Here is a 72,089-nt window from a genome sequence, read left to right on the forward strand (position 1 = left end):
CTCGCTTGCCTGCACTCCGAAGCTCGCCGCCTCCCCTATACAGTCAACCATATGGGCAAAATGATCACAAATAAAATTAAAAGAGAGAAAACCATTTTAGATTTGGAGAAAAAGAGGAAATCACAAAAAATAAAGTATGCCCTTGTTTGATAGTGACATTTTAGAGAAACCTAAATCTGGAGATGCATAATATACGAAACCAAATTTAAAGTGACACAATAACACATTTCTTACTATAAATGCTTCCCTGCTAAGAAATATATTACTATTCGTCGTCCAAGCGGTGGACGGTGGAAACCGTCTCGTCTGAGAACAATAACACGGCAAAACATAGCATTAAGGGGTTGTTTGGTTGGTTACCACAACTTAACTAAGCTTTTCACACCTCAAGTTAGCTAAATTTAATCATGTTAGGTGCGTGTTTGGTTAGTACCACACTTGTGACAAGATTCTCTTTTTAATATATAGGACCCACGTGTCAATGATACAATAAAGTGTGACAAACTTGTCATATGTTAGCTAAAGTGTGGCTTCATTTTTTGTTAGCCAAACCTTAGTCAACTTAGCTAAAATATTATGGCAACCTTAGAAAAATTGAGTATGTCAATCAAACACCCCCTAAAGGCCGCGGTGCGCCGGCCTGTGGCGTCGGCCTTTCTCAACTACAGTCAATGACCGGTAGGGTCCCAGTACAAGTCGTCCCCACATGTCACAGTACAACCAACGTCTCAGCCACTGTACCTCTGGCCCGTTCTAGAAGTTGTTCAGGTCCAACACAGAAGAGCAGCACGGAAGGGCAGCCTCGTAAAATCTCCTCGACCGGTGGCGGCCGACGACCACTTTGGAGACGCGCTTCCTCCTCCCCCAATTCTTCCTCCGGTAAAGCGGACGCGGCGTCTCCCTCCGATCTCTCCGGCTTCCCCGCTTCTCCTGCTTGCTCGCCGTCCTCCGATCACCCGCCTCCTCCACGCGGGGGTCGAAGCCTAGGAGGTATTATCCACTCTACTCTACTAGCGCAAACCCCGAGGCGGCGCCGCCGGAAGTAGGCGGGGAGATCTCCGGCGCCATGTCGATGGACTCGGACACCTCTTCTCAGGGCGGGGACCACCGGAGCTTCCGCCAGATCACGCGAGACCGTAAGTCCACCCCCTCTGTGCTTCCTCTCCCTTCCTCTCCGGATTCGCTTGCTTGCTTGCTGATGCTGATGTTGATGCTGTTGTCGAGGATGGATCTGGGACAATTGCTTGTGGAGATGGGGGGAAATTCGCGTATCTGTGCGAATTTGTTTGCTTAGAGCTCTTATCGGAGTGGAAAATCCTACAGGGTTATCTCCTTTTGCTTGAGATGCTGCATTGCCGTTGAACTATTGGTGACTGGACGAGTCCGTTAAATTATCTGCGGCAATGGCTTCTTTGTATTCTTGATTTCCATATTTCTGGAGTCTGTTATTCTTTGATGTATGAAAGTCTTGCCTGATAAGGCGTGCAACGATGAAGCAGCCATGCTTGATTATTAGTGGTAGTCAAACCATTTGTGTCTGTACACGAAATGAATTGAGTCTAATCTACTTTTGTTAATTGCAGGGTATTTATTTTTTAGCTGTGCTGTTTGTCGTGTGAGCAAAAGTAACGCTCATGATTGTAGCCTCTTATGGCCAACTAATCTTGACAGAAGCTTACTTTTTTATTTTTCATCTATTTATTCTTCTGCTGAGCACTAGGTTTTTTGGTGAGCAATTTTACCATCCTTGAGAAGGTAGCAAGAGGTAAATTTTGATACCTCTTGGTAATTTAGGTACAATGAGGTACCAGATTTTACACTAAAATTTTGGTACCTACTCAAGGACCGTAAAATTGCTCTTTATTTGTAGTTACCTGTGTGTTGTCGACTTATGTGAAAACTAATCCACTGTGCGATACTCAGCATGCCAAGTTTTATGTCTTATATTTCTGCACTATCACAATTCCAACCAAGCCACACATTTCCATTTTTTTCCATATTGATTCAAGGAGCATGTTTTATTTGTTTTTACACAAGCATATCTTTTTTCATATATAAAACACCTCCATTTAACTTATGTTATTTACTTTTGCTGTGACCATGCAGGTTTATTATTTGAAATGCTCAGATCAACTAGGAAACATTCAAAATCAACATGGAAGGTAAGGTATCCTGGGCAGCTTTTCAGATGTTCAACATTGTTTCTTCTCATATGTCACCTGCTGCATACCTGTATCAAAAACTCCCTCCTTCGGGAATTTTTTTTGACAATTTCTAGCAGTGACATTTTATAAATATTTATTGATATGCAAGTGAAAATGTTTCAATTTCAATTTATTTTGCCTAATTTGCAAATGTTCTGTAAATGTACGCATTGAATATTTAGAAGTGAAACAATTGTAAGTTCTCGTATGTTATTAGTTGAATGCATCAAATTTTGATTTTATTTCCTCTATGGATGAGGCTTTAGCCTTTTAGTGTATGGATGATGCATCTTTTTAAGGGAAAAAGTACACGCGTGCCCTGCTGTATACTTTAAATGATAATAAAGTAGGAAAGAATCTAAACACAACATTTCTTGTGATTCATAGTTTGCAGCGCATCATATGTACAAAAGCTTGCAGGGTGATTGCAAGTAGAGAACTTGAGATTTGCTTGCTTGTGTCAGCAATCTTGTTTGGCTCATGGCCAAGAGTGTAGTTTTCATCCTTGTTGGCTCACTATACTCTTATGTGGTTTGATGGCCTAATGGAGTGTAATTTGAATGCCATGGTGGTTAGAGGTAGGATCTTATTTTATAGGGAAGGTCTAAAGATTGCCTGGTGTTCTGGTGATGTTATTAGCTATGGAGAAACATATATAAAAAAAAAAAAAGGATAAGGGAACAAAGGCACCTATACATGGCTGAGCAATTTGTGGTGCATGTGTGATTATATTAAATAAATTTTGTGCCATTGTGATGAAAATTACACAAACCTTTGGTATCCCACATAGCACATATCAAACGTTTTCTACCTTTTCTTCCTATTTTACAGCACATACACATATATGAATAGAAAATGCCATCAATGATGGTGCAAATGAGCAATCCTCAAATCCCCTTGCACTCACCTCACAACTTGTTGTATGGTGCAACTTACTCTTAGAGAAATATAACTTACAGCTTTCTAAATTTGTTTTTCTTACTATGAGCATTTGACCAAGTTACGGATGTTTGTGGTTCAACTTACTTGGCTAGGGAAAAGGGAAAAAAGGATACTTGCAATTCCAATAAATGGGAACTTGTTGGGATATGGTGCTTATTGCTTAATTCATAGTATGAAATGCATCTAGTAAACATATTTGAAATGGCAGTCAAGGAAGGCAGGAACCCATGGGCAACTTGCACACTGTCACAGTTATTCATATGGTGCATTTAACAGCCATTTTATATATGTTCATGAGCAGGCTCTAATTAGCTTTTGAAGAAGTTTGGAGTCTCTATAAACTGCTTTTTTTATGTAATATGTGTAGCATCTTACATATAAATTGTCATGATTTCTTCTAGGTTCTTATTATGGATAAACTTACTGTCAAGATAATGTCATACTCATGTAAGATGGCAGATATTACAGAAGAAGGGGTTTCATGTAAGTAGTGATGCGCAAGTCATTCTTACTGTGAATTTGTTTTGTTTGTAAGGCAATACTTTTGTGGTCTATCACTTCTTAACAAATAACTACATTCTTTTATAGATAAGGTATGTCAAATGTCTCAAAAATATCCTGAATAATTAATGGACTTAGGACATGCTTGTTCATGCCACTAGCAAATTTTGAGGGACAAACTCCATGAAAAATGGGGCACACAAAATATATAAGGATGGGTATTGCCATGAACCTTTTTTTCCAATTTCTCAAGTGACATGGATATTATTGTGAGATTCAAATGAGATATTTGATATGAAACATACCTTATGTTTATATAGTTATCCTGATTTTTTCATGCCATTATTATCCATTTTTAGTTTGCACCCTGGAACCTTCGGATTACTAAATTGTTGTTTTTTTGAAACATGTGTTCACTATATTTTAAAGCCTTTCGCAGATGCATCATCTGACAAAAAGTCTCACCTATGCTAGTTCTTTTGCAGTGGTTGAAGATTTGTACAAGCGCAGGCAGCCATTACCTTCACTAGATGCTATATATTTCATTCAACCAACTAAAGAAAAGTAAGCTTCTATCTGTACCTAAACATCTATTGAAAACTTGAAATGATTCTCTTGTGCAATCTGTTTGTATAGAACCTGTAAAACTAGATCTTATTCTTTTTATTTTTTTTGAAAAAAAAGTTGTGTGCCAATATGAGAAATAGTTTAAGAATTGGCACTCCACTATATGCCATTGAACTTGAAGTAGCTATGCTAATTTGATGCCTATGTTGATGCTGTTGCTTCCTTTATTCATTTGCCAATCTACCATCGCTTATTCAAGTCCTTCAATTAAAAGCGTGTAGAATAAGAACAACAACATTCCTATGATTTATGAGATAAATCGTATTACCTCTGTCCTATAATAAGTGCATTTATGTAAGTCAAATTTGTCTCACAAAGAGTGCATTTGTGGAGTACTAGTTGTTCCATCAATCGCCTCATATTCAAATCTCTATCCATTTAACCGTATCTACCTGTTACTCCATGCAATCTCCTTATTTGATGAGGGGCATTTAAGTCATTTTTCTTGCAAATAATGTGCCTCTACAATGTTAGAAATGCACTTATATTGGGATGGAAGGAGTAGTAATTTATTGCTTCAAAATCCAAAGACCCATAGATTGTTTTAAACATGACAATTCGGAGGGATTTCACTATTTTGGTTAACATTGTGTTGGCATTCAGGAAGCAAAGGATTGGTGTTACCAATTACCATTCATCAAGATGGTGGCACTTATTAGGCATAGACAGGAATGCAACCATGAACATGGCAGACACTCTCGATTTTCACCTTTTATGAAACATGTCCAGCACACATTAACATAAGTTTTCATGCCATGGAGCGTCTAGAGAATTTTGACTTACTGATTTCTAGATTAGGATGATTGGTTAACTCCTTATTACTTTGAGCAATATTATTTCAAATATACTAAATTAGTTGAGATTGGGGGGTGGGGGGTTGGGAACCCCCCCGGCACAGAATGTGACTGGTGAATTAGCACATGACTAATTAAGTACTCCCAAGTTCTGTAATTCATGTCGTTTTGGACAAGAATGTGAAACTTTGACTATTAATAACCACTAGGACAACATGTGTAGTGAGTCTTAAAAAATGACTTTAATAAAGGTAAACATTTTATTTATTGTGTTGTATATATTTTAACAAAATGACAATCAAAGATAAATTTTGAAGGCCATGTTGTTGTCCAAAACAACATGAATTATCAAACTGGAGGGAGTATTAGCTATAAAAAAACTTGAAGAATGGATTAATATGGTTTATAAAAGCAACTTCCCTATATATGTGTGTATATGTATATTGCAAAAGACACACCTTTTAGTAGTTTGGGATGCATGCACACGGAAATGAGAAAACGAGGGAGTATGTGTTGGGAACTTGAAGTGACGAACAGACCCTTAGACCATAGAATATGGTGTCATGAGGCCATAATACCCCCATGGTTTCCTGCAAATTCGACCATAAAACCTAGGGTTTTCTGAAATAACTCCAAATATAAAATGTAAACATAGCAATTGAAAGTTCTTGGAGTTACCAACAACTCTGGAGTTCTTGGTAACTGTGCATGCAAGTATGATCGTCGCATGAGCTCATGGAGTGCAATCATACAAAAGATCTGTTTGCCGTTGTGCACAATGATGGGCTTGCAGGATTATATTTGATCAATTTGCCATGCAATGCGACACAGGGGTTGTTAAGCATATTTCAATGAGTTAGGGGAGTAATCACTTAATTAGTTTGTACTGTACATGTCTACAGCCTGCTTGGTTGAGCTTTTAGCTTCAGCTACAGTGGCTGCAAGTTGAAGCTAAGTTAAAACCATCTCCACTTAGCTTTTAGAGATGGTTAGATCTCCTTCAAAGAAATATGCCAAAAGCTGACCACTTATATCCCCTACCACCTTTTGATTTCCCCAGTAATTCTACCATAAGTTGTCTCTGGGCTTATCCAATCGATCAATTTCTGGCCTTCCATTAAGAAGTTAGCTTCTCCAAAGAAAGCAACAACACCCCAAAGGTTAGCAAGGGAGCTCGTGCGCTGCGCCCAGGCCATACAAGCCCCTAAAGTCATCACAGTCTAATTTGGGAACTGGGATGAGGTTTTCTTGGTATTTTCCATGCACTTGTTACATGGCAATGACAATTTTTATCACTATATAACAATTTTGGAAGTTCATGAATAATTTTCCTTCCTTTGCATACTAAAGGTTCAGATGATGTGTTTGCCGTACTTAGATATGAAACCAATTGTTATATAACCTCTTCATTTGGCAGATCTGTTTCTTCTATTTCCATTTTTTAAAGTTTAGTTTATGTTACTATTACCACTCAGCAGTAATGCCTTGCTCTTATAACATCAGGCATTTTATTTTTCACCTATATTCTTTGCTATCTATTGCTGGTATTGCTCGTAGTTCAAGTTCAGTTTTTTCATGCATTGTCACATGACTCACATATTTGATTCTCTATCATCATGTTGCAGCATCGTGATGTTCCTCAATGACATGTCCGGAAGAAATCCGTTATACAAGAAGTATGTCTGAATTAACATAAACTTCCGCTTGCATCTCCTCTTATGTACAACCTCTTTGCTGTTTCATTTACTTGGACTGTTGATCATGTTGTAGGGCATATGTGTTTTTTAGTTCTCCGATACAGAAGGAATTAGTTGCTCAAATAAAAAAAGATTCAAGTGTACTACCCCGTATTGGTGCACTTAGTGAGGTTACCTGGATTATGCTATTCTCTATATTTCATTATAGAATGTTTTAAAGACAAAAAGACCATTATGCTAACTACTTGTTCACATTTCATGTATCGTTATATTTCCAGATGAATTTGGAGTACTTTGCTATTGATTCCCAGGTATCATGGCACATTTGTTCTTTTTTCTTCCAAACATTTCAGTGTGACATTTATAGTTTTTATTTCTTACAAATATTCTTGAAGCATAGATAATTTCATGCAATTTTGTAAAGGAATTATTTCGTTCATACATGATTGATGCATTTACAGGATTGAGGCCTGATATTTTTGCACTATAAATCAAGAAATTACCACGAGAATAAAAAGGAGAAACATTTGGTGTAATTCAATTAATAATATAGCATAGCTAACTTTGAGCTAATATATTTCTCATTTTATAGAACTAAATTTTATTTGGAGTTTCTGTTCCCGAAGGGTCATACCACTTGAAATCTACCATTTTGAAAAATGCCACTCCAGATAAAGTAATGACACTGATGCCACTCCAAAGACGTGTAAACTGATTTTGCCACTTCGCCTATATTTAATCAGGGTTGTGGCCTGTGGATCCCACATGTAGGGTCCTTTTGCCAGCTTTGGGGAGTTTCTTCTAGCTGTAGCTTTTCCCAAAAGCTGCTTCTGTCAGAAACTGCCCTAAACAGTCCATAACTTCTGAAAATCTATAGTTATAGATTCTGGAAAATGAACTAAGAATCCAGAAGCTGGGTTTAGGAGCTTTTCCAGATTCTCAGACGCTGGTTACCAAGCAGCTGCTTCTTAGAATCTAAAACTCCCCCAAACAGGCCCTTAAGCTGGTTTTGAGCCACCACTGAAAAAAATTCTCAAAAATAATTTCTAGATATACAAAGATATTTAATACTTTTCACTGTTGTACATAAGACATAAGTGCACCTTATGAATACTAAAGCATATTTCAGAATTCCTTAAAAATACTGTGACAAATAATAAGAGAAAGAATCTTGTAAGCATTTTACAACAGTCTGTCTTAAATTGTGCACCTCCCTAAAAATGCATGACTTTGAGAGTTCATTTCCTACTTTTTGTAATATTTTTAAATCGTCTAATCAATCCTAATTGCCATGGCACTGATTAGACAATTAATGTTGATTAATCATCGAGCAGGCCGATTAATCTACCCTAGTCGGTCCTATTTTTTGTAATATTGAAATGATGATTTATGTACTTTTTAGTTGTTTGTTTGTTTACATTGCTGTTCTTTTCTGTATTCTTACCTTGTGCATATAAGATGATCTAGATTACTGTAATGGTTGCATGCAGGGCTTCACTACCGACCATGAAAGGGCATTGGAGGAGCTTTTTAGTGAAAATGCATTGGATTCACACAAGTACAATGCTTGTTTGAACACAATGGCTACTCGCATATCTACAGTGTTTGCATCAATGAGGGTATGGGTGCATTTTTTATTTGTTAATGCTGCTGTTGCATTTGTTTGTGTTTCCTGTTAATCTGTCTTATTTTTATGAAAATCGAAGTGCTTTAGGTCTAGAAAATAGGGTAGCTCTATAAACAAAGTACTTTAGGATGATTTCATAAAGCTAGGCATATATATGTGTAGGGTGGGTTGGCCCTTTGGTCTGTTCCATGAATAGTGAGATCCATAGACTGGTGAGATGGGGCACTTCCCCTCTACAGTTGCTGGCAGGGTTTCTCTTGTACTAGAGAACCTTATAGATTGATTGCTTTGTTTCATAATGGGGTTGTGTTGTCGGGGCATTTAACTTTTTGCTATTCTTACAAATGTTTCTAACAGATTTGCCACTGGACTCATAAGGGCTCACATGTCATAGACAGTGAGTGCAAATCTGTTTTGACCACTCGTAAGAGTGGCAAAAAGTTAAATTTTCCTGTGCTGTCCTTACCGGTAGAATTAACCTGAGGACATTCCCAATGCAGAAATGACTTTGTAATTGCTACACAATGCCATATGTAATAAAATTAGCAACAACCCTTAGATTAGAATGCATGGAATGTTCCAGTAGTCTCACAAGGCTCCACAAGCATTGATTATTGCATGAAATCCCTAATTGAAATTGTTCATTTCTATCCCATAAAGATTTATTTCTTGTTTCTGTCTCCTCTTCTCTCCTAAGGAAATCAATGATGTGGCAGCTACAGCTTATAAAACATGGTTATTGCTCTTTTCATCTCCCTCTATAAATAAGAAATAAGACTCTCAAGCTTATTACTGCACTGGATATTCCCTGACCCTTCCTAACAAACTATGTCTAACTTCCTGGCTAAACTAATAACCTTCCTCAATAACACTTAAAATTCAGCTTCTAGACCCTGTGGCTGTAAACCCGTAACACTTGGAATGAAGGTCTCAGTTCCTCCCATGTTTCATCCTGTTGGATTGGTCCCACACTCCCACCTTTCATATACTGGCTACCATATCCGCATCCTGGACTCTACAGCCAGCACTTCAAACCTCTGTTATCAAAGTTTATGTTAACTTCCTTTTGTTGATAGTCATGGTGGCTACTCAATCTATTTAGTTCCCTAAAGCAATAATCATTTGGTTTGTGGGTACTCACTATTTAATCACACATGCACACTAAATGCTTGTCAAACTATAAACCACTAGTATCCATGTGCTGAGAAATATAGGGCATTCCCCGTAGGGGAAGTCAGAAAGATGAGCACAGCATGGCTTGCCCATCAATACAGGAGTTTCTGTTTGGTGGTTCCATTAATTATATGTGAGCCAATGAAGAGAAGAATGTGATGAGCAAATACTGCTATAAGAATGCACAGGGAGAACTCAACATGGCCCTCCTAGATAACCACACAAATTGATAGCTTCTCCTGCAGACCCAGTCTTGGATATGCAGATGGTGGACGACAATTCTGCATCAGCATTTCCAAACTAGATTGTTAGGTCCGATGCTATGCAGTTCAAGTGGGCCCATCATAACAGCAGGGGCTTTTCCAAACCATGAATGCAGTTTGCTTTCATGGTTATTTGGGCCATTCCTGGGATGTCCTATCTTTACCTGAGCTGGTGTACATGCACCAAAACTAAAGTAGGTGACATGTATGACAAAAATGAACTATTTTTAATAGGAAGTAAACTCCTAGTAGAATCAGACATCATTTTTTTGAGATGAATGATACATGATGCAGATAAATGTGAAAAAATTAGGGATGCCAGTGGTTTGGTTCATTGACCCGTCCTTATTATTGCTTCACTTTCCACTTAATTGGGATTTTACTTTAGTATGCAATACTTAGTCCTATAGAGATGCCTTTGGTCTGCTTGTGAAGCAAAAAGAACTACCAATTAAGACGTCCGGTTAGTCATCCTAATCGGAACCTGTGCTCAATCATGCACCTCGAGGCGATCAGCTTGATCAGGAAACTAGTCATCCAATTAGTCATTGACTAATCATGGTTCGTGCGATTAGGAGGTGGACAACTAGTTTGGAAGAGGCACTTTGAGGCCAAACGAGTTGGGCCTTGGGCTTGGATGTTTGGCCCATTAGGTTAGACTAGTAGGGTGACTCGTATTTATAGCTTCCTCAGCTCCTATCCCTCTTCTGCCACTGCTTGCCTGGATCAAGTAGGAGAGCCAAATTTTCTTGCACCAAAGCCGCCGCAACAAGCATTGGGCACCGCCTCCACAGCCGGTGTCACCAGTCGGCTACTGCCGCCTCCCCCACCTATTGATGTCACTGTTGAAGACTGACACTGGCTCCTTTGAAGACTGCATAGTGCAGACTGCAGACTAAGTTCCCCTCTGCTGCTGGTCCAAAACTGCAGGCTGATATCAAACCATGCTTGATACTTGCTTTATTTAGACATATTTATTGCAACACCTAGTATAGTACTAATGTATAGTTATACTTATATAAACATACTATAGTACTATACACTTATACAATATATTAGTTTAGTACTCTCTCTGTCCCAATTGTTTGACGCCATTGACTTTTTTATACACGTTTGACATTCTTATTCAAAAAATTTACATAATTATTAATTGTTTTTATATCATTTCATTTATTGTTAAATATACTTTTATGCATATATATAGCTTTACATATTTTATATAAAAAATTGAATAAGACGAATGGTCAAACATGTATAAAAAAGCCAATAGCGTCAAACATTTAAGGACGGAGGTAGTAGTATACACGCATGCCCTTGGTAGAAGGACGACTAGACACCAACTAGCCTTGACTAATCGGGCCTGATCGACGACTAAGTGTCTGATCGGCCCCCTTATGACTAACCTTGACTTTACGATTTGAAAACATTACTCAAAAGGTCAATGCGTTGATTGGTGGCGCTTGACGTGACCCATTTGCATCCCTAATGAAGCTGTTGATATCTTTGTGATGATCCATGGACTGGAAAAGAAGGTTAAAGGGCAATTCCAGAATAGTTGTGTCTGTATACATGAAACGTTTACTTTCCATTGACTTACAACAAATCCTTTTTAGTGCTTGATGAGTGTGTGCTTTTCTGGAGTACTAACTATTATCAAATAATTTAATTTTTATGCATTGTTGAACAAATTTCAGGAATTCCCCAGAGTGCACTACCGTGTTGCCAAGACAATTGATGCTTCTGTAATGACAACACTACGAGATTTAGTGCCAACAAAGCTTGCTGCTTCTGTTTGGAATTCCCTTTCAAAATATAAAACATCAATACCAGATTATCCTCAAACAGAGACATGTGAGCTACTTATAGTTGATCGTTCAGTAGACCAGGTACATACCTGTGAACATAGTTTAACATCTATCCTAGTGCTATATTGAATATGTTCCTAGTTATTCTGCTGCTTCATCATTTTTTTGGCACCGAAGATTGCTCCAATTATTCATGAATGGACATATGATGCAATGTGCCATGATCTTCTATCTATGGATGGCAACAAGTATGTCCATGAGGTGAGACAGTTGATGTTTCTTTCATTCAATATTCTGTCCTGTAGTTTCATTTGACGGTTATTTTGTTCTTATATGTGACTGAAAGAAAAGGTTCCAAGTAAAAACGGTTCATCAACTGAAAAGAAGGATGTCCTATTGGAGGATCATGATCCAATATGGGTTGAGCTCCGGCACGTACATATAGCAGATGTGAGATTACTCCTTATTACCTTTTTCGTGACTCGTGTTTGATAGCCTTATGATTAACCAACATACTTTCAGGCAAGCGAAAGACTGCACGATAAGATGAGCAATTTTGTGTCGAAGAATAAAGCTGCTCAATTGCACCAGGCAAGGTCTGTTCATTGTTTCAACCAAGTAGAGTATTAGTTGTGATATTTTACCATTCATCGTTAGACAAAAGTAGCAAAATACTCGTGCATTACCATGGAGCTTAAAAGAACATATAATAAAATTGGCGCTTATGTCATTGAGAAATCATATCTTACACCAGCACACCATTTTAAGCTAATGAAACTAAAAGGTCCAAAATGTATTATGCTGATTACTGATTAATATATGTACAGAAGTTAGCTGTAATTCAGCCCTTCTGATTAAGCTGTGCTGTTTCGTAAATATATTAACTAAACCCAAACGACTTTAGGTGCAATAGGATGTGCATAACTCTGTTTTGCTGGATAGTTTTTCAGTTAACCCTGAAACACAAATATTTCAGTGGATGACTCGATTTCTTAAGCAAACTTGATGCCAGCAACATTTTGATAAAATCGTCCATTCATTTATTTGGACATGTATGCCGAGTTGTATGAGTCCATTTTATTTGTAATGTTCTTGACTTATTATCTTAATGTTCATTGCTTCTTGTTTAAATTACCAGAACTGAGGGAGAGATATCTAATAGAGATTTGCAAAAACTGGTACAAGCTCTTCCACAGTACAGCGATCAAATTGAGAAGCTTTCTTTGCATGTTGAGGTTGGTTGCTATTTTCCTTGATAAGCTTAAAGAATTTTAAATTCCCTACTATTTCACTATTTTCCTTCTCAACAGTTGTTTGTGTGGTCATGTTAATCCAAAATGGTGTAGTTAAAATTTGTTCCTTCGACTTTGCAATCTATCTCTCAAGCTGGCGGCTTGTCCACCAGCTGATTGGGCCATGTGGCGTGGTTAATCTTGGAGATGCATATATGAATTATTTACGGTAAAACAAAACTAGAGAAAAGTGTTAAGCACCACATCGGCCAGATACTAGATGTTTCCTGACAAGAATATCTGTCACCTTGAACTCAAATGAACTTCCATCCCCTTCCCCATCGATGTTTATCGTGCAAGAAAGTTTAGAAGTTGGGAAAGAAAACACCCTGGGAGATAGAAAAAGAAATAACTATCCAGATCATTGATGCCCTGTAGCAAACCAAATCCACAGATTAAATCCGAGAATCAGTGTAAAAACACACATCACACGAGATAGAGAAACAAAAATGAAAAAGAATCATCTTGCGCTGCATCAGGGGGATGAGCGCTATGCAACAGTGGTCACCAAGTTCTTTGATGAAAATCGGCATGCCCTTCAATAATACCAGCCATAACCCACACTCGACTGCTTGTCCCCAGCTTGACTTCACCTCAATAGAATCAATCTAGTGTGCTCCCCAAATCAATGCTCAGGTTGTGGTCAAAAACCACAATGCGCAAGATCCGGCTGGAGCAAAGAAATAGTCAATGAAAAAGCGAGGAGAAAAGGAGAGAAATGAGGTGCTCGCCACCTGGGGCGCACAAGCATCAATTCCACAACTCCATCAAGGGAAGGCAGAAGATTGCCAGACTTGCTCAGGCTTCTACTTTTTCGGTGGTACTGTAGTAGAAAGGAGATGAGGTGGTGGTTGGTGAGAGGAGTGAATGAGATGGGGTGGTGGATGAACAGAGAATGAGGAGTAGAACACACAATGTATCTGTTGGTTTGACAAATCAAGAAATCAATTAGCATTTACTCCAACTTTTTACCCACCCAGTATGTAGGAAATTTTGACTTATCCATTTACACAGAGAGGCAAAGCACATGGCTCATCCATTTTCTATCTGCTACAATGTACTATTTCTGGCTTTAGCGAATAATAGAAAAATGTGTACCTACTGCCCAATAATATCCAATAATATCTCTTTCGAATATAATTTGACACCAACTAAAAAGATATAACTCACAGGTTTAAATAGCTAACAAAATTCATCAAATAGGGAGAGAAGAAAAGAAGGGTGAAAAAGATTGAGAAAGTAATTAAAGAAAAAAATGGGTGAAACGTGTCATGACCCGAGGCCATAACGGGATAACCACCACCAGGATGATAGCCGGGTAGAGCAGCTGCTAGGGAAGGGATGTAGAATTAGATTGGGAGAAGAACATCTTGGGAACGGATCTAGATTAATGTTGATTCATTGCTTAATTCTAAATGAATACAATTCCATCTATATACAGGGATGGTACAACTTGACCCTGAAGTAACTAACTCGACCTTATCTCCTAATCCTAACCCATCAACTATCCTACTGCTATAGTACCCGGGTACTGTTCATCCGCCAGGCTTTGGCTTGTGGGCCTCCACCTCTCGGTCCAGTGCCCATGACAACAAGCCCATTGGCAAAACGAATTTATGGTCTTCCTAAAATATAATGAATTATGTGTTAGAAAAGTCGAAGCAAGTAACTCAAGCACGATGATACTCTATATTTGATATAGAAAACAAATAATGATTTTTTAAAACGTAATTATCATTTCAACCAATCACACCTTCACCTCATTCCTTAATCCCTAAAGAAACTCACGTAGCTATATTTTTAGGATGTGTGGAGTATTAAAATGATATGTCGAATGAAAAAAAAACTAAATTCATTATCGTAAGACATGTTTACACAATATCTATTTTCTGCTAATTCTATAAATTTTAACAGCTTATATGCTACTCCCTCCGTTCCATATTATAAGACTTTTTGAGTTTTGCCTAAATTTATCCATGTATCAATGTATATGTGTCTAGATTCATTGCACATATATGAATCTAGGCAAGATAGGAAGTCTTATAAGCGGAACGGAGGGAATAAAGTTTATAATTTTTGTAGTCACTTGCAATCCTCATCAAATAAACTGACCAAGATTTAGAGTCATATAAATTGTTTGTGTTTCAAAGGAAATAAAAACATATGGGATATATAACTGGGTGCCAATTTTCTATTTTCATCTAATTTTAGTAGTGTCAAGCTATGGGATGCGAACTTATTTTCCTTCACCAGTAAAGAAGGGCACAGGCTTTTAAATGCAGATCTGATTAGAATAAGGTACTGTAAGGTTCTGGGTTAATTAATTACATAATTTGTTAATTTTTCTAAACATCTCATCTTTAAAAATTTGCACTCTTAAGAGAAGGACAAAAATTTGATGAAAGTGACCCTTGTTTAACATACACAGAGAAAAGATACAGTCCATACAATTGATAGACTGCGATAAGGCTCATGGAGAAAAGAAATGGTTTTCTTCAAGAAACCACTTGATTTTTTTTTCTTGTCTTTTGAAGCGAAGGTTTTTGCCTCACATTGGGTGGGGAGAATGGATAACTCTGCTTTTAAGTAGTACATATATTTGATAATTTGGACTTATTTTGGATTTTCCTCTTATTAGGATACCCAGAGCTTGGTTCATGATTTAAACAATTGGTACAATGAAACATACAAAACTTTTAAAAAATAAATATTAAAAGATCTTACTAGAAGGTAGAGATTTGCATGAATCAAAATGATTAAATAACTAAACGAAGGAGGTCATACATCAAATAGCTTTTTATGGTATCTTTTAAATCTCTGCCTTAACTGTCCATTCGCTTGTTGTTATGGTTTCCACATCGGTTCGACAATAAATTAAGAGTTTATTGTTAGTAAATCTATTGTCACCCCTCACAAGGCTTGCACACAAAGGATCTGGGGTCTGGTTATCTGGGAATCAGAGATGTAGTTTGAATGAATTTGGGAGTGGTAGTTCATCTAGCAGGGTTCTAATTTGCAACAACGGTTGCATTAGTTTATTGTTTGATGCTTTTCCTAGAAATGTTTATAAATTAAGCCTCGGGCAACTCTCCACAAAACAATCCTTTTTCACATCAATGTAGCTGATGAAAAAACAACACTTGTGCCATGTACTGTGTGGCTGGCGTGTAAACAACTGTTGCTGCTGCAACTGTGCTGTCACAGCAGTGTTGTCTGTTGTGCATGCAATGTGAGCTACAGTGGCATGCCCAAAAGGACCAACCTTTATATTTTGCTTGTTCCAAGCTATTAAAAACTTAAAACAGTACTTACATTTTTTATTTTGTGATTGACAGAAATGCTTTTGAGCCATAATATTTTTTAGTAATCAACTGCCTCACATATCATAAGTATTCTGTTATTTTAATCATGTGCATATGGCAAATAGTTGGACTTTGTATTTGTATTACTCAATTTTGTACAGATTGCACGTAAACTGAATAGCATAATAAGGGAGCAAGGTCTTCGAGATGTTGGACAGCTAGAACAAGATCTTGTATTTGGTGATGCTGGAACTAAAGAATTAATCAACTTTTTGAGGACCCAATCGGTAATTAGCATTTGAATTTACATATAATAACCTTGGGGCATCCTTCAACATTATGTTCATGTATTACTTACTCAATGCAGGGTGTAAGTCGTGAAAGCAAGTTGCGTTTGCTGATGATCTATGCAGCAATCAACCCAGAGAAGTTTGAAAGTGATAAGGGTGAAAAGTTGATGCAGGTAGATTTTCTATTTCTATATCTTTGCTCAACGAGCCTCAACATGCTTTATGTTTTAATCTGAACAAAATTTTCTGTGCAATTTTTTTGGCTAGATCGGTTGTTACTTGTCAGCTTCCACTGTCTCTTTTCTGCTTTATTGTAAATTTTATTTTCATGAAATATCACCAAGTATGTGTACCCTTTAGTCCCTGTGAATGTGATAATCATTTGAATACATAGACATGCATGAATGAAACGTGCAGTTTCTTTCACATGGATAAGTATGACATTTTTATGCTGGCATTAAGTATCTGTTGTACGCATGTGAACAATATGACAATACATAGAGTTTTAATTTCTAAAGCAACAGTACAGAAGTGCTGATAAGATTCTATTTCGAACATTATTTTGATTCGAGCGTATGCTTGGCCTGGAATGAGTATGAGGTTTTGTTTGCCAACAGTTGGCAGGATTATCCACTGATGACATGATAGCTGTAAGTAATATGCGTTGCTTATGTGGGCCTGAAATCAAAAAGTCTTCGGCAGGAGGTTTTACACTTAAATTCGATGTTCACAAGGTAGACTAGCTATACTCCTCTTGGTTATTTCTAAACTTGTATCTGCTACTGACCTGATCTCATGATGTATTAATTGATCCCCATTGATAACAGAAGAAGCATGGACTTAGAAAGGAGCGGACTGGGGAAGAATCTACATGGACACTTTCCCGATTTTATCCTGTTCTCGAGGTATAAATTTATTAGAGCAATATTATACTGATATCTGTAAATACTCCTATCTGCCATCTTAAACTTGTTCGTTTTTTATTGCTTTAATAGTTTTTATGGTATTTTGCTCTCCATATCTTGTGACCTAAATTTTGGCTTGGATAGAAATTATATGTAGGCTGTTGTTCTCTGTACTCTTGGTGCATCCAGGAGGCACTACCAGGATGGTGGTGAGGGTGCCAGGGAAGGGAAACTAGACCTTTCACATATATTAGGGAGAATGGCTTAGATATTTCTTTCAGGAAATAATACACGTCGATGACACTTTAGTAAGGATACCCCATGACAAATAGTCTCCAAAGTATAACTTTGACAACCATGGTGCTTCAGAGTAAAAAAACTGGCTACCTGCTGTCTCCAAAATACAACTTTGACAACCCCTGTCATGGACTAATGGCGAAATTTAATCAGCAGAAATTTTTCAACGGATGGGGCTGTTTATGTTAACTTACCAAGAATGTCTTAATGCATTTATTTTGTTTTTCTTTCATTTGACTGGTACGTACAATAATTAACTTGTATCTTTTATACAGGACTTGATCGAGAAGCTCAGCAAGGGAGAATTACCAAAAGATGAATACTATTGCATGAATGACCCTAGTCCAAGTTTCCATGGGCTGCCAATGAGCAGCTCAGTCAGAACTAGCCCAGCTCACCAGCCAGCTCATTCGATGAGATCCAGACGGACAGGTGGTACATGGGCTAGGCCACGTGGCTCTGATGATGGATATTCAAGGTCAGTGGTAGAGACTCTTCGTTGTTTGTGTTGTGTATTGAGATAGTCATTGTCAATAAGGACAAATTGTTTGCATGTTGAATCATGGATGGGGTGACATCGCTCTTATTGATGTTGGGCTTGTCCTGATTGCTATGAGATTCTAATCAACTTGTACTTACCTTGTTTATTTTGTAATTCTTGATGATAATAGGGAGGGTTCTCATGCTATAGTACCGCAGGTACTATCCACGTGAACAACTATCCCCTTAAAAATCAGTCTTTAGAAGTCTTTAATGCCTGACTAAATCGATAACTTCTAACTAATAGGTATGATATATATAAAATAACATATCTCTATCCTAGGAAACTAATTAATATTTAGGCAATATATTACTGTATACTCTTCCCTAATCATATTGTTAGCTAGGAAGGTAAATTCTTCCCTAGTCATATTGCCAGTTGCCATTGTACGAAGTGGTGCTACAGCACTATCCCCATAACAAAATTTTTTAAAAGAAGAAAAACTATTCCACTATATAATATTTTTGCTCCTTTTTTCAGCTACTTAGTGGATTATTGCTGCAAATTATTTGTTCCAAACCTCTAAAAATACCTCTTCTCAAAAGACTTTCTTCCATCGCTTTGCTTAGATCCATTGTTCTGATCTATTTGTTAAGTTTATTTTCAAAATGTTTAATTATCCCTATAATTAAGTAGATAATCTGTAACATCTGGTGAATAATCTATTTCAAACAGGCCATCTTGAAATCTGATAGCTTGTTGGTTTTCCCCATGGACTGATAATCGCTTGCATTTGTGTACATGGCCAATATTTCTCTTCATGCAAGTGTATATAACTTTACATTGAATAATTGGCAGTGATTCTGTGCTGAAGCATTCGTCCAGTGACTTCAAAAAGCTTGGTCAGCGTATATTTGTGTTCATCATTGGTGGTGCCACTCGGTCGGAGGTATGTTATTAATTAATGATTAATGCTACTCCTTTATAAGTGTTGTGGCCTTGTTATTTATTTTGCTTTCATAATTTGGATACTCGTTACAACAATTTCCAATTTGCAAGTTATAACCAATAGTATGTATCTGCAGTTACGGGCAGTTCACAAGCTTACATCCAAGCTAAAGCGTGAGGTCATACTTGGTTCATCAAGTCTGGATGATCCTCCCCAGTTCATCACGGTAAGTACTTCATGTTGTTTATAATCTTATGTCTAGAGCTCAATGGCATAGCTTTTTCAAGACAGCTACTGCTTGCAGAAACTGAAGATGATGTCATTGTCAGCCGATGAACTGTCGTTGGATGATCTTCAAATATAAACAGCAACACATCCTGATTCCTATCACCAAATCTGTGTTGCCTCCCCCACTGTGCTTTGATAAAAAAAAGAAAAAAACAGCAACACATCACACATGAAATTATGCGGCCCCATCTAGATTTTCTCCTATTGTAGCTATTCTTTCCTGTGATCCTTAGGTCTAGTTATGCAGGGGATGTTATCTATACCGCAGGTTGTCCATATGTGGGGCTGCATCATATTCATTTGTTAGGGAGTGTACGGTCAAATTCGGTTATTCTTAACTGAAAGAATGTACAGAACAATGGCAAGCAATTGTAACTATGTAATGATTTTCTTGATCGGGCCAATGATCTATTGGTTGCCGTCTCCACGGAATGAAATGTTGCCTTCGTAAAATTACGACTGTGGTCTGGTAACCACTGCCTGTTCTGCTAGCAGCTACTTCCTCCGTTCCATCCAAAATATAAGAATTTTTGAATTTGAATTTTACATCACAATATAAACTTTCGCATCAATAATTTTTTAACCAATCAGAAGCTCCATAGGGGATCTAAACCATTCAAAATTCGACTACTAAAGGGATAAAATATATTGTTTGCTATAATTTTAATATTTACTAAATAATCTAGAAATATTTATATTTTACTTTGGAGAGATGTTGCAAGGTTAGGAGACGGCAAATAAACGTTCTGAAAAAAAAAAGGAGGTCCACGTTCACAATTGTAACAAAAGGAATCTTATTTTGTTATAAAAATAGATTTTGTTTTTGGAGGAAAATGACGATATGGGGGCACCGGCAGACAACCGTTGTAGCCGGACTAGAAATTTTGTAGGCAGTATCCTTATTGTGCAATAGTTGGCCTGCAAAAAGTTGGGCTGCAAAAATCCAATATTCCTAGTCCGATGGAGGGGCTTCACGGCTTGCCATTTTGCATGTGGCCTCGTTGCCGCTCTATGCCTTGGCGTTTTAAGCCTCACCTGGGGCCGCATGTAAAACAATCGGGGAGGCCTCCTCCATGTCCCGTAGGAGGGTGTTTTGAATATGTTTATATTAAAAGGGAATTTTTAATAGGTAAAATAGTTATGTTCATATTATATAATTGTTATATAACACATTTAATAATATATATAATAGTTATAGGTATGTAATTACTAGGTACATAACTATATATTGTGATAATAGTTATTTAACATCATTTAATAGTTATATTACATATAGGAGAATAATTATAATAGTTGTATGTATATAACAATTGGTTATATATATATATATAAGTAAATATAGTTAAAATATTTATTATGACATGGTAAACAATATTAAACAATAGTTTAGACACATATAATCACCGTCTTTTTTTATTTATTAGAGTTGGTAGCAATGATTTATGTTGAATAAACTACTGTCAACATAAGGATAAGAACTTACCAATTTACATGAATATATATTTGGTCGTAAACATTTTTGTTTAACCGAAGTCGTAAATGTACATATATCATCATATGTAGTTAGTAAATGAGAGGAGTCAAGTGGTTATTGTTAGAGATATAGATACATACGATTAAAGATAATAGAGTTAGATAGAAACTCTAGAGATAAAAGATAAAATTCTAGAGAGATAAGACTTGTACTCCAAGTTTCTATCTGCTATGTAAATAGACCTATGAGAGCTAGTGCAATATACAACAGATACAACCGATCACAACAGATCATAGATTTCACTCTCATCCAATATTTTCCACATAATATCAGAGCCTAGATCCAGCAGATACTAGTTGACGATTTTGAGTTAGCACCGGCACGCCGGCGGCTACTCGTCGCCGACGAGCCCATCCAACAAAAAGACGAAAAGAAAGAATGGCCGCCGCAGCTGCCGCCGCGTCGTCCTCCTCCGCCGCATGGAAGAGATGGATCCGTCCGAAGCCATCAAGAGCTTCTTCGCCAACCCACCCAAGTACTAGACGACGACGAGGAGACGTACGTACATGCCGTCGTCGCCGTTGGATTGGTTGGCTCAGTGTGCATGTATTTTCTTTTTCAATTAGCTATCTAACCTCAGAGATAATCTATAGATTATAGATTAGATTATTTTTTTAATAATTAGCATGAGATCAATTTCTCTTTAGCCAGCCAATATCATCTATAGATAGATTAGTTTCTTTTGCCTACGAAATTCTCTAAATTCTAGCAACAGAAGCAGAAGTGCGGCGACATCGATCAACCAACAAGCAAGCACTGCTTCAAGCATCCGACGTCTTCACCTAATCTCTACGTCCGTCATCAACATGCATTGAAGTAACATCGCCGATGGTCTACAGCAATATGGGAACAACACGACGCCGCTTCGTCCATAACGATCGACATTCATCTCGTGTCCTCTGACAGAAATCTCTGTAAGACGCTTCATCGACGATGGCATTGACCGCGTCATCTATGACGGGCAAAGACTGCATCAACCTGACATCACTATGGTGGTGACCTCCTACACGGCGTACGGAGTACATCCAAAAATTGGTGATCCGACGTCAACAGCGTTCTCTGACATCTGAAAGATGACCCAAGGGCATCCTCTGACACATGCAAAGACGCTTCCATTGGCATCCTCTGACATCTGCAAGGTGCCTCATCTATGATCGTATCTCCGTCTTTAATTTTTTTCGCCTTTGGCTATATGCAGCTACATCAACTGTCATGTCTACAACGACCCCGGCTACCACATGATTGACTACCTCGACAAATATTACAACAAATCATCCTCGACAACTCCAGTCAAAAGCGTCCGTGTCATCGCTCTCGTCCATGACACTCCCGCTATGACTGCAGGAGGGAATAGAGGAGAGAGACAAGGGACGACACACAAGGAGACGTAGTCACCAAGGTGAAGGACCGAGACGACACAGAAAGGGATCCAGTTACCAAGGTGGAGGATTATCTATCAGAGATGCAATTGATGATGGAGAAACAAAGAAGAAAAGATGGTGAAACACAAGATTTTAAATCCAGTCGCAATCGTTCGCTTTGCTCCTGTTACGACTGAGCGGGAATGTTAGAGATATAGATACATACGGTTAGAGATAATAGAGTCCAATAGAAACTCTAGAGATAAAAGATAAAATCCTAGAGAGATAAGACTTGTACTCTAAATTTCTATCTGCTATGTACCCTATAAATAGACCTGTGAGAGCTAGTGTAATATACAACAGATACAACAAATCACAACAGATCATAGATTTCTATCTTATCTAATATTTTCCATAGTTATTAGTTCAAGTAGATAGGGTACGTGGTAGTCAATGCTTTCTGGGGTTCTACACGGGTATGACAGGGCTGGCCGACAATCCTTTTTATATTTATCTCCTTTATAACCCTCTCGACATTTAGCAATATAGGTATCACACATATAAAATTGGGAAGTGAGCTGTATGATATGTATATTTCCTACGTCCTTATCAGTTACTTATAAATATGTAACAAATTGCGTCGATGTGAACCCATTAAAGGGAGAGCCAGCTTGATGACACATAAAACACATTTATAACTGGTTTTTTAGTTAAAAAAAAGATGTGCTAAACGTTTAATTAAAAAATGAAAAAAGCTCCTTATTTTTTAATATAAATATTATAGACGATTTATTATAGGGATAACTCAAATAAAATATTATACAGCTAGGAGTTCAAAAAAAACTATTAGGTTTTAGTACGTCTAGACATAGTGTATCTATGATGCTATAAAAGAAAGTAATGAGGCAGTGAATCTACATCCACCAACTATATTATGTATTATCCACCAACTATATTATATATTGTCTTATCAATAAATTTTTTATGTATACAAAATATTTTAAAATAGTCATATACATTGGTTCTATGTTTCATCTCCAAAATACAAGTTTCGAACAATACTAACATGTATATAATTCATATTTCTCCATAGTAAAGCACGAGTATTTAGCTAGTATATTGAGAATCAAACCCAGAAGTTTACTTTTCTATGATAGAGGGAGGATTGTTAGAAAATATATATAAACAATGTCGATGAGAAAAAATTGTAGAAGAATCACTTTTGAAGCGTGACAGGCACCAGTAATAATATAGCTCGATTGTTTCTGATCTCGTGCTGACTAGTCCACTTTTTGATGAACAGTACCTTTTGTATAGTTGAAAATGGATATATTTACACGTCTATCCATAAGCTAGTATGGGAGACTGCATATATGGTGCTGGTGCATGCATATGGAAAAACGTTGTGCTCTTGCCCTAAGTCCTAACCCTGCTCAGTTAGTTGCTTGCCGGCGGCCGGCCGGCCGGCTCGTCGTTGATTGATACGTACACTAAATACACTAATACCACCAATATAATATATAAATATAAATGATGGAGATATTAATTAATTCGTCTTCCCGCGTGCGTCGGCACATCTGGGTCGGCAGAAAATTAGCTAGGACTAGTCATCAACCATCGTTGTCGTCATGGTGTTCGATCGATGGTCTTCGTTAGGTATGGATGCATGGATTCGCTCAGAAAAGGGCGCCAAAAGTTGATGTCCGGGCCCCAAATCGATCGATCAGCCCCGAAAACGATCTGTTGTATGCTAGTAGGGGAATCTATGACATCAATCCATTATTTCAAGCAGCAACCATCCTCATTCCCATATACTATATATATCATTTTATATTGTTGCCACTGTTATATATAACGATAGAAATTAAAGCCTCCATCCTTATGGCATCTAACAATGACTAGATATGTTGATTCTTGTATTTGATATTCAAAGCCGGTGACGGCGCCACTAGCTGCACCAGCATATATTGACACACTTGAGAGCGTCTCTCTTCCCACTACTCCATATCATATCCAGATTAATTTGGTCGACAATTTAGAGAGAACACGTCCATAAGTTAGTTACTCTCACTTTTAGTTTGCACCAACCCCACATACTTCACATCACATTTCCATATGGAAAAAGGCAATCTAGATCTCCTAAATGCTCCAGCTTTGTCAAAGGAAAAAAAAACTGCATAGCTAGTGTCGTACACGCGTAAGTAGTATTTAAAACCTTTAAAAAGGTTATGTAATATGCAAAAGTGATTTCAAATTATAATATATTATTATCAATGCTAGCACCATATTTGCTACTCTTCATTTTACAATGTAAGACATATATAAATTATATACATTTATAAATTGATAAATTTAGATAAGGCTAAAAAATTTTACAATATAAAATAAAATGGAGATAGTACCTAAGAGCTAATACAGGTAGAACAATATTTTTGTGGTACGTAAGAGCTAGCTAGCTAGCTGTAACATTTCTGCGCCTGTGAATATTAGGCCTTGTTTAGTTTACAACTTTTTTTAAAAAAAACATTACATCTGATATACGGACACACATTTAAAGTATTAAACGTAGTCTAATTATAAAATAAATTACAGATTCCACCAAAAAACTGCGAGACGAATCTTTTGAGCCTAATTAACCCGTCATTAGCACATATAGATTACTGTGGCACTTATAGCTAATCATGTACTAATTAGGCTTAAAATATTCGTCTTACGATTTCCCTTATAATTATGTAATTAGTTTTAATGTTCATGTGTATTTAATGCTCTATTTAGGTGTCCAACGATGTTTTTGGGACAACCTTTTAATAACTAAACAGGGCCTTAATCCTGTCATCACAATATCTGACAATTTGAATGCTCACCAAATGTTCTTCAGTTGAGTTTCATCGGACGCACGCAGAATACAGTCTATTTTGGGTTGGAGCCAATTATTGGATACCCATAATGCACTCCACACCGAGAAAATTGCTCTGTTAACACTAAAAAGATATGGCTTATGCATTTTGATACTCTAAATTAAAGATTGGATACTGTAAACGTTGGGTTGCTGAATTCCCTGACATTTGTCCTCTATTAATCCAATTTCTTTTTCTTTTCACTATTTCACCACCCTTGACTATTTTTTCTCTAATGCTTCTGACCCGGCGTAGTCATCCCATTGCCGATATTGCTTCATTCCTTTTCTATAAATGCTATATTTTTCGTAATAGAAATAAGGAATCGTTCCTTTCTAAAAAATGTTCTTCATAATTTTTTTCTGTTTTTGTTTTGCATCATTTTGTGTTGTCCAAATATATATCACGTAACGTTCGTGCAAAAATTAGTCTAATAAGATATGAAGTATAGGCCAAAACATAAAATTTAAGGAAAATAGGGAATTGAATAAAATGGATAGAATGTCTAGAGCCAAATAGGAACCCAATGTTTAGAGTCAAGTAACCCAATGTGTCTAGAGTGTCATTTAATCAAAAGCCATATTTAAAGTGTCAAAACGTAAAAGTCATATTTGTGGAGTATTAATATAATAATTTTCTCCTTAACAATTTGTTAACACTAAACTTTAGTAAATTTTCGTGTTGGATTCGGATAAGGAAAGGTGCAATCGCCGATACAAATTTTATCCGTAAGAGTTCGAATTTAACAGGGAATCGTAAAGACTAAGGCATGGTGGCGTAAATTTATCTGTTAATTAGAGTTAGTTAGGATTTTTATTTTATCTCTAAGATAGTTAGAGCCCGATCGGAACTTGTGTGTTAGAGATAGAGTCTACATAGGAGTTTGTTATTTCTTTTTATCTATTAGAAGTCGTATGTCAGTGGCCAACACGGACTAGCGTCCACCCGAGGGTATAAATATGTATGCCCGGGGTCACTGTAAACCGTTTACATCATAATTTAGATCAACTACTTTCGGCGCATCACCACCCTCCTAATCGAGGTTTCAACACCGGCGGAACTTGACACCTGACGCGGGGCTACATCGTCTCGATCTTCGGCGGAAGGGTAAGTCCTACGTTCCGTCGGGCCACGGTAATCGCATCGGCTAGATTAGGACTGTCTCGGTTCTGTCCGATCTTCTAATCTAGTTGTGCGATTACTAGTTACCGTATCAGTTTCAGCTTGAGTTACTTCTGTATCTTGAGTTGATCTGGTCGACCACTTTGGGTAATTTACGTCGATTTGATATTTGCTGTTTGACATATTCAATCTAGTAATGTCTCGGTTCAGTCCGATCTAGTAGATTGCGTTTATTAGATAGTTTGTATCAGATTGATGTATCTTATTCATCTTTTATTGGAGTACCGGCCGATAAGTTATCGATCATTGGTTTATTGGCTTGATAGCGATCTAGATCTGTTTTGTATCTAGCCTGATATTTCTAGGCGTAATCTTGAACTGTCTCGGTTGGGTCCGATCTTCTATGATTATTCTTAGCAATCTGGGCTAGATATTTTATAGATCTTGATCATTTGTTAGTCATTTATAGCCGATGATCTTTGTCGATCTACATGTTCGTTATATTCACATCAATAGTATAGCCGATTGCCTTACTGCATTATTTTTATACCAATTGGCTCGATTTAATTAGATCGGTAGTTATTTATGTTGCATCAGCTTATGAGAATTACGTGCAAGTTGGTTTTGCCGATCACAACACATGATTCATTGTTTATTCCAAGTAATTCATCGGTTTATTTATTAGCCTTATCGATCTTCATGTTTCCTATAATTATATCGTGCTCGACTACATGCTGTCTTGGTTAAGTCCGATCTATGTATATTTGGTTCGATCTGGTTATAAGAGCTCATCCGATCGACGAAGATTAGTAAGTAATTTGGTGGATTATGTTGGTCTAATATTTGATTCAAGTATATTTCTATCAAGTTTCTAGCCGATCCAAGCTTTTTATAGCCGATCGATCGTTCATCCTATCGGCTAAGTGCTGTTACATCAACGTTCGATTGGTTGGACATTTAGTTACCTGTTGGCTTGATAGCCGATCGACTTGCTTTACTGTTTATATCTTGTTAGTTGCTTGATTAAACTGACTGGCATACCTGCGCATTCTAAGAATTTAAGTCATGCACTGAACCTGTCCAAGGTTGACTCCCATGTCTACATGTGTGACTGTTGTTACTATTTTCAGCGTCAACACAATTTGAGATGAAGTATACATCGTTAGATTTGGTGGCCGCAACGATGGGTCAACCTGATGTCTTGATCTATGCATGCCGTTCGTCGGAAGTGACGATACAACATACAGACAGTGTTTCTAGTTTGGTGATAGGTACTTATGTTATGTTTTTTTTGTTAGTAAGTTTATAAAATCTATAAGCTTATTAAAAGGTAAATCTGTGTATCTATTTTGTCTCTCTTTTAAACTTAGCATCTTGAGATGTTCATTATAGCCAAAGTTTTAAAGGTTTGAGTAAATCTTTTCTGACCATCAACTATTTATAGTCATAGTACCTACTATACTTCTTATCATCCAAATTTCTTAGTGCAAGTATGCAACCTCCTATCTCAGGTTGGCAATATCCTCACTAGATCCAGGGTAGGGGAGGTTTTCCCTCGCGGTAGATCAGGTCTAGGTCCCATCAATTTCTCATGGTGGGTGGGTGAGGGTGCGCAACCATCGGTGGGGAGCCCACAGAGCCCCGCATACATATAACCCTTTTAAAATATGTCATTTCAAGACCAGTATGAAGGCCTAATAGCCCAATACGTAGCCCTACCGTATCTCATATGAAAACCCTAACTCATTCCCTCATCCACGAGTTGCCACTCCCTCATGCCACCAGCCGTCGCCTCCTCCTCCCCTCCATGTCGGTGATCAGGGCTGCTATCTCCTCCTGCTCGCCACAAATGATAATTGATGCCTAGGCAACCGCCTCCTCACCTCAACGCTAGTGCCCATACAGTGCCGTCTAGGGCACCACAATCGTATCCTTGTGTAGATTAAAATTTTCCTACCTTTTTTTTTCTAAATCGATTCACGAGAAATCGTAAAAGCCTAATTAGCCATCAACAATTAAAAGTCATCAAGATTCAATTCGAATGGGCTAGTGGCAATTTTTGTTTAGTTCTCCCCACCTCCAAATACGTAACCAATTCTTACTTAAATTTTCAGAGCAACCTAAACATTTATAGTGCATCAATATTTCATGGATTCAGGAGTATCTAACATATCATAGGTCGGTTCTTCACGTCGTGTTCTAGTTGATGTTTTTCGAAAAATGAACTCTCTTCAAACATATAATATAGTTCCTTTTAGTATGTGGTGTGTGGTCGTTATGTCAGGTGGAATATACTGAAGATCAGTTGTTGAAAACCCAGGGCAATAATTCTCTACACATTACCAACGGAACAAGCGCTGCAAGTGAAATTTGAAATGGCAATGGGGAAAACAATTTTGCAGCATAAGATTTATTAGATGAGTTCATAAATAAGAGAGTGCAACACTAATTATTTGGCGAGAATCACGTCTAATGTACGAACAAAGCCTCTATTCCTATTCAGAGATACTCCTAGTAACACCACCGAGGGTAGAGTAATAAGTTGATGCTGTATCACTGCAGCCATGTCCTCTCTATCTCTGATTTTTCCTCGTCATGAGCAGCTGCTTCAGCGGGAGCATCAGCAATCGGTGCGTCAGCAATCGTTTCAACTCTCGTGCTGTCAGGGCGCCGAGCAGGCATGTTTTTACTGTAATTTCCGTCCTGTGAAGGAAGCCATAGTGCACTGTAGACTGTCGTGGGCGCGGCGGCACGGTAGGTTGTACGAGCAGGCAATGTTGACGACGTACGCGTACATGAACGAACCCATCGCCTTGCCTCTGCGCCCGACCCCGCCATCGCCTGTGACGCCCGTGCATCTCAGCGCGGCGCACAAGCGGACGTCATGCGTAGCCGGTCGGGCCGCTCGCCCGACGCGAGCCTGCTACCGGCGCCCGCCGCTGCTCGTCGGACGGCGTTGCATGGCTGAGCAGGGCAACCCACGGTCCCGTGGACCGGTCAACCGGCGGCAGGTGGTGTGGGCCTAGTGCTGCTCCCCCTCGCTCCTTGTCGTCTGCCTGCTGCAGCAGCGGGTTTCCGGATTGGGGCCTGCTTCGATGTTGTCCAATAAAAATTAAAAAGAAAAGGAGCAGAGGCAAAAGCAGAGCGCGAGTCTGGTCGCGGGGGTCTTCCTTTCGTCCCGTTCGGCGCTGTGAGGCGCAGAGGAGTCACAGAGTGTGGCAGCGGCAGCAGCAACACGGGGGCGGTGGCAGCCAGGGCTCTGTTGGCTGGCTGGAGTCGCCATTACTTCGCACCTCCGTCGTCCACCCCACCCCGCGCTTCGTCCTGCAACGTGCCAAGCGCTACGCGGCAGAGGGCGCCAATACGAGTTTGGTAGGAGCAGCGCCCACAGATCCAATCTACTCGCGCGATCAATGAACCACAGCCCGCGCGGGGGCCCTCGCCTCGTCGTCTCCGGCTCGACGCGACGGCTCCAGAGCCCAGAGGCTTGGCGGGGATGGCCCAGATTGAGGTCCCCGGAGAGTAAAAAGTCATGGCTGCGCGTCCGTCCGTACGCGCGAAGGAACCGGGTGGTGGTGGTGGGTTGCGCCCGGTGGTCCTCACAATGATTTGTTGCGCGGAGACCTGCGCGGAGCTCATTGTTCCCGGATCCGCACGCAGCTTTTCTGTCTCTGTCCCTGGGGGCCAGCGAGCCTGCCACGCTATCTCCTCGGGGCCTTCGCTTCCTGGTGTGCGCCGACGTGGATGCCGAGCGTGCGGCTGGCCTTGCGGCCCACGTGCCATGCGACTTGCGACGGGTCATCTGAGGATGAGCGTATACGAAAGAAAGAAAGAAGAAAAATAATTTGAGCGACGTGTCTTTGAGTTGCTTAGGGTATTCAGGGTACATTAACTTTTATTTAAGTGGTCTTGGATGTTACGTAGGCATAGATTTTCACGTCTAAAAATTTACACCAATTCTATATTAAATCTTGGTCTAAAAATCAGCCCGAGTATAAACTATAATAAAATAGAATTCATAGCTCGAAGTTTTAAAACCATATAAAAACAATTGTCTAACGATTATGTAGCGGAAAGGGAAAAAAACTAAAGTATCTAATCTTGAACTCGCGACGACGGCTCCACACCACAGGTATTCTTGACGGCTGGACGAACCTTACTCCTAAGAACCGCCTCCGTCGGACTCAAACCCTGGCTCTGAAAGGGGTAAATTAAGCAAAGCAGCTGAGGACAAACCACCGTACTCAACAAGTAACACTTATGGGAAAGAAAAATTAATGAATGCATTTGGATATCATAGATAGACTAAGATTACTTTGCATACAATATTATTTATTTAGCAAAACAGTTGATTGAAATAGAATAAATAAATTAAACATTTAAAAACCATTCATTGTCTATCATCACACCATGTTACAGATAGACCCAAAAGCCACCATCTTAACTATGCCAGTTTCACATTAATCAGGTTATTAAAGATGAGACTAATTCTGCTGAGTCTGGCAGTTCGTCCCATAACTGTCGGCACGACTATTCGAATAGTTTTACTCTGATAAGAGGTATATAAATTTACCCACAAGACATAGCCCCACGACATGTCACCATGCGCCGATATATCACCACCGTACCTCGGAACGAACACCATGAAAGAACCTTTCACCTAACCCTTCCTATCCAATCGCATCAAATTTTAGATTTCACCCCCTCCTTTACACTAAGTTGAATAGTCCCCTCGTGTGCCTAGTAAATCTGGAAGCAAGCAAGATCGTCGCGAGACTCATCCATACTCCATCGCGCTTACTCTTATCTGGATACGTCAGATAGAGAAAAGCTAAGCTATGGATTCAACCGTTGCCACTCTGGCTTGTGGTTAGTATATGTAATACTTCCAGAAGATCTCGAGAACCGGTTCTTAATTACCATGAGTACGACTCTCAAAACCATGCACCCACGGTCCACCATTAAGCAATATTTTAGTTGCAATTAACACTCATGAGTAATTAATTATAATCAACAACTATCATTGTCTAACAATAATTAAATGATAACCCACGAGCTAATTTGAACTAAACTTGGCTAAACAAAACCTAAGTCTAACTCTAGTCAAATTATCCAAGCTAAACAATAGTGACCGGTAAACAATGACTCAACAATAAGTGATTGCCCAATGAAACGGTTTAACAAAACAATGTCTATTTGAATACATAATAGATCATTAGACAGATGGGATCAATACAATCATGGTTAGAGTGCCACTTGCCTTGCTCGGGTCGGAACGAAACCTCAACGACTTTGAAGTAAAGCGGTGATTCGGCGGAACGCCTAAGGGGACATCTACACACGCATCATCAAATTCAATCTCATGCAAGACTAGGGTATTATCTTGCTAGCCGAGAGCTTGAACCTAGGTAAACCTTCGTCTTCATAGTAATAATCATTCCCGATGCCTTTCTAGCCACCCCATATATTATTGCTGACATATATATATATATATATATATATATATATATATATATATATATATATATAGACACACACACACATACATACATACATACATATATTGATATGTAATGTTTTTTATTTTTATTTTATGTATTTCTAAATTTTATCTATATACAATCTCTTTCATTTAACATTATTTAATTATTAACAAAAAAATTAGATGGTCCTAAATTGTATTTCTCTGAATATTTTTAAAAATTACATTAATATGATTATTATATATTTTCTACATTGTATTTACATATTTAGTATTATCTAAATATTAGTTAAAACTTTGTTGATGCCAAATCTGTTTGATCTTGACGTGTTGAATACACGTGAAGGATTGTGAGTCTCTGTGTTGCTCTAGTGCATGACTTAAATTCTTAGATGAGGTGCGGGCATGCCAGTCGGTTTGATCTTGTAACTTAGAAGATGAACAATAAAATAAATCAATCGACTATCGAGCTGATAGATATATAATCCAATCGATAGGATGTTGATATAGCAACATTTAGCCGACATGTTGAACAATCGGATGTTGAAAGCTTGCAAGAAATCCGATACGTATAAACTTGAATAATTAAATAAACACTAAATCCTTTGCTATGATCGGCTAAAACCAAGTAGCATGTAATCCTCATAAGTCGATTGAACACAGATAACTACTGATCTAAATAAAACTGATTGGTGTAGAAGCAAAGTAGTAAAACAATCAACTATTCTATTGATATAAATATGAGTATATAGATTGACAAAGATCATCGACTGTAACCGACTAATGGTCGACAAAAATCTATAGAATATCTAGCCTGGCTTACTAGGAATAATCTTAGAAGATCGGACTAAACTAAGACAGTGTTCAAGATTATGCCTAGCAACGTCAAGCAAGATACTAAACATATCAAGATCACTATTAAGGCAATTTGCCGATGACTGATAACTTATCGGCTGAAACTCCGATAAAACAATGAGCAAGATACAACAACCTGATATAAACTATTTGATAAATGCAATATAATAGATTGGAATGAACCGAGACAATATTAATTTGAATATGTCAAATAGAAACTATCAAATTATCGTAAATCACCCAAAGTGGTCGACCATATCAGCCTTAAGATGAAACTGCTGACAACCATGCAACCAGATCAGAAGATCGGATTGAAATGAGATAGTTCTAATCTGGTCGATACAATCGCCGGGGCTAGCGAAACGTAGGACTTATCCATCTACCAGAGATCAGAGCGATGCAGCCCGCTTCAGGTGCCAAGTTTCGCCGGTGAAGAAACCTAAGTGAGGAGGGTGGCAATGCACCGAAATTTAATTATACTTGATATATTGTCACACCCGGAGTTTAATCCTAAGCCTAATTCGTAAAAGAAATTCGTAAATAATAATCGGCTTAATTAACTCAGGAAAAATCCCTCTAAAAGAATTAATTTAATTAAATCGAGGTTTGCGAACCGATTAACTGGTTTTAAACCCAAATTGCAGAATATAAAATTTTGCCCGAAAATTTAAATTAAATTTGGCAAAAGTGGGGTTTTCCTTTTTCTCTTATTTTTCCTTTCTTTTTCCCTTCCTTCTCAATTGGACCAAGGTCCAATTTTCCTCCTTTCTTCTTCTTTTTCCTTTTTCTTTTTTCTCTCCTCCTTCTCGGGCCGGCCTAGCTCCCCTCCTCCAGGCCGGCCCAGCTGAGCCGGCCTCCCCTCCACGCCACGCCCCCCTCTCCTCCTCCCGGGCTGCCTCGGCCCAGCTTCGCCCCCGGCGCGCCCGCGAAGTTCGGCTTGCCTCCCCCTCCCACGCGCAGGCCGAGGCCGAGTCCGAGCCAATGCCGCTCGCCTCCGCAATCGCCGCGCCCGCAACGGTCACCGCCGGATCCACCGCCTGGGCCGACTCGGTCTCCAACTAACTCCTCGCCCTAACCGGGCCACCGCCCCCTATAAATCCCCCTATCCCGAGCGCTGCCGCCGCTTTCCCCATCCGCTCGAGCCACCGCCGCGCCCGTCCCACGCTGCCGTCGTTCGATCTCGCCGCCGGATGCCTGTCGTCCCCGTCCAGCCGCGTCGCCACCTCCGCCTCGACCTCGCCACCCCTCCGCCGGCCTTCACCGCCGCCGGTGGGCACCCCAGTGCCCTCGCCGCCTCTTCTTCCCCTTTGCCGCCGCGCCCGACCTCGTCACCTATGCGCCGCCGTCCGCGCACCGGACGTCGCTGCCACCCCTCCGCTCGCCGTCACCCATCCCGCCTCCTGGCCGCCACCTCTGCCGCCGCTGGTGAGCACTCCCCTCCCCTCTTCCTCCTTTTTCTTCTTCGGATGTCACCGCCGGATCGTGTGCTGTCACCGGGCGCCATGGGTCGCCAGCCGTCACAGTCGCGCCGCCGCCAGCCTTCGCCGCCGCCATGCCGACGTGGGGACGTGCCCGCCTTCCGGCGCAATCGTCTCCCCTTCCCGCACGCCGTCGCCGTCGTCCTCGTCGCCGTGTGCCGCCGCCCGTCGTCTTGCGCTGGCCATTGCCGCCGCCGTTGTCGCCATCGCGCCGCCGGTCATCACCGTCGCCGTCGCTGCCCTCAGCCGGCGCCGCTCGTCCTCGCCGCCGCCGCCCACCGCCGCCGCCCTTCCCTGCTTGGCCGACGCTGCCCCTCCCCTCTCTGCCCCGGGTCACCGACCGGTAGTCCCCACCCGTCGAGCCCCCTTTCCCCTCTCTCCCCCTCTCACTGCCGGGTGGCCCCCACCTGTTAGCCAGCTGCGTCTCCCCTCTCCTCTCTCCTCTCATCGGGCCCCACGTGTCAGCTCCTCTTCCCCTCTCTCCCTCACTGACAGGTGGACCCCACCTGTCGGCGCCTCCTCTCCCCTCCGCTGATGTCAGTGCCCTGCTTAATTGCGCAATAACTGATTTAGGACTTTTCTGTTTAGCTTAAAAACCCAGAAAACTTGTAAAATTCATAACTAATTCATCTTGTCTCCGTTTTAGTCCATTCAAATTTCATTAAATTCATAAAAAATACTTTCTTTTACTGTTTTAGTAGAGTTTGTGTCTGTTTTATTTATTTTTGTGCTTTGTCGCTTAGATTCGGACTCCGTCGAAGCGCCGGTTTATTTCGAGATTGTCGCTGAAGTTCCCCAAGGACCAGAGCAAGGTAAGTGACACTCATCTTTGATCATATTGAACCTATTATTGCAAATCCCTCACTGTATTTATTCAAATATGCATTGTTTTACTCAAAGTACTTATTGTATTTATTTTACGGGTGACCTACTATTGTTATGCCATTGTTTATCCAACTTTATCCATGCTATACCAGGAGTAACTTGATTAGAGTTAGGCCTAGGTTAATTCTTAGCCATGCTTAGAACAAGTAGCTCATGAGATCACACTTAATCATTACTAGTTCTGAATAGCTGTTATTGTAATTCATTACCCGTTTTGGGTTAATGCCAACCAAAATATTGCTAATGGTGGGCTGTGGGTGCATGGTTTTTGAGAGTCACACCCATGGCAATTAAGGACCGGTTCATGGGAAACCCTGTAAGTAATTTAGTGCTAACCACATGCCGAAATGGGTATGGTGTAATTTGAAGCATGGCTTCGAACTATTTGATGTACCAAGGCAAGGGTAGGCGTGATGGAGTATGGACGGGCAATCGTGGTGTAACGAAAGCCTCTGCTGCTTCCGGATCTACCAACACACAAGAGGGGACTGCCCGACTTGGTGTAAAGGAGGGGGTAAAACCTGAAGTGCGGTGCGATTAAATAGGGAGGGCTATGTGACGGATCCTGTCACGGTCTCCTTTTCGGTATACCATGGTGGTATGTCGGCGCATGTTCAAGTACAGTGGAGTCGTGTCTTGTGGGTATAGTAGTACACCTCTGATCGGAGTATAATCTATTCGAATAGCCGTGCCGACGGTTACGGGTGGACTCCCAGCTTCACTGTGATTAGTGAAACTTTAATGACTTGGGTAAACTGGTTTTCACTTGGGACTACTGCAACATGGTGTAACGTTGGACAGTGTGTGGTATTTTATAACTGTTATTCATTTACTCTTTTATTTATTTAATTAATCTTATTAAGTTAATCTCTGTTATTTATTAAATGCTGCTTTATTGCAACTAACCCTAGCCTGTCCTTGTTAATCCTTATGCATCATTTATTACCCTCTCTTCCATGCTGCTTGTTGAGTATGGTGGTTTGTACTCAGCCTTACTCAATTTCCCCCTTCAGAGTTAGAGGTGGAATCCGATGGAGGTGACTCTCAGGAGTGAGCTGATTCGCCGTCGAAAAAGCGTTGCCTGTGGACTGGAGCTAGTGTACGCTATCTTTTTGCTGTATTTTCGTTAGAATAAGTATTATTTTCAGTTGTTTCTAAGAACGATGGTTATGTAATCAATATTGCCTTTTTGTGTACCCTAGTTAGTCCTGAACAGGGATTTTAACACACAATTAAGTTCAGAAATTCGTGTGAGGAATTTCTGGGCGTGACATATGTATATCTAGATGCCTTTATAGGACCCTGGGTATACGTATACCCATGGTGAATCCTAGTCCATATTGAACATGACACCCATTTCCTAATAGATAAAAAGAACAAGTTCTATTTGGATTCTAATTCTAGTTCCTATTGGATGCAACATATGTTTTCTAAATACAAAGGGAAACCTAGTCCTAATCGGACATGGAACTTTCCTAGAGATAAAAGCAAAATTCTTAAACTGAGCTTAATTAATAGATAAATTAAACTGCTATGCCTTCATCTTCACGATTCCTTCTTATAAGCTTTTTATCGGCTGATTGCACCATCTCCATAACCGAATCCACTTAGAAATCTTATCAAATTTTGGTGTTAACAAATTTTCAATTCTTGATCTGAATTTCTGATTTCTTTCGAACTTGTATTTCGATAGGACACTTATCTCAACATTGGTTATTTTTAAAGTTTGATGCAAATTTCAGATTTTTGATAATGTATTTCTACATGGACTGCTCCTTGATTTTCAAAAAAAAATTTGAGACACTTTAAATTGTACTAATTAAATTTCGCGATGTAAGGCTTTCTAGAATTTTGTATACTAATAAATATAAACATATATATAATCAATGTATATGGATGAATAGATGAATCTAATAATGAACTTTTGATTTTTGTGGGAAATTTTAGTTCTTTTATCTTGTAGGATTGGTGTGGGAGCCAGGGGTGGGGAGGGCGGTGGGGGCACTGTAGGAGAGCCTCCAATTAGTATACGTAAAGATGCTAAATTCAATCATACTATCCTTTAATATTTGCATCTACATGTGCTAAATATTGCCAAAATCAATATCAGCTAGTTATTTACTAGTAATCATTAAATTTTTGAAAATATTACAGTTGAGATTCTAAACCAAGAACAACTTGGAATCTTGATCCTCGAATTAATACCACGTTAAAAAATAATTGAGACTCATGGTCTAGTATTATTCAATGCTTACTAATTGATTATTATTTATTTCATATTTTGGACCTTTATAATTAAGAAAATGTCTTAATCAAAACTGAAAACACAGAACCACTTAGAAGTATTTAAATGTTATTATCAAATTGTTAAAACCTATAATTGTGTGACTCCAAGTACGATTGTGCATTGACTAAATTTGGAATGCCAGAATTACTCAAACGTACATAAGGACTCCAGATCTAGCACAACTTGGCATTTATTACATCTATTTTTTTTTGATAAATATGTAATTTCGGAAAACTATAACTGAAACTCCAAACCAAGCATCTCCTCCATGATAAATAATACCATCTCTCCCGTTCAAATTTAAATTAAAAAGATGATGTTATTTATGGACCGAGGAAGTACAACTTCGCACATATTAATTCCTAATTTTAGAATTATTAAATCATGAAGAATAACAGTAATTAAAATTAAATATTCAAACTACATACAACTAGGCATTTGTCAGTTCTAAATTTTAATAAATCCTTACATTTTATGGAGAAAGATATCCTCCATAGATTTGATAGATGGACAAAAGCGATCTTATCGTTTTATTAATGTGGAAAATTCTTTTTTTTTAGTTTTATGTAAGGTAGAAATTTTGTAGAGAAACATCACTTAGTATATACTATGAAGATTAGTAAAAATGGTGCATGAAGACATTTTTTGGAAACAGTTAACCGCCGAGGAGCATGTAGATAAGACGATAAGTATGGTACACCTTGGAGGAGCAGTCATTTGTACAAATAATTACTACGAGTAGGTAGAACATGTATTCCAGTCCTCTTCAGAGATGCAGACCAGCGGTAGTACGTTGCAAAACGACTACTACACTACTCCCTCTCACTCTGTCCCACGACAAACCAACTCTTCAATTTTCGTGTCTAACATTTTATCATCCGTCTTATTTAATTTTTTTTAAAAAATAGTCACACATTAAATATTATTCATGATTTATCATCTAATAAAAATAAAAATATTAATTGTAAATTTTTTTGAATAAGATAAAAATTTAAACATTATAGATAAAAAGTGAAAATTTGATTTATTTTAGAACGGACTACTTTACAATTGCAAAATGACGTAGAGATCCAGTAAATTACTACGTACATCCATGCTAGGTTGTTGTCAGAATTGAATAATAACGCTATTTTAATAGTACGGTCGCTCTGTCGCCATTTGACCTAACAATTAAGGAATAGATTAATTGGCGCATGGCAATTGGTGGGCCCAAAAGTGAAAATGAAAATGATATGTGCTACTAGCTAGCTTACTGATCTGTAACTAACTAAAAAAAAACATGTTCCTCTGCAATTTCTACATCAACTAATTAAAAGAGCAGTTTGCTAATAACTGTGTGTGCATCTTTTATCCGAAAGGTTCATAGCATATATATAGCACATACTAAGAATCTAACTTGAAGGTACATATGCTATATTACTATTACTGACACTGACTGTATATATGTACGCACGCCCCATTAAAATGGTTAATGGCTTCACAGTGCGTGTATATATATCTCCCTACTCCTACGCAGCAGCCTGACCACAGTGACAAAGATACACTGTCACACTGACATATATACTGTCGTCGTCGTTTCTTCCTTCCTGGCCGAGAGCTCAACTACTGGAGAGAGTAAAAGCGTTTGTAGCAGCAGCAGCTGTAGCAGTGTATGTATATATATATAGCTAGTACGTAGGCATACTGCTTTGGGCAAGTGAGATTGATCGAGCAATAGTGTCTCTCTGCACGAATTTGGGGGTACGTGAATGCAGCGTAGTAGCTGGGGGGTATAATTAAGGATTTAAGGTGCATGTCTCTGCATGACGCAATGTACATGTGCATTAAGGCCCGCCACCTTTCCTTCCCGCAGCTTTTTTGCGAGACATACATGTCCACGTGTACGTACGCTCTACGTACCCTAGCTGATGATATATATATTTATATTATTGCTCGGTGCATGATGCAGTTCCACCTTGTTACTGCAATCCTGCGCCACGGATGAGTCATCTATGACGGGCTAAAATTATGACCCGTCACGGATGAGTCATCTGTGACGGGCCATGAGATACAGCCCGTCACGGATGACTCATCCGTGACGGGTACTTATTACGGCCCTTCACGCATAGTAAAATACACAAAAAAAATAATTTCATTTATTTTCTGGCCTCACGATGTTGGTAGCGATGCCCTCAAAACATGAATGAAGCAATATATATATACACACACACATATATATCCATCCATACATTATTTTAATTTCAACACTGAAATAAAATCTATAGCATGTAGAAATTTTTTAGATCAGTAGTGCACTAAAATAAAAACTACAACCAAGTAAATTAGTAGTGTGCCAAAACTACATCGCCCGCCACCGTCGTCATCGCCAAGATCGTTGTCGCCTCACCCGAGCTGGATCCACTGCGCCGCACCCGCTCCCACCACCCACTCCCGCCTACGGATGCGGGCAGGACGAGGCTTGCGTCGCCGCTCACTCGTCGTAGTCGTTGGGGTCAACGCCCCCCCACCACCCGTGTCGTCGTCGTCGCCCACTCGTTGTCGTTGCCATCCATTGTTGGGGTCGGCGCCACCGCGGAGGGGGCAGCCTGAGCGATGGGGCGACGTGCCGGCCGCCACGCGCATGCCGCCCACTTGAGCTCGGTGAAGAGAGAGGAAGAGAAAGAGAGGGAGATGAGAGAAAGAGTGAGAGAGGAAGAGAAAGAGTGAGGAGAAGGGAAAAATATCTGGGGAGGACAGAGAGAGGAGGAGGAAAGATAAAATTTTTGAATTGGTGAGGAGGGAAAATTTTAACAGGAAGTTTTTCATCTCATCTTTGACGGGCCATAATTATGGCCCGTCACGGATGACTCATCCGTGACGGGCACTAATTTTGGCCCTTCACGGATGACTCATTTCATCTTTGACGGGCTATAACTATGGCCTGTCACGGATAACTCATCCGTGACGGGCCTTTATTTTAGCCCTTCACGGATGAGTGTCATCGGTGACGGGCATTGATTTTGGCCCTTCACGGATAAGTCGTGTCGGGCGTAAATTTTAGCCCGATACAGATAATATGTCATTGGTGACGGGCCAAACCCAATAGAGTCATCTACAACGGGTTTTATTTTGGCCCGTCACAGATGAGTGTAGGTGTGACGGGCTGCTAGGTTCCGTCACGGATGACCTGTTAAATTTGCCAGGTGTGACTTCGACAAATAGATATATGGCGCTATGCCTTAATTAATGCCTTGACTGCAGAAACGCTCATTAGTATATCGAGCATGGATTACGCACTAAATCTCTGCCACTGATAATTGAATTTATCAATGCTGATTGTATAACCCAACACTGTTTAGTACCTGCGCACACTCCTTGGGGATGGTTCTCTTAGATTGATCTTTAACCTTGTAGCCCAACGGCTAAAAGGGCCTTGATCACGTCCTGATCGGGCGCATCCAGCCCAATAGGCTGGTGGGCCCCTGTCACACTGCGCAACATAAATAGGGGGTGGAGGCCGGCGTGGCACGCATCACGAGAATTATCACCGCCACCATTCCACCCTACAAAACCCTAGCTAGCTGATCTAGAGTGGGCATAGCCAGTGATGGGAATCGCCACCAGCCACACCGCGACCTCGCCGGAGTTCGTCCACGACCAACGTGCCCACTGTCATCCCAAGCCGAAGTGAAGACGATGGACGGCTCTTCCTCCTCGGCATCTGGATCGACTGGTCGGTAAACCTAACCCAAATCCCTCTTCTTTGCACCGAGATCGACACACAGTCCATATAGTCCCGACCAACTAGAACCCTACGCGATCCCAAATAGTTTCTAACAGGTTCAATACCAGACACTGTTCAGTGGATTATTAGGTTTTCTTCAAATAATGGATTAAATACCATCTGGCTTTGACTTCAAATAATCTACATTCAAATATTTCAAAATATGCAACCAAGTACCGTGACACTTTCAAAATAAGTACTTTATATAAATACCACGAGAACACTTTAAAATTGGGATTAACTTTCATCTCCAAATCAACTTGTTACGCTCTAAATTATGATTACAAATAAAAGATGAATACGTTGAATGAATAGAACATTGACAATTTTTATAAAAATTGATAATTTTGGTGATTCCATCCAAATGTCCTCACCATCGTTTAGGCTGACATGCACAATCTTAGCAAACAGCTTATGCCATGAATTAAGATTTTGACTCACTAATTCTTTTCTAAAAGAAACATTTAATGAAACAAAATGGAAAACTATTGCTGCTGAAATATTTTTTCTGGCAACAAAGTGTTCTTAAGAGATAGATATTGCTCCATAAAAGGAGCATTACAAATCCATTTATTTTACAAAAATCTAAGCTTTTTACCATCACTGATCACAACAATTCCCAACTCAATAACTTATCTTTTACTTTGGTAAGCCCGAATCAAAAATGGAATTCTGGCTTTCTTTGGACCTGCGTAAACGACTGATTTTTGATATATTTCCTTGTAGGTAAATTATGCCAAATGTCGCTCTCGTTTCATAGCTTAAATAAAGAATTTACTCAAGAGGAACTAGTTTTGTATAGCTATATTCATAACATCAAGTCGTCCTTAACCCTTTTGTTGACAAACAATATCCCATCAAGTTAATCTATATTTTTTTCTTAGGATTACCGATCACTTTGCAAAAAAAAAACCTGTATATATGATAATCAATCTTTTTGAGTACTCGTCTTGGAACTTCGAAGAAAGAGACTATAACATAACAAACTAGTTAGAACCGAATTAATCAAAACCAGCCTCCCTCATACTGTCATGGTTTTTCCCATTTCAACTCCTTAACTCTGTTTTATTTTTTTCCTCAGTAACTTTCCTATCCTTATTGATAGCGTTCTAAAATACATTGGGATACCAAGCTATATATATAAAAGGAGAATATACAATTTTATTCCCTGACAAAGGATAATATTGTTATTCACGTTCTCTAACTTGACCAAAACAAAAGATTTCACTTTTATGGAGATTAGATTTAAGACCAGTACGGATTATCAATGGCGGGTACGTATTAGTCGGAATCGACACAGGTAACACAGCTGAAACAGACAGAGATGAACCTTAATAACAGGCACTGATATCCCGGGTGAATTTGATTGTTTGTGTAGTAGTATCCGTGCCTGCCGAAATGAACCGACTGAGATGAGGCGAGCTGAAAGAACGAGATGTATATCAAACTGTCGGTAAGGTTGTTTTCAGCAAAATGACCCGTACTGTGCATGTAATAACTGCCAAAAATACGAACGGAAATATAGGGGATGAAGTTCCAGGAAATTCACCATGTTTCTCGTCAGAATCTTTGCTCTGGAGTGTCTGGGCGTACTGCCACTGGTGGCCGGTCGCCGAGCTGTCGCCCGTCCAAAACTTCCATTCCTGCCAACCCTTTATTACATCCTCCGAGAGGTTCAGAAAGTCCATTTCGACGCTGCCCTACTGCTGCCACCACCTTACGTACGCTCTCGCTAGCCTTTTATTTACGATCGACCCATCGCTGTTGCTGGGCCACAGGTCGGCCGGTCTTAAAGCATGGTCGTCACTTGCCACACGCATCCATATCCATGCGTATGCATGTCCGTAGAAGTGTAACCTGCAATTACACTAATTTCCAGCACACCAAACACATACTGGTACTAGTGTGCTGTACTGCTATACTGCTGGCTAGCAGTATGACACGTGCCATTCGAGCTTATAGATATATAGGTAGCTCCCCCGTGCGTGCGAACACACTACATGCCCGACCTCTAGCTACCTCCTTAAATTGGTTTCCGTAAGCTGGATTAATTTGTTTGTACGTGTATAGTATACAGTAGAGAGTATGTCCAGCATTCCAGCTGTTACCGAGCCAGCTGGATTATAGCTGGCTCTACCTGCTTTCTATGCCGATCGACGGTGAAATTCTGGGCGGTCGCTGTCCACGTTAAACAAGCTACGTACTATAGCTTGCTATATAGCTAAGCCATCTTGCATGGTTAAGCACGGCCGCCCCTTGATTCCCGCCAGGCTTTGCTGCTAAATGATTAGCATAATCCAGCTCTGCCCTAGTAGATTGCTAGCTTGTACGTATGCGGCTTGGAATCGTGCAGCGTCACTCGCCCCTTGTCCATTTTCTTGGCAGCGAAAGGCACTGTTGTAGGTGTCACATGTATTGTCGCACGTTTGCCTGATTCTTCTTCCATATTTCCTGGACTATATGCTCTGCGAGCGCCATTACTACACTTGTTAGTTTCCACGGGGTAACTAGCTACTGCCCCCGCAACAATACTGCATTTTCGCTGTTTCGGTACTAGGGTTGGCAAATTCCCCGCCGGGGCCCTGGCGGGGCCCCGGCGAGGATCCGCCCCAACGGGGCCGGGGCCATGGATGATTTCGGCCCCACGGGGAATCGGGGTCGGGGACCCGTAAATTTCGGGGAGGGGGATGGGGAGTAAAATTTACCCGCGGGGATCCCACATGGCCCCAAAATTTAAAAAAGAATAAAAAACATATGTCCACGCCCTGCGTCCGCTTTTCCTCTCTCCACTGAACAACGCTGCAGGTTCCTCCGTTTGCCCACGCCCTGCGATGCCTGCACGCTGACGCCACCTTGGGATGGTCACAGTCGACATTGGCGTTCTCGCCTTCTTAGCCAGCATCCGCATGGCCACCGGCGGGAGAAAACCCCGATCTGCCCGACCTCGATGTCACCGTCAGCTCCTCCGCCCGTCGCCGTCGGATCGCCACCTGCTCCTCCGCCCGTGGCCGCCAGACCACCAGCCTCTGCCCGCCACCCGTCGACGCCACCCCCTTTTGCAGCACCGGATCTAGGATTTAGACTATGGGTGGTCCGACTAATTTTTTTTGTAAACACAGTAAACATAATGATGCTAATATATATATATATATATATATATATATATATATAATATAATGCAAATATAGATAAGAGAATAGACTAAAAGTACATCGGAATATATGAATAAAGTATCTTAAAACATATAAAATTAGTAGTTAAGTAAAATTTTGATTAAAGAAGATGACATGGCTAGAAAATTTAAAGAATTAATATTACCGTATTATCTTTCTTCTTATCAGGTCTATGCCTTTTAATGGTTACAAAAGTGTTTATTATATCTTCTTCATCCACTCTAAAGAAAACATCCAGTGCAATAAAGATGATCATGTTGCATCATATATCAATAGACAAAATTGTAATTTTTTTGGAGTATTAGGGGTCATCGGCATTATTTTTTAGGAAATTTGTAAACGTGCTATTATAATTTTACAAAGTTAGAGATATGCCATTGGTATCTCAATGACATATGGGACCCGCATGATTCAATGACATGTGGGTTAGGATGGCAAATCTCTAATTTTGTAAAATTATAATGACATCCTTACATTTTTTCTTATTTTTTTGGGTGGTCCGGGGACCACCCGGACCACCCCTTGGCTCCCCCGGTGCCCTTCTGTTGATCTATCCGACGACGCCGAAGTGCTGCTCCCGTGCACCCGATTCCGACGCCGACGAACTGCGCCAGTGAGCCCTCCTCATTTCCTCGATCCAACATTCTGACGCCGCCAGCCTCGGGGAATTCGGGGCCCCGCTCAGGGCTTGGGACCCGACGGGGACGGGGGCGAGATTTTCCCTGAGTTTCAATTCGGGGCCGGGGCCGGGGATCAATTTCGGGGCCGGGGCCGAGGGTGTTCCCACAACTGGAGGAAATGATCAAAGGGATGCGAGTTTAGAGGGATTGGCTAGTATCTACTTACTACTATTTTTTTTGTTTAGGAGACATGTGAGTATTAAAAGGGATGGGGATGTGGTGAGATGGATGGAGAATTGAGGGAGAAACTATGCATTTTAATACCCTAGGAGGAGGTATGAGATGGGAGGGACTTCCTCTGTTTTACATTGTTTAGATTTAGATAAATCTAAGCCCTACATCATTTTTTAAAATCTAGTTCCCACATAAATTCCTCACCAATTTTTACCACTATTACATATCGGCCAATCTGTCACGCCCCAAAGTTATCCCTCCTCCTGAGACCTAAATCACCGATTAAATCGCTTCAAGTAAATTTTTAATTTAATTTGGACATAACCCTAAATAAATTTCTTTAAAGAAATATCTTCTTCTTTCTTTCTGTTTTTCTTTCTTCCCACCTCACATGCCACCGCACCGACCTGCCTCTCCCCTCACCTCCCCCTTTTCCTCTAGTGGGTCATCCTAGCCATGGCCCAATCGGCCTCCTCACATCCGCATGCCCGATGTCACCATCTCCTTGTGGACTGGCCGAAGGCCACAGCCCAACACACCTTGTGTCTGCCGGCAAAGTCCGCTAGGTGGGTCCAACCTGTTAGAGTTGCCCCCAATATCCTATCACCGGACTCAGGCTTGGCAACTGCCACTGCCCCACGTCCCGTTCAGCGCGCCCACCTTCTCCACTCACCATTACCCATGCCCCACCTCCCTGCTCCTCCTCGCACGTTTGAACTTGTCTTTCCACCTCCCCTCGTCGGTGCCCATTCCCTACCTCCCCCGCCCCCACAGGCCAGAACTAGCCTCGTAGCGCCATTAAAACTCCTTATCCATCCTCCCTGTTTCACTCCCCTCTTTATCCCATCAGCATTTCATGGCCATTCGCTCTTACCCCCATCCCTTCCTCCCCCTCTCTTTTCCTTGCCTCCTAGTTCCATCTGGTATGTAACCGCCTGAAGTTGATGTGCACCGTCACCATGCCGAAGCGTGCGGCTACTGTGCTGCTGGTAGCGGTGGTTGGTTTAATATTGTTATTTAATTGTTCAATTGTTTTACTTTTGCTAAAGTAAATGCTTTAAAAATCTTGTTTTAAGCAAAAGTTACCCCTGGGCCTTTATTTTCTTTTTACACTGCTATGCATCTATTATATTGCATATTTAGGGTGTGGATTTTTGAGTACGGCTGTTGTACTCTACCTTGCTTTTTCCCACATTTTCACAAAATTCAAAGTTGCATCCGATGAGTAGCCATTTGATGATTTGGCGAGTTGCTATACTGAAGTGCTGCCTTTGGGCTGTGCCACTACCATTGCTTTCTTTTAGTTGCATTAGAGTTTTCTATTTCTACTATGTTGTTAAGAGTCTATTTATTTTATTTGTTTAATTAAGATGATGGATCTATATTAATTTGTCATAGCGTGTACTCGGGCTGGTCATGGACAGAGGTTCAATATATGTTATTGTTTGAAAATTGGCGTAATTTCTAGTGTAATAGAGCCTTTAACACTTGTTACAGATTTTGATGGAGTACTCATAGGAGCTACTATGTGACCTTGTGGGAACCGTTGTTTAGCGAAAAACATGGGCATCTTATTATATCCAATATAATGGACAATGCCTTGTTGAGGGGACATACACGGTTGTGCCACTGTGCTAGGATTAGGGTGTAGCCCACCTTTTCAATAAACATTGGTTCATGGCTAATGTAGAGAAATATTCACCAACGTCGTCGAAGGACTGCTAGATTCGCTTAGCTCTAGTACAAGTCCTAAATCTCTATGTTCCGAGTACGCTAGTCAATTTGACATTTCAATTGACGAGGATAATACAAAGAATTTGATTAAATCAACCAGCCGATTGACTAAAGTGTCAATGGGAGTTGTTGAGACCATCCTCAGTCGTATCATATATGACAACACTAAGAATGTAAGAACTTGCAAAGATGATCGGCTACTACCAGCTCATAATCAATTAAGATTATAAAATATAAAATCTAGCTTAAAAATAATCCTTATAGATCAGATTTAACACACAATTTAAAATTATGATTAATAAGGATAAATCAAACCTTTAATAGAAAACCAACCATCAGTATAATGCGTTGATGGCTATCTGCGACAACCAAATGATAGCAAGCATGCATTTGCCAAAACAATCAATATAGTTTATTTAGGATAATTAAAAGGTTTGCAGATTCACACCAGTTATAAATCTAGTGAGCCAATGGTTTAAATTTATATAGTGACAACACAAATTCATTAATTAGAACTCTGAGACGGTACGAGATTGAAGATATCACATAGTAAAGTATTAAACCGATATAAGTTGCACCATATGATTGATCAGAACAATTTAAGAGACAAAAGTAACTTAAATCGAGTCGATGCAGTAATTAGAACTATACAAGTTTGATATGAATATTGGATTGACCATGTAAGTTCCAATCAAGCCACCATGGTTACCAGGTGGCGACAACTCTGTCTCACTCATGTGCTAAAGATTGAAGTTGATGGAACCTAGCCGAGAGCTTGCTCTGTCAAAAACTACTACTAACTATCACAACTGCTAAAGGTTGTTCTTTTTTACATGGTCCCTAGGTGCAAGTATTTATATCCTCGAGATATGAATATTATTCTAGTCTGATGTTGTTAAAGTCAACTGATCAACATATTTCCTAAAAAGAATTAATAGGGAAAGTCCTATTCGTAAAGTCCTATTTGTAATAAAACTAGACTAGATCTGATTAGGGTACAACTAGTAGTTTCCTTATCTCTTCGAAGGTCTTTTGTTTCAGGCAACTTGGATTGCATTTCGGTCAATGCTCTCACATGCCTTTATCATGTTGTTTCTTGATGCACGTGGGAGAGTTGGATAAGGTCCTAAGGGGCATACCCATGTTGTAAAAGAAATTGTAGAGATACCAACCGGGCTGTAACCGACTATGTATAAGGCAAAGCTTAGTATTCTAGGTCCATGTTTCTATAACTACTTATGAATAATCCACTCTGACTAAGTGTAAATGCATCCCTTTTAAGCTGAGTGAGTCATTGCTTTTGCATGGTTATGGCGAAGTTCATACCATGTATGTTAGAACATTGCATTGTTTATGACTTTTTTTAATGGTGACATGGAAATTGTAATTTCTCCAATTAGGGTACCAACAATATGCGGGGTGGTCAGTTGGCTCTCTTTTGAGAATGCAGATGTCGGATAGACATGCCCTAGGAACAATATACTATAAGTATGTGCCCAACCAAAGTAAGACCCGGGGTGTAGTTGTACTTTGGTAAATAACACACATGCCAATCTTTGAATTTGTTTCGTTCGGTGTTTTCTTGGGCAAGATAAGTTGATAGTTCATTAAAGCTATTTTAACAAGTTGCTAATTTACTGTTTTTTGGTGGGTCATTAAATTTTGTACAATGGGTCACTAAATCCTATTTTTAGTGAGTCATTGATACTGTCGCTAACCCTATTGTTACTTCTACCGTGTGTTTTTGCTTAGTGTCTCAATGTTGTTTTTCTATGCAAACTTATGATTCGTGCATGTTCTATCCTGTCATGCGAAGTCAGGTTTTTTTCGTGTTCTCTAGTCCAGACGTTAACGGGTCTATCGTGGCAATGCAGGATTCATACATCATCATGTTTCATTCAGGTTGTCGTTAACTCATTTTTCAGGTCTAGTGAGAAAACAACAGAACTTCTAAAATTCATAACTAATTAATCCAAGGTCCGTTTAAGGTCATTCAAATTGCATTAGATCATTAATTTTGTCAAAAATCCGCTAAAAGTATTTTATTTTCCTGTTTTAGTGGCCCTTGTACTCTTTTCAGCAAAAGCCAAGATCCGGTCTACTACAAAATGGTAGCACAAGCCATTACGCGGTCGCAAGGCAAGTCACATGGTTAGCAATTCACGTTGCTAATCCTTGGGCATGTTGATAATAGTTTTTAAAACTAATTTCGCATTATTACTTATGCTTCGCTATTAGGCTATTTATGTTGTATCTATGTTACCTTGTATAATAGGTTTTTTTGTTTAAACTGATATGCTTACCCATGCTTAGTTCTCTACCTCACTTAATTTGGGTTCAGACACTATATTCATTCTCATTTATAAGTAGAGAATTTGTCTTGCAATGAAAGTAGTTGTATTTAGTGGTTTTCACTAAATAACTAAGATATGATTAATGGTGGGATGTGAGTACGTGGCTTCGTTAGAAGTGCTCATGACAATTAAGGATCGGTTGAAAGAAAACCCTTGGGAGACTTATCCGTACTTACTGCAATCGAGCGTAGGCAACAGTTGGGCTTGACATGTAGCCTTCTCCTCTCCTAGGCACCCAACCGAAGGTGGGCATGAAGATGTTGGATCAGTCTAGATATGGATTGATCAGTTGCCGGTGTACAATGGAACAAGGGGTAGTACGCTCAATCCGGGTGAGGGTGTGAGGGATGCAACCTTAGTATGGTGTGAATGGTTAGGAGTGGGTTATGTGAATGGTCCTATCACAGCTTCATGGTAGGTCGTGGTGACATGCTAGCGTGCGGATACATACATATGGTTGTGTCTTGTGGTTAAGTTGTACACCTCTGATCAGAGTAAGAATTTTAAACTTTCACACCCTTGATGATGGACCATCAAACTATATTTGTCATGATTAGTTTTATTGTTTTTATAATTAAAAAAATATGGTAAAACTTGCTAAGATAGTTAAGCTAGTACCGAGTGGTTTAGCATTGCATTAATGAGGCACTGATATCGTGTGGTTTAGTACAATTTTATTGTTGATTATTGGCAATTGATCAACATTTGCTCATATTAGTTTCATTGTTTCTATAATTACTTGAATAGGGCAAAACTTGTTATGACAGCTGGTGTCACGCCCTGAGTTTTACCCTAGCCAAGAAATAAGTAAATAATACATTAAAAATAATTTGTTAACTAAAGTTCAGGAGAAAAGCAGTGTAATAAATTAATTTAATTTAATTGGAAGCTTTTTGGATGTTCTAAAATGTCCCAAAAGCATTTTAAATTATTAACAGGCTTTATATTTGAATTGCAGTCAATAAAATTTGGTCTAATAAACTTAATAAAAAACGGCAAAATTGGAGGCAATTTCTTTTTTTCCCTCCTTCCTTTTTCTTCTTTTTCCTTTCCCTCTTTTTCCCTTTTTCTCCCCTCCCCCTTGCCCCTGGTCGCACTTCTTCCCCTGCCCCATGCAGTGCCGCACTCCTCTCCTCCTCTTCTCCAAGCCATGCAGCCTCATCTCTATCTCCACCAAAAAAATCAATTCCAATTAATTAGAATTCTAACTCTTATCCCCTTGAAACATTATCTATTTCTTGTTAATAGGAGATGGGTAACAAGATCTATCTCTAACTTCCCCCTATAAATACCCCCTACACCCTTGCCTCTTTTCCCCGTCTCCCTCTCCCGTGCATGTCCAGTCGCCTCTTCCGCCTCCGCTACAGCTGTGCCGCCCCTATCCAGCAGCTGCGCAGCAAGCCGCTAGCAGCCCTGCTGCATCCTTGTTCGCAGCACGTCGCCAGCTGGTCTCTCTCCACCGAATTTCAGGTTCGCATATATTTTATTCTTGCGAATCAATCTAAATTAATCTACCGTTTAATTGTTCAGGTTTTCTAGCCTAATAGTGAGGAACAACCGCAATCCGTCGCTGATCTCTCCACCAAACCTCAGTTTTGCATACGTTTTATTCATGCAAATCAATCTATCGTTAATCTACCCTGTAATTGCTTAGGTTTTCCAATCTATTAGCTAACGCGAGATTGCTCTACAGTATGAAATTCTATCTCGTACACGTAGATTGGTTTAACGTTAAAGTCATCTAATTCTAGTTTAGCGAGTCGTTAAATCTCAATTTAACGGGTCGTTAACTCCTGCCGTTGTGCCGCTAACAGTTCACGGTTTCACGTATCGAATCTAATTTGTCGTACGAATCTCTAATTCGTGCATGATTTGGTTCTGTCGTGTGAATGCGTGTACTGTCTACAATTTCCCGAGCCGTGTCCCAACCGGCGCTCAAAGTCCGCATCACCTCCCTCAGCCCACTCCACCTTTTCCCTCTCCTCCAGGCTAGCAGGCCGCCGGCCAAGCCGTCCAGCCCGCTCCCTCCGCTCGGCCTGCTCTCCTCCCCTCCCTTCCCACACTGGGCCGGCCGAAGGCCACGGCTGAGACGCCACCTCACTCGCACCAAGTCTAGGCCACCTCCCTCTCCTCCTCCGGGCCACTGACAGGTGGGGACCACCTGTCAGTCCCGTCTTCCTCCTCCAGCCACCGCGCTGCGTCGTCGCCTCGCCTCGGTTGCCCGCACCACCATCCACCTGCGCACACTTCCGCTCTACCTCGCCGCTGCGCTCACCACCGTGCGCCGCATCCGCGCAGTCGCGCCGTGTCCCCGCTGCCTCGCCGTGCTCGCGCCCGCGCCGCGACTTGCCACCTCGCCGTCACCGTGGCCGTTGCCGCCACGTCGCGCGCCACGTCCTCGCACCCGCGCTTCGCCGCCCCATGCGCTTGTCGCTGTCGCGCCGCGTCCGCTCGTCGCCGTTGTCGCGCCATGACTTGGCCACCGAGCTGTGTGCCACTCACGTGCGCCGAACCGCTTCGCCACCGCGTCGGCGCCATCGCGCTGCTGCTCTCCCTCGCCGCGGATGTGTCGCCGTAGCTTTGGTTGCGCTGTCGTCATGCGCCACTGCTCTGGTTGCGTCGCCGTCGTGCGCCGCCGCTCCGGTCGCGTCCGCCGCTCAGCCGCCATGCTGCGTCGCTGCTTGGCCGACGCCACCACCTCACTCTTCCCTCGTGCTCCCTTTCGTCGCCGCCACCTTCGGCCCGTTCCGTGCTCGCATCCTCGCCTCCGCATCCGCCTGCTGCGTGCCCTTGTCGCTGGACGACGATCGCGCGCCCGCGCCGTCGCTCTGCCGGTTTGCGCCAAGCCGCTGCTCTCGCCAAGTCTATCGCGCCCTCGCCGCGCGCCGTCGCGTCCTGGCCACACCACCTGTCCCACGCCCGCGCCGCTGCCGCGTGCAACCGCCGGCCGCATTCCACGCCGCCGCTAACAACCTCCCCCGCCTCCTCTGCGTCGGACGCGCCGTCGCCAACCACCGGCCGCAATCCGCGCCGCCGCGCTAACGACCTCCCCGCCCTACGCGCGGTAGCCGCCACCTATAAATCCCCCTCTCCTCGAGCCGCCGCCGCCTTTATTCGCACGTCCCCGAGCCGTCGCTGCGCCCATTGCCTTGCCGCCGCAAGTTGAGCTCGCGCCTCACCTCCGGTCGCCGTCGCGGAGCCGCATCATCACCCATTCCGACTCACTCGCTGCCACCCTTCGTGCCGCCGATGAGCATCCTCTTCCCCTTTCCCTCCTTTTTCTTCCCCTTCGGTAGCCGCTGCCGGCCCATGTGCCACCGCCATGCGCGTGCGCCACTGTTCGCCGCCGAAGTGCCATCCTGGCGTCGTCTCCCTTGCCGTCACCACAGCGGGCCCCCTCGGTCGTTGCCACCGCGCCGCGTGACGCCAAGCCATCGTCGCGCCGACACCGCCGCCAGTGCCCGACCACCATCGCCACAGTTTCCCCCTCCATCCTCCTTTGCCTCCCCACGCACGCGCCACGCCGCCAAGCCGTTGTCACGCGCCGCTCCTCCTCCTCTCCCCGGCCATGCTCGGCGACGCCCCGATCTCCCCTCTCCTCTTTCTCCCCGACCCTCGCCGCCGCGTCGCACGTCATCACCGCGCTGCCTGGGGCCGTCGTTCGCCAACTCCCTGCCGGACGTCACCGCCGTCGCCCCTCGGCCCACCACCACCTTCGCCTCCGCCGACCACCAACCACCGTTCTGCTGTCAAACCGTCGCCAGCCGTCGCTGCCCCCGCGCCGCCGTCAAGCCCGCCTCTCCTCTCCTCTGTCGCTGCCGCTTAGCCGCTCCGCTCACCTCCGCCGCCGCCAGTCACCGGCCGTCGTCGGGCATCCGCCACCACTGGTCACCAGACCCCGTCGCCATCGCTGGTTGCCGACCGCCGCCGCTCAACCGCCCTCTCATCCCTCCGCTCCGGCCGAAGCCGTCACCGTCCCCCTTCCCCTCTCTTTTTTCCCTCCGCACGCTGTCGCTGAGGTCGTCGCCGCCGTCACGCGTGTGCGTGCCCCAGACATCACCGTCGCCCCTCCGCCTGTCGTTACCCTCGCCTCGCCGTCGCCGACGCGACCTTGCCGACGCCGGAGCACCGTCGCCCTACCGTCGTGCCGTCGTCGTCGTCCTCCCCGAGCCGCCGCTGTTCTCCCTTCGGTGTCACCGCACTTAGCGCCGTCGCCAGCTCTCGCGTGGCCACCCACTGGGTCGCCGCCATCCGCCGCATACCCGCCGGTCCGCGCCGCCGTCCGTCGGTCGCCGCCCTTCGCCGCCAACCGCCGCCGCCGACCGCCCCTCCCTCTGTCTCGGCTGAGGCCGAGCAGGCCATCTCCCCTCCTCTCTCTGTTTTCTCGCTGGCAGGTCGGGCACGCAAGCCAGCAACACCCTCTCTCCCCGTGGGCCCCAGTCGTCAGCCTCCTCTCACTCCTGTGCTGACGTCATCCCTCCAATTAATTGCGCAATAATTGATTTAGGACTTTTCTGTTTAGTTAAAAAACCCAGAAAACTTCTAAAATTCATAAGTAATTCATCTAGTCTGCGTTTAGGTCCATTCAAGTGTCATTAAATCCAGAAAAATGTCAAGAATCCATTAAAAATAGTTTCTTTCTCTGTTTCAGTAGTTTTTTCAGCCTGTTTTTCTTGTTTTGCCTTGTTTGTCGTAGGTTTTTCCCCCGTCGCAGCGCCGTTTGTTCTCGAAGTCGTCGCCGAAGTTCCTCGTGGGGCTAAGCAAGGCAAGTGGCACCCTTCTTTGATCATATTGAACCTATGATTATAAAATCCCCCGCTTTTACATTCAAACATGCATTGTATTCAAATGTATTTACTTTATTGGGCATTTACCTTTATACCCGTTGATCCCCATTTATTATTATTGTCATCCCAGGGTTAATTTGACTAGACTTAGGGTTAGGCAATGCTTAGCCATGCTTAGTTCAACTAGTTCACCAATTATTATTTAATTACTGTTACACTTTAATAGACCTTTAATGGTTGTAATCATTATTCATTTCCCGATGTGGACTAATACAACTAAAATATTGCTTATGATGGGCTGTGGGTGCATGGTTTTGAGAGTCGCACCCATGGCAATTAAGGACCGGTTCTTAGGAAACCCTGAAGGTCTTACACGTACTAACCACAAGTCAGAATGGGCAACGGTGAGACTCGTAATCTAGCTTGTCCCTATTCGACGTACCAAGGCAAGGGTAGGCGTGATGGAGTATGGACGGGCAATCGTCGTGTAATGAAAGCCTCTGCTGCTTCCGGATCTACCAAGGCACAAGAGGGGACTGCCCGACTTGGTGTAAAGGAGGGGGTGAAACCTGAAGTGTGGTGCGATTGTCTAGGGAGGGTTAGGTGAAAGGTCTTATCATGGTTTCTGTACTGAGGTATCGTGGTGATACATTGGGGCATGGTAACATGCTTGGCAGCCATGTCTTGTGGATAAAGTTGTACACCTCTGCAGAGTAAAACTATTCGAATAGCCGTGCCCGCGGTTATTGGGCGAACTGACAGACTCACTGGGATTAGATGAACCTCTTTAATAATTTTACTAATCTTGGAATTGGTTTGACCCTACGCAATGTGGTGTAACATTGGCAGTGGTTTGGGCCTGTTGCAACGTGGTGTAACGTTGGACAGTGGATGTTTATTTTAAATGTTACTTTACTTTTATTTCAGTTTATTTTATCTACTGTTTTGCTAAATTACTGCAGCTTTGTGCAATTTAACCATAGCCTATCCCTTGATACCCTATTGCATTCATTATTCTCCCTCTATTGGGTGTTACTTGTTGAGTACGGTAGTTTGTACTCAGCCTTACGTAATTTTTTTCCCTCACCAGAGCAAGTGCCAGAGCCTGTGTCAGAAGAAGGTTGTTCCGAAGGTTGAAGTGAGGTTCAGTCCGCCGTCGAGAATGCCTGTGGTGTGGAGCCGTCATCGCCAGCTGAAGCTGAAGATTAGATGGTCTAGTCTTGTTTTTCTTTTCCGCTGCATTTCGATAGATAATTATTTTTATTTATTTTTAAGTCGTGCAACTGTGTATTGATTTGTCATAGTGTGTACTCGGGCTGATGCCTGGACCGAGATTTAATACATGCTATTGTTCAGAAATTTGGTGTAAATTTCTGGGCGTGACAGCTGGGCATTGGTATTGTATGATTTAGCACAGTATTAGTGATGGTTGGGCCTGATGTTGTATGATTTAGCACTGATAAGTGGTTGGTTTAATATTGTTACTGAATTGTTCAATTGTTTTTGCTTTCGCTAAAGTAGTTGCTTGGTAAATGTCATTTTGTGCAAAATTTCTCTAGCCTTTCTTTCCTTCATACACAGCCTTGGTTTTTGAGTACGGTATGGCTTGTTGAGTACGGTGGTTGTACTCGGCCTTGTTTCCCTCGTTTCCTTATAAGCTACAGTTGCGTCCGACCAAGACCCATTCAAAGATTATGCGAGTTGCTACACTCAAGTGCTGCCTATGGGGTTATGTTACTGTTTTGCTTCTCTAAGAGTTGCTTTAGATTTTAGTTCAATCTATTATGTTGTTAACACACTGTTTAACTTATTTGTTCAATTAAGAGGATTGGTCTCTACTAAATTGTCATAGTGAGTACTCAGGCACTGTGACGCCTGAAAAATAGACCACTATATTCCATTTGTGAGTGCACTATGCCTTATCCTAGGAGGCAAGGTGCATATAACAGAGTTGATAGTTAAAAGAGTTTACAAGCGGAAACGTAAACATATTTTTAGTTACACGGGCAACCAAAGGCCTGCACACAAAGACAAACAAAAAGACAAAGCAGATGGCTAACTTGCAAGAAACCACATACACTTGACGGTAGGCGTGAGCTAGAAACCAGAGCCACCATCTTCAAAGCCACTTTCGTACTATGCAAACCACATCGGGACAATGCAGAAGTAATGCAATGGAGTACAAAGGAAGCATACATAGGGCTAGTTTGCAGAAAACGAGTAGTTAACTTCTAAAGCAGTTTTAAAAGCAATTTTAGTAAAGACATTCTATTTCTACAATATGTTAAACTCAATTTGCACACCGCTGCGATTCTTGCTTCATCAAGTCACACACCAATGTGATCTTGCTTCAACAAGCCGCACACCAATGCAATCTTGCCACACCAAGCCGAGCATCAATGCGAACTTGTCTCATCCTAGTTTTTCCAGTTTTCAACTAAAATTCCATCCAACAGAGGGAAATTCTCCAAGTTTGGGTTGTTGCTCCGCTTGCCCATAACTGAGCATAGGGTTGGCAATGGGGCAGGACGGGGCCAGGTTGGACAAGAACGGCCTTGGTCCTGAGCCCAGCGGATCCCTGGCCCGGTCGGGGTCCCGGTGCCCAACAAGAAACAGTGCAGAGAGAGGGGAGGTGGATGACGACTCACCATAGCTAGAGAGAACAATCACGCCGGCCACTGTGTTGTTCCTTTGTCCCGCTAGGCCACAGCGCCGCCCTCGAGCCATCGAGTTGCCCTGCCACAGCTAGCCCGCCCCGCCCCATGCCGTTGACCGCCCCACCTCACTGCTGCTGCCAGAAACATGAGGGAGGGAGACTACAACAAAGACCGCTCTTTAGAGACATTGTATATGTGGAATAGAGACATCTTATTTCATCCCTAGTCGACAACTGAGGCGTCTTCTCAAAGCGTCGTAGGAACGTCTCCCCAAGGAACGTCTCAAAAATATAGGGACGTTTTACAAAGCATCTCTACATCAATTGAGACGTTCACTAGAGGCATTTAACGATGTCTCTATGAATATATAAAGTCATTTGGATTACGTCTCTACAAATTTATAATCATTTTAATAAAAGCATTTGCACCATAAAAAAATAACAAGGACACGCTTGTTGAAACGCTTTTTAACGTATCAATGTTATGTTCAGACGTATTTTTTTTAATAACCAGATTTTTTTTCTTATTTATATTTGTACATTGTACTGTATGTACACATATGTATTTTTTAGAATAAATTTTGTAATATTTATATTTGTTAATTCTTTAGACAGGTCCATTTTTTAGGTTCTCAATTATACTATAATTGAAAGGGAGATGATCCATAGTAAAGTATTGGCTTCAATTTGTATAAATAAATATAGTTCAAACTAAAATGCGATTACAGTGAAAAAAATATAAGACATCCACATAACGACTGAACGGAAAATTAAAGGTCAATACAAATTCCTAAACATAAAACTAAGGTAAGTCTTATAAATTGATGGAGATCAATCCGAATGAATTCTTTAACTAGAAAGTGCATCTGTTCTTTCATCTTTCATCTATTTTTGGAAGGAAACACCCTTGGTTCTATTCTTTTCGTAATCAACTCCTTTCTCCTGCAAAGAAACCCGTATCAAGAAAATAGTGGATACCAGCACATATAGGACATCGAGCACAACAAGATCAATAAACTAAATTGTGATGTATCGAGCAGGTAGAATTATTTGTCTTAGGCTGACCTACCACACAGGTTGAAGTATTTGCTTTCAGTTTTTTACCTGGAAATAGGCAAATATTACATGGGTAACAAGAAAGTCAAATATAATGTTATTGGAAATGTATATATACTTGGAGATGATGAAATTAAGCTTACATGGGATCGAGGCCAAGCAATAACACAATCAATGGCGTCTCTTACTGTATGGCAATTTTCAAATGGTCTAGGTATCCTCTCATTACCAATATTTGAAATAGCATGAATAACCACACCATAATATTCATTTCCAAGCATATTTCCTCCAACCACATGTGTGCTATCGATAGTCACTAAATTACCTTTTGCCACAACTCTATTTTTGTATAATGGGTTCAAGGAGAATACGTAAACCACCCTTTGGTCCTATCATATCAAGAAACATGGCATTGGTATTAAAAATAAGAAATTGTTTTTCAGGAAACTACAAGACCTATTTGTCACAAGCAAAAATAGAAACTTACTAATTTAGATGAACTTTGTTTTAAGACTTCCTTTCTTTGAGGCACCTGTGTTATATAATTTAAACAATCGAATCATGTGGATATGTACTGGTAAGATGGACATTAATACATGAAGGAACCATACAGCCACACTATTTTAAAACTTTTAATCAATAGTTTTAATTTAACCTGATTGAGTTTGTCTTTATGAGATAAAATTTGTTCCATGTAACTTTCACTAGATCTTGGCCTTTTGCTAGAGCTTGCAATGCTTGCTTGCTGCAACTAAAAGTTAGTTCAATTACATAAATGTTTAGAAAATAAAGCATTGTCTTGTAATACAAAAAAAAATTAACAATTCACCTCTGCACCAATCTGTTGATTTGTTAAAACCGATGTGGAGTAACTTCGTTTTGCTCTAGTTGAATTGACCTGGCGTAATATCACGCCCAGAAATTTACACCAAATTTCTGAACAATAGCATGTATTGAATCTCGGTCCAGGCATCAGCCCGAGTACACACTATGACAAATTAATACACAGTTCCACGACTTAAAAACAAATAAAAACAATTATCTATCGAAATGCAGCGGAAAAGGAAAACAAGACTAGACCATCTAATCTTCAGCTCCAGCTGGCGATGACGGCTCCACACCACAGGCACTCTCGACGGCGGACTGAACCTTACTTCAACCTTCGGAACAACCTTCTTCTGACACAGGCTCTGGCACTTGCTCTGGTGGGGGAAAAAGTAAGCAAGGCTGAGTACAAACCACCGTACTCAACAAGTACCACCCAAGAGAGGGAGAATAATGAATGCAATAGGGTATCAAGGATAGGCTAAGGTTAACTTGCACAAAATCTGCAGTAATTTAGCAAAACAGTAAATAAAATAAACTGAAATAAAAGTAAAGTAACAATTAAAATAATCATCCACTGTCCAACGTTACACCACGTTGCAACAGGCCCAGACCGCTGTCGAACGTTACACCACGTAGCGACAGGGTCAACCCTCTGTCCAACGTTAAACCACGTTGCGACAGACCCAAACCACTGCCAACGTTACACCACGTTGCGCAGGGTCAAACCAGTTCCAAGATTAATTAGGTTATTAATGGTTCAACTAATCCCAGTGAATCTGTCAGTTCGCCCAATAACCGCGGGCACGGCTATTCGAAAAGTTTTACTCTGCAGAGGTGTACAACTTTACCCACAAGACATGGCTGCCAAGCATGTTACCATGCCCCAACGTATCACCACGATACCTCAGTACGGAAACCATGATAAGACCTTTCACCTAGCCCTCCCTAGACAATCGCACCACACTTCAGTTTTCACCCCCTCCTTTACACCAAGTCGGGCAGTCCCCTCTTGTGCCTTGGTAGATCCGGAAGCAGGAGAAGCTTTTGTTACACCACGATTGCCCGTCCATACTCCATCACACCTACCTTTGCCTAGGTACGTCGAATAGGGACAAGCTAGATTACGAGTCTCACCGTTGCCCATTCTGGCTTGTGGTTAGTACGTGTAAGACCTTCAGGGTTTCCTGAGAACCGGTCCTTAATTGCCATGGGCACGACTCTCAAAACCATGCACCCACAGCCCACCATAAGCAATATTTTAGTTGTATTAGTCCTCATCGGGAGATTAATAATGATTTCAACCATTAAAGGTCTATCAAAGTGTAACAGTAATTAAATAATAATTGGTGAGCTAGTTGAACTAAGCATGGCTAATCATTGACTAACCCTAATTCTAGTCAAATTAACCCTGGGATGACAATAATAAATGGGAATCAATGGATATATTGGTAAATTCCCAATAGATAAATTCAATAAATAGATTTGCTTAAAACAATGCATGTTTGAATGTAAAAGCGGGGGATTTTATAATCATAGGTTCAATATGATCAAAGAAGGGTGCCACTTGCCTTGCTTAAACCCACGAGGAACTTCAGCAACGACTTCGAGAACGAACGGCGCTGCGATGGGATCAAAACCTACGACAAACAAGGCAAAACAAACAAAACAGGCTAAAAAACTACTGAAACAGAGAAAGAAACTATTTTTAATGGATTCTTGGCATTTTTCTGGATTTAATGAAACTTGAATGGACCTAAACGGAGACTAGATGAATTACTTATGAATTTTAGAAGTTTTCTGGGTTTTTTTTTAACTTAACAGAAAAGTCCTAAATCAATTATTGCGCAATTAATGGGGCTGCTGACGTCAGCGAGGAGAGAGGAAACTGACGGTTGACAGGTGGGGACCACCTGTCGGTGAGAGAGAGGGGGAGGGAGAGACTGACACGCGGGCCCGGGGAGGAGAGAGAGAAAGGGAGGCACGGGGAACGGCTGACGGGTGGGACCCACTCGTCAGCGAGAGGGGAACAGAGAGAAGGGGAGCGCGCGGGCTCGGGCGGATGGCGGCGACTGGCGGGAGCGGCGGGCGACGTGGCCGCGGCCGCGGCGGCGCACGGCGACGGCGCGACGGCGACGACGGCCGGGGCGGCGACGCTCGGGCGCAACCCGGCAGAACAGCGGCGACGGCGACTGGCGAGCGGCGACGGCGCAACACGCGCGGGCGCAAGCGACGGTGGCCAGACGTCAGCGTCGCGGAGGCGACGACGACCACGGCGACCGGCGGGAGCGGCGAGCTTCGGTCTCGTCCGGCGACGGCGCGCGACTCGGCGGCGGTCGGCCGGAAAGGGGGAGAAAGAGGGGAGGAGGGTGCGGGTGCTCACCGGCGGCGGCGAGGGCGCGGACGGGTCGGCGAGACCGAGGCGGAGGTGGCGACGCGGGCGGGTGCGGGAGATCGACAGTGGCGGCGGAGATTGACGGGCGGCGGCGAGGGGCAGTGCTAAGGATCGGCGGTTAGGCGGGGACCGAGGAAGAGAGGAGGCACATGGCCGACGGCGGCAACGGTGCCCGACGACGACGGCGACGACGCGACCAGCGGCAACTGCGCGGGACAGAGGCCGGCGGCCGACAGCAGATGCGTCGCAGCAGCACGACGGGGACGCCGGGCAGCTCGGGGAGGCAACGACGGCGCGACGAGCGCGGCGGTGCGTCGAAAGCGGGAGGTGGTTAGCGGCGGCGCGGGTTGCGGCTGGTGGTGACGCCCGGCAGTTGCGGCGCAGCCGTTGGGCCGGCGCGGGCGGAGAGGCGGCTCGACCGACAACGCGGCGGCACGGGCGAGGCACAACCGGCAAGGTGAGGGGCAATGCAGCTCAGCGTGACGACGGGGTGCACGGATTGCGGGCGGCGCGGCTGCATAGCTCGGGCGCGAGCGTAGCCAGCACGGGCGAGGCAGCAGCCGAGACAAGCACGGCGCAGCACGGCGACGAGCGAACGGCGGTGGCGAGCGGCGACGGCGCGGCTCGGCCACGGCCACGACGCGACGAGCGCGACGGTGATGGCGCGACCGGTGGTGATGACGGAGTAGGCGGCCGCTCCAAGAGGAGGGCAACGGAGGACGGCGCCGGCACGGGGAAGAGGCTGCGACAACGCGCCGGGCTCGGTGGCACTCCAGCGGCGGCGGGGCCACCACGGCGACGACGAAGCGACGAAGACGGCAGGTGGAGGGGCGACGAGCGATGCAAGGCGACGAGCGGCATCGCGTGGTCCGGGGCGATGGCGATGGCACCGGGAGGTGGAGGCGGCAGCGGGCGCCGGCAGCGATGGATTGGCGACCGCGGGGTGACGGCGTCGCCGGGCGGAGATGCGGCAGCGACGCGGCGGTAGCGCACGGCACCTGGCAACGGCGCGGCGGCGAGGGGACCCAGCGACGGTGGAAGAAAGAGAGGAAGAGGAGGGGAGGGCTCACCGACGGCGACGGAGGACGGCAGCAAGTCGGCGAGGATGAGGCGGAGGTGATGACGCAGACGCGCGGCGGCTGGCGACGCGCGGTGACGAGATCGGCCGACGGCGTCGAGACGACGGGCACGGTGGCGGGAAGGACGAAGGGCGGCGACGACACTCGGGTGCACACCGGCCGTGACGGAGGCCGGCGGGAGGTCAGCGAGGTAGCGGCGGCGGTGGTGACGCCGGTGGGCGGCGATGTCCGACGGCCGACGAGGAGATCGGCGGCTGATGGCGATGGAGGGGAACTTCGGGCGGAGAGGGGGAAAGTGGCGGCGGGGCAGCGGCGCGGGGATTTTATAGGTGGCGGCGCCGGCTAGGGCGGAGCGGCCGGTGGAGACCGTGTCGACGACGCGGCGGACTCAGCGGCGGCGGTTGCGTCGTCCGGAGGTGTCGGGGCGGCGGCGGACTCGGCCGGCGCGGCGCTGCGCGGGCGCGGGCGCTGGCGAAACCTGGTCGCTGACAGGTGGGCCCCACCTGTCAGTGGCGCGAGAGAGAGGAGGGAGGCGGCGCGGACTCGCGGCGCGGGCGAGCGGCCGCCCAGGCGGAGCGCGCGCTGGCGGGCGGAGGGGGCCGCCTCGGCTGGGCCGGCCGAGGAGGCTGTGGGCTGGCTCGGCTGGGCCGGCCCGGGAAGGAAAAGAAAAAGAAAAAGAAAAGGAAAAAGAAAGAGGGAGGAAAATTGGACTTCGGCCCAATTTGAGAAGGAAGGGAAAAAGAAAGGAAAAAGGAGGGAAAAAGGAAAACCCCACTTTTGTCGAGTTTTAAATTAATTTGTTTGATCAAATTTTATACCTCTGCAATTTAAATTTAAATCCAGTTAGTCGATTTGCGAGCCTCGATTTAATTGAATTAATTCCTATTAGAGGGATTTTTCCTGAGTTAATTAAGCCAATTGTTATTTACGAATTTCTTTTACGATTTTAGGCTTGGGATGAAACTCCGGGCGTGACACGTAACTTGGTACAACAAATCATAAATTCATGATAGTGTGACAATGTCTGATGAAATATCTACTAAGTAAATAATGCAATACATGCATGTTGTTTGGTATAGCATGGGCACTGGAAGATAAATCCTCAAGTTCATTAACAAATGTATCTATAATATCATTGTCAGTCTGTTAAATATGACCCTGCAAGAGAAAAACACATTCGGAAAACCTCTACTAGGGGTATCCGTAGACTATATATATGCGTATAGTAGGGGGATTACTGAATAGGAAAACAATTATATTTGTATGGTATCAACCAAAGTTTAGTAACTGTAGGATTGCATGCCGTATATACCGGATCCGAGTTGTAACCGAATTAGGATAGACCTTAGTCTTATGAGATTAGGACTCCACCTTATTTATAAGCTCTATCCCCCAGTATATAAGGGGGATAGGGGCACCCCTCATGTGGGACGGCCAAACGCACGGTATATTTAGATCGGTTATCTTCTAGTTGATCTGTCCACAATCCAATACAATAGCCAAGCAGGAGTAGGGTATTATCTCGCTAGTCGAGAGCGTGAACCTGGGTAACCCTATGTTTTCATCCTAACCATCGATTTTTACGCCTCGCTAGCCACCCGATATATATTGCCAACATCCAAATTGTCGACACACATTATTGGAAAAGTTGGACATCAACATTCACTAATTTATTTTTGTGTACGTAGATGAATATACCTTATTATTTCCATTTTAAGATAATTCCAAATTCTTTTGGACTAGTTTGGACCTTTTGATATTTATTTGAGAAAATCTAACAAATGCCATTTACAAACACTTAATTCTAAGAAATGACATCGGCGAGTGTGAGTTCTAAGAAATATCATCGTACAAACGAACTTGTCTAAAAAATGCCATCACCGTTAGGGTTCCGTCAACTTTTTCCATTAAGTGCTATAGTATGAATAGTGTTTTTAACGGCGGAAATGGATGGAACCCTAACGGCGATGGCATTTCTCAGACAAATTCGTTTGTACGATGACATTTCTTAGAACTCACATTCGTCAATGGCATTTCTTACACTTAGACGTTTGTCAATGACATTTTTTAGATTTTCTCTATTTATTTCCATGCTTGATTGCTATAATTGGACTCCAATACAATTATATATACACATGCTCTCAAAATCAATCATGGTTAATTAACGTGATATGATATTCATAAGATACCTTGGTAACTGTGCGTCCATATGGTACAGGCTGGTTCTCATGATGATCCTTGGTATTAGTACAACAAATATTAGATGATTGCTGGAACTCATGATATCCACCAACAGTTAGAAGTTGTGAAACAATGAATTAACATTTACCAAATAAAAAATATTACCTGCACATAATTTGATGTAGAGTGAATATTAGTATCTGGACTAGCTAGGTTATTAGCAAATCCATTTGTATTGCCATATTAGCTTGTTCAAAACTATGAACCTATACAAAATGCAAAAATTCTACGGTTGTTTCTTAGTGCATCAATGTTCAGTAAGTAAATTGCTGCACAATTAATAAGCATATACCTTGTTCGTTTCATTCTCACCCACCATAGTTGGTTCCGTGGACCGGTGACTAGCCTTTAACCTTTTGGCAGTGCTCGCAGTACTTACTTGCTACAATTTGTTGAAAGCACATTAAGTTTGTGACATATTATAAAAAGACATGGTTCAATAGCAAGGTGAGATCTGTACAAATTACTTTGGCAATCATGTATTCTTGTGGTACAGATAGATTCACATGACCATCTGTAGCTGTAGCATAACTGAAAGAGTGCAGCTGCTGCAATAGATGAAAAATTACAATATAAATACTTTAATAGCACATCCAATTAAAATTTATTAAGTTAAATATACACCACCTGTTCAACACTTGGTTTAGAATGGACATTGTTATATGACTTAGTGTTATTAACTTGTTCATCAATATTCTCCTGTAACAAAATCATAAACCATATAGTGGGTAAGTATTGTAATCACTAAGTCCTCTTTCCCAAAAAAAAAAATAAATTAAGAGATGGGCATATGCTTACAATATTATTTTCTTTGGCTACCACCATGGTGCACCAATCCTCTACATGGAATTTCCGTTTTATGAAGGCACACATAAGATTCATGTCATGACTTAATACCTCTATTTGTTTTCTCATTGTCTCCATCGATAACTTTAGCATTTCATATTCCTCAGATTCCCTAGGAACACCTAGTTCCTGATAAACCTCTATCTGGCTCCAATTATTATTATTATCGCAGTACCCCTGATGTTTTGCCTCTTTTCCAACTATACCTCGAAAACTTCCTCATAATCTTTGGTTGAAACATTGCCACATTTAGTATAGTTCCTTTTGGCTAATTCATTATACACCATTTCCTATTAAATAAAATTATGTATGTAGTTAACCATAAATGAATCAAATTGCATTTCTAACTGTAGGCACCAAGAATAGAAATGTACTAGTGCTGCCTTTAGATGAGGATCCTTTTTCTGATGTGCTTTATCCCATACATCAATACTGTGAACCTTTCCTTTACTTTCTCCTTCTATGCAACAAAATAAATCAAATGTTCTATCAAATGTCCAGTTATATCATTTTTTATCTATACTAAATAGTATTAGTTGTAAAACAAGCACCATCTCTTTTGAAAGTCTAGCATGACTTTTTCTTCCTGTTGTATGTGGATTCCTCTGTTGTTTTGCACATTCAGAGTTGTTCTCACATAATTTCTGTAATCATTGATGTTCTAGTTAATACCGACTGTTAAGACAAATATTTTGACAACAAGTGCAACTTAAAAATAGAGATGTCACCTTGTGTTTCTCCTGATGCCATAATGTAAGTAGACCAACCCATTGATATTTATTGACACCTTTCGAAATGTCATTTGCAATTTCATTGAGTGTCCTCTTATCACAATTAAAATATGTTGTCTTCAGACGATGTTTGTAAGATCTCCATGCTTTGGAAGCTTTCCTTAGGATCCAATCTCTTGTAAGGTGCTTGGTCTCACAAGGCTAAACAATTTTCTCCTGTAACAGTTATTAAGAAACATTAGTTTGAGCTTAAGCATGCAGATATAGGGTGCAAATGTTGAATTCTGTGCAAGAACACCAATATATGAGCCACGAATGGAACTTGATCTATAGTTAGGTACATTGTTTTGATCTGTCTCCATAATTATCTTTCCTTCTTGTAAATCCTGCACGTTTTTTACCTTAAATTCACCTATATGAACCACGTCTTAGTATTTAATATAAGAGAGAGAAAATATTTCAAGTTTGACAAAAGAAGCATTCCATACCTCTCTAGAGGATACATCCAACTGTAGTGCACTGGACCAACAAGTTTAACTTCATCAATCAAATGTACCAACAAGTACACCATTATAGTAAAAACTGATGGAAGAAAAATTCTTTTCCATTTCACATATTGTCAAGACAATGCTAGCTCATCAAGCTCAGATGGATCTATAACCTTAGAGAGCAACTTCTTGAAGAACCTACCCAATTCGGTAACTATTTTCATCACTTTTTTGCTGAGGTAATAAGAACGGAGTGCTATGGGAAGAATATCCTCCAGTAAAACATGACAATCATGACTTTTCATACCATTGATTGTACAATCTTTCACGTTGACACACCTAGAAATATTTGATGCATAACCATCAAGGGTCCTAATTTTCTAAATTACTGAACAAAGAATCTCCTTCTTCTCCTTGGACATCTATTGTTGGATATTTGCTTTCCATTATCATCTATTGTTGGATAAAGTTCTGGTCGAATGCCAATTTCCACCAAGTCAAGCCGTGCATTAAGATCATCCTTTGATTTGGAATAAATATCCAACAATGTTCTAATTAAATTATCACAAACATTCTTTTCTATATGCATTACATATACATATAGATTGTTCCTTAGTTTATTGTGCTCCCAATATGGTAGCATAAAGAATATTGACCTCTTTTTCAACCAATCCTCAGGCTTTTTTTCCGACACTACTAGAAAAATAATTTATCGCCATGAAAAAAATCATAGCATCAATGCAAAAATCGTGGCAATAGGTACATGTTGCCACAATCTTAAAATTGTTGCTAGTCGTGGCAATAAATAGTGTAGCAATAGGTTATTGCAATGATTTTTATTTAGTTGTAATAAATTTTGTTATTGCCACAAAATGGACGTGGCAAAACAATGTATTGCAACACTTCACATCGTTGCAATAGATAATATTGCCACCACTCCATATGTGGCATTAAAAATAAATATTAATATTTTTTTGTCATGGATAGGATTCGAACCCAAGATCTCTCCCTCACATGCGCTATCCTTTACCAACTCACCTACGTATCAATCTTGTTTAAAAATGCATATCATTCTATTTGAGCTTTCCTACCTAAGATTTGAATCATGAATTTGAGTATTTAAAAGATTTCAAATGAAAATTTTAAGTTGTAGAGCTCTAAATTTCATACAAAATGTATCCTAATTAGTATCCATATGAAAAGAATAATTTAAATTATGAAATGATAAATTTTTTGTTGCAACGAATTTGTTAATCGTGGCAATAGAAAGTAGTGAAAAGTACCATGTACTATACAAATTGCCACATAAATTAAAATCGTGGCGATAAAACATGTTTTTTTGCAATAGTAATGTTTTTTGTGTCGGTAGCTCATTAATTATCACAACAAAAATATTGAATAAAACCACGATCGTAAATCATTGCAACAAAATATAGTTATTTGCCACAGAAAAATTATCATTGCGATAGTATAATATATACTATGAATTATTTTTTGTTATAATAAATTGGTGGCAATAAGTTATTTTTCTTGTAGTGCGACTTACTTGGGTTGCCACTATTTGAATTGTTGCGTGTCTTCCTCTTTCGCTTGAGGTTCTGGTTATTTCCTTCATTCGTATTATCACTTTTGGCTTGTTTATTCCCTTTTCCCTTCTTCAATAGTCTGTCCTTTTAAATACTTTGCCCTGTAGCGTTCTAAGGATTGAAGTCCCATCCAGCGTAGAAGGTGCTAGTTCCTTTCCAAATCGTCGACATGCATCAACCAAACTTATATTATTAAAGCAATCAAATTCAAGCACAAACCCTAGTCGAGGATAAGCCAATATTTCATATCAGAATGTATATTGAAGTAATCACAAACCTTAGGTAAACCGTTAAATAGATTAGAGAAAATATCATACTATCGACGATTGATGTCGGCAATAAGCTTATAGGGTGGCTACCAAGCTCAGAATTCGATGGTTAAGATGAAGAGGGAGACGATTTACCTAGGTTCAGGCTCTTGACGTGGTGAGATAATATCTTAATCCTGCTTGGCGATCGTATTGCGTAGATGAATCTTTGTTTCCCTCAAGGGGTGCTCCGTACCCCTTATATAGTGGGGGAAGGGCTATGGTTATGATAGAGTCCTAATCTAGTAAGACTAAGATCTATCCCAATTCGGTTATGGCTCAGGTCCGAAGTACACGACATGCAATCCGGTACGTACCAGACTCCTATCCGCCACCATACAAATATATTCTCCTTCCTATTCGGTACCTCGTTGACCGTACGTATTCGTTGACCGTAGGTATCCCATAGCAGCCCCTGGAGTCGTCCATAGCAGCGCAGGTCATTCATCCAGGCAGATTGTTGTTCATCAGGCGTATCCCTGGCACTACATGCTGGACACTATCCGAGTGCTCTTTAGGCGCTCCCTGAGTGCTTCCGAGTGATCCCGAGTACTCTGTAATGATTGTAGGGGCTGTGGAGGGCTCCGATTGGAAGAAGAGTTTAGGTGCATCGAAGATGCACCTAATAGGTGTAGCCCCCGACTTTATGCTTAAATGCGTAATAATTAAACATAGAGTCATCTATGGACTGTTACCCAAAAAAGCTTTCCTACTAGAGTTGCACTGTTAGAAGTACTTCCGGACCCGAGTGGTTTGGAAATGATTTTGTGCCGTGTCTCCCCAGACATACAACCTTTGGCTATGTCTTGCCCACGGGATAGGTTGCGCCGACTAGCTCAACCGTTACAGCCGAGTAGTTAGTACCGAGTTTATTCGGGTTTACTCAAAGTTTAGGCAGAGGTTAAAAAGCGCAATTAAGTGCCATGGGCGAGATCGACCGACGCCTGCCCGACTGCGACCATGGGCCCATAACATAGGCGTACCGTCGATTCCCGATTTGAAGGGAATTACGAATTTCATATCACCACCTAGTGCGTCCATAAAACTTGCAACGTTCCTTAAAAATAGCATGGTATCCATCATGCCACCACTGAAAATTTCGGCCCACTTTGTTCGCAGGGGAACATAATGATACTTAGCCCAGTAACGGAATTTTCTAGCCGTTAGGCCCATTGGCAGCCCATCTAAGCCTCCCGTTACCCTGACTCTTCACCTTCTTCTCCGCCGCGCTAACCACTGTAGCCCCGATTTGCTCAAGCGATTCCCATGGTCACCGAACCGTAGCTTTCGCACCCAGAGCTCTAGCCTCTCCTCTGCTCACCGCACCCACGCTCCTCCTTTAGCCTGTCGAAGAAAGCCCCTGATGACTTCCCCAGCGGATTCAGGGAAGACGCTGCCGCTGCACGCATGGCAGTCCTCCATCGTCTCCGACCAAAACCTCTCCGACTTCTTCGGAGCTCGGCGGCTATTTGCCCTGAACACCACCATTCCTGCTATCCTCGTCGGCTTCCCATCGCCATTCCATGTTGGGAATGCTCCCCCTCCAGTGAGTCCTTCGTCTCTTCTGGAAGTTTTTCTTCCAACCCGTTGAATGTTTTCTCTGGTTTGTCATACTATGTCCTCTCTGTAGGACCGCCACCAATTCCTGTCCTACCCCCCGAGCTAGGCCTCGCCCGTGCTCAAGAGGGGAGCGGAACCTTCGGCTGATGAGCCGGCCGCCAAAAGGATGGCATTCGATCGAAACACGGAGTCCGATGGGACTCTAGAGGATAACGATGCTCTGACCCCAACTCGCTCTCCAAGCCAGCCTCCTCTGAGCCGCATGAGAAGACCCGCCTTCAAGACGGGATGGAGGTAACATAACTCAGCTTTCATGTCGTGATGCGATTAGGATTTTTATGCTTGCTGAAGTCATATCGCTTGGTTTTGTAGGAAATCAAGCAACATCGATCCGGCCGCACCGACCAGCTCACGTTCAGCCCCCGGGTCCACCAGCGGCCATTGTTCTAGCTGCTCTGAGCTCATTCCCTGCTTTAGTGGCTAACCCTGTCATAGGGCCAACCATCAAAGCAACTCTGGCGATCATCCCAGCCGCCACCACAGCGCCGACTATGAAGTCGGACAAAGCCGTAGTACTCCCATCCACAAGTGCCGTGGAGCCTAGTGCTGGGGTGTTCGTTCCGCCGGTTGTGGTGACGACCTTGGCAACCCCCCACCGAGGGCCCAAGAGAGTCGCACTGACCAGGTCAAGATTGACCCGGCAGACGACTCCAAGGACATTTCCAAGATTGAGCGATACATCGAGAAGTCGGTCAAGCTCATGAAGGTACGCTCTTTAATTGCCACCTTATGTGCACGACTCCATTAACTCTCGTCGTATCGTTCAGGGAATCGAGGCGCGCTCTAAGGCAAAGTCGGAGGCCCTTCGATCATTGGACCCACAGCTGGGGAACATGGATGCCCTCTAACAGGATCGTGACAAAATCTTGGAGCGTGCGAAAGCCATGGAGAGCCGCCTGCAAGGTGAGATAGCCGACCTCCGCGTGGAACTGGTGTCGAGTACCGCTCGGATCAAAGGTGCGACGATCTGTCTTTGGTCATTATTTTTTTATTCGTAGCTGAAGGTTATCTTCTTTTGGTAGATCAAGGCGCAGCCTTGGGGGAGTTGAAGAAGGCGAACACTGGGCTGCAAGCCGAGTGTGCCATGCTGCTGGCGGTGAAGGCCGAGCTTGAAGTCGAGCGTTCCAAGCTGTCGGCCTCAAAGGGCTATGTTGGAAGCCAAATGCACTTGGCTCAAGAAGGCCAAGGACACCGCTGTCGTCGAGCTCGTGGGTAAGTTCTTTACGTCGTCCTTCGTTCCTCCCTTCTGGACGTTTCCTGACTCGTATACTAATAACAGATGCACCGTCCCGGGCAGAGTCCATGGTGAAGGCCGCCGAGGCCATGGCCCAAGAAGCTGAGCTGGCTCAGGACCGATCGTCACGGTCGCCCTCAATCTGCTCGGGGCGACGCCACTGTTGGCGCAGGGCTCCTCGTCGATCAGCGTAGACGGGTGGTCCAGCAGCTAGAGAAGATACCTGCGGCTCACAGCACCGAGTTGCGGGAGACAGCGAAGCTGGCGTCCAGTCATGCTCTCGCCATCTTGAAGTCGCTTTACCCCCGAGTGGAGGTCAATGCCATCTGCGACGGGTTTGCTGCCGACTGGGATGAGGAGACGGCACTGAAGTACGTCGACAAGGCGCAGAGGGCCACAGAGTCGGTTGCGGACGACCTAGGTCTGTAAAGAAGTAGGAGAACTTGTAGCAGTTTATTTAATCTATTTGCTTTTGAGTCTTTTTCCGTGGTGTGTTTTGTCGTCATGTGAAGAGTTATCCTCTCGGCGTGTGCCTGTCCCAACAGCCCCAGAGCGGACTTAGCCAGCGTGGAGCTTAGAGTAGTGTTGCCCGGTTTGGTGGGGAGCGAGGTGTGGTCGAGCGGAAGTGCCACCGCATCCAGACTTCGATTTAACCGACAGTTAGAGAGCTCACTGGCAGTAGATTTTCTTAAAAAGAACCCGGAGGTGAAGTACATTGTAGCCCCCCGACTGGTCTTCTGGGTGGGGACCACTCGGCGAGGGCAGTCAACGGTAAAAAGAAAAAATTACACGAAATCGACTGTGTGGAAGGGGTGTAGTTGTTCTATGTTCCATGAATTCTCTAGCTGCCTTCCGTCTTCCATCCTTAGTCGGTATAAGTCGGGCCAAGTGACCTCGGCTATGACGTAAGGTCATTCCCAGATCGGGGAGAGCTTGTGTCGATCCTTGGTGGTCTGTACTTTGCGTAAGACCAAGTCGCTGACTAGGAATGCCCGCCCGCGAACATTCCTGTTGTGGTATC

General features: G+C 42.3%; 1 protein-coding gene across 1 annotated transcript; it reads left to right on the forward strand.

Annotated features, from left to right (window-relative positions):
• The first annotated feature begins 828 nt into the window (after positions 1 to 828).
• LOC102701610 (probable protein transport Sec1a) lies at positions 829 to 19,893 on the forward strand. The gene is made up of 21 exons (XM_006647180.3): positions 829 to 1,136; positions 2,107 to 2,162; positions 3,548 to 3,629; positions 4,133 to 4,211; positions 6,694 to 6,744; positions 6,839 to 6,935; positions 7,044 to 7,076; positions 8,256 to 8,384; positions 11,523 to 11,714; positions 11,811 to 11,894; positions 11,985 to 12,083; positions 12,156 to 12,229; positions 12,772 to 12,868; positions 16,389 to 16,514; positions 16,595 to 16,690; positions 17,135 to 17,251; positions 17,345 to 17,422; positions 17,995 to 18,197; positions 19,059 to 19,149; positions 19,286 to 19,375; positions 19,454 to 19,893. Exons 1-21 carry the CDS (start codon positions 1,067 to 1,069, stop codon positions 19,511 to 19,513), a joined length of 2,004 nt encoding a protein of 667 aa, XP_006647243.1. The 5' UTR covers positions 829 to 1,066; the 3' UTR covers positions 19,514 to 19,893.
• The last annotated feature ends 52,196 nt before the right edge of the window (positions 19,894 to 72,089 follow it).

The sequence above is a fragment of the Oryza brachyantha genome, chromosome 2, assembly GCF_000231095.2.
Source record: "Oryza brachyantha chromosome 2, ObraRS2, whole genome shotgun sequence".
Lineage (NCBI taxonomy): Eukaryota > Viridiplantae > Streptophyta > Magnoliopsida > Poales > Poaceae > Oryza > Oryza brachyantha.

Coding starts and splice junctions, on each gene's coding strand:
- LOC102701610 (XM_006647180.3), top strand. CDS start 1,067: ATGTCGATGGACTCGGACACCTCTTCTCAGGGCGGGGACCACCGGAGC. Junction 3,630..4,132: donor TACAGAAGAAGGGGTTTCAT/GTAAGTAGTGAT, acceptor GTTCTTTTGCAG/TGGTTGAAGATTTGTACAAG. Junction 8,385..11,522: donor CAGTGTTTGCATCAATGAGG/GTATGGGTGCAT, acceptor AACAAATTTCAG/GAATTCCCCAGAGTGCACTA.